This window comes from Ceratotherium simum, chromosome 9 (genome assembly GCF_057802395.1).
Source record: "Ceratotherium simum simum isolate JZ-2026a chromosome 9, ASM5780239v1, whole genome shotgun sequence".
Classification (NCBI taxonomy): domain Eukaryota; kingdom Metazoa; phylum Chordata; class Mammalia; order Perissodactyla; family Rhinocerotidae; genus Ceratotherium; species Ceratotherium simum.
In genome coordinates, this window is record NC_141908.1 from 60,243,313 (window position 1) to 60,315,401 (window position 72,089).

Consider the following 72,089-nt stretch of genomic DNA (forward strand, 5'->3'; position numbering starts at 1 on the left):
TCAGGAGGAGGTTTCTGGAAGAGAGATGCTCAAGTACGAGAAAAGGGGGCATTCCTGATGGAGAGAACAACAGAGATGAAGCAGGGGAAAGCATGTTTACTGAAGAGAAAGAAGGTAGATCTGAATGAAGAGGAGTCTTTGTGTCAGTGGGATATAAACTTGAATTGGTAAAATGGGGTTACACTGAAGACGCACTTTGAAGGCAATGGAGGACACTCAATTTAAAGTATACATAAGGGGAATACGGTACTACCGTTCGTATTCAACTAAAGGAATGCTTTAGTGCTAGCAGGCTGGCAGCGTGTTCTGAATATTTAAGGGACTTTTCTTTTACTGTCTTAAATTACTGGTGGTGGAAAAAATTTAGGTGGTACTTCAAAAGATGCTAGATGGTTTGCATAGATTTAGAATAACATACGCAATAGTAGACACATGAACACTGCATACTGCTCTTACAATCGTGTTGGCAAAAAAAAAACTTAGGAAGAATACACCAATGACCTAATCCATCTCTTTCAGGCCAGATTTATATAATACATATAATTTTTATCATACCTTTTAAAGAAGAATTTGGAAAATACATTAAGAAATTTTGCTTAATGGTAAGCTCTATTAGTTTGAGAACTATTTGAAATAAACTAGTGTCTCTTAGGGTAGTTTAGAAATATTATTTGGATACATTAGAAAAATAATGGATATTACTAGATAATTAAAATTGAGGAAAGAACTGTCCTTAGGTAGATTTGAATTAAATGACCCTGGAGAAGTGTTCTTTTCCATTTATAGCTCTTATTTCCGTTTCTTCACTATGCAAGACATGGAGACAAAATTTAACCTAGTATAAACGAATAAGTAGTACAAAGAAGGAATCACTGGGCTAGAAATATCCTTCTAAGGTCAATTCAATGAATGGTCCTTAGAAATAGTTTATTGTATGATTATTAATTTTTAGAGGAACCAGACAAAATATTTTTTAAGGTAACACATCCTGCTATACGGGTTAATATAGATCTCAAATAAAAATTATCCTACAAAAAGATTTAACTTCTAAATATATTTCATCTATCTCCAATGTCTTCAGACCACCCCATTGAAATGTTAAATGTTTCCTCTTCTCTTCTCTTTTTTTCCCCCAAGTTCATTGGGGAGGTCTGTGGGTATGCATGCATGGATATGCCACGGTTCTCCTTTCTAAAATCTGATACAGAGAAAACTATTTTTCTAAGGAGAAAAATTTTTCCTTCTTGGGAGTTACCTGGTTTTGCTGGATTAAATACTATGATATGTTTGTTGAGGGGTGTGCATGGGAAGTCTGTCAAGAGGTATGTTTGAGTGAGAATAGCGGTAACTGGACAGTATTCTAAAACAAATAGCTTCTATAACTGCACTGTTTTTGTTTTTCTTAGAATACAAGCTTAGAAAGAGAGCTGAGTTGCATTTAAATAAAATTGTGTTAGGGGAGAAGAGTGATGAGACGGCTGGTTTCAGATCAGAGCATAATTTTGAAGAGTCCTGACCTGCCCTACAACGGTGTTGATTACAAACTTCTTAGTAGCCCCCTGAAATTTCCCAGTCCTGGAAGTCCTTAGGAAAATTGAGTTCACCTGCTCTGGTATTGTGTAGCTGGATCTGCCTTGAGGATGGGCATGGGGGAAAGAGCAGAGGCTTCTTGATCTAAAAAACTCGGGATCACTCACAAGCATAAGTTTACTCACACACTCACAGACATGTGCACACACACTCATAGAACTGTACACATGCACACAGATGTATATCACCTTGTAAAAAGGTTCCTACCTGTCAGCTTAAGCTGTTTCCTGATTGACCAGAGGAGGTCAGTTCATGTAAAACATTCTGTTCTTGAATTACTGTGGTTATACTCAAGGTAGAAAAAAGAACTATAAAAGTATTCACAAACTGATTTGGCCCTCTGATATGCCTTTGGAAAGGGGTGAAAAATGCCAACTTTTAGTGCTTTCAGGGCCACAAAGCCTGTGAATGTAATCATTTAGAAATTTTCCAGCATTTATCTTGTTTTCTTTTGCCTGAGGTTACTTCGTACTTTTGGGATATTAAGAATCAAAACTATATGTTTATATAGATAAAGGACTTCATTCTAATTTGTATTCATAACTCAAGAAACACCATGCCCAAGTTGTTTAATTACTGCTTTTCATGGTGGCAGTATTATGAATTTAACTCTGTTAACTCCTAAAACAAGTGACTACTGTCAAAAGAAGCCCTTTATGACAATTAATTTTAACACTGGATAATCTCTGTTGTATGGCCTTATTGTTAAGTGCTTTACCAAGTAGGAAAATATCTGCCCATCTTTATATCATGTCTTCGTTTGTCCTATAGTAACTAATACTTTCTGAATTAGAATAGATCTTAGAGATCATCCAATCCAGCTAAACTGTGCAGAAGAAGACACTACATCTTATGTGTTCCACAAAAAATAATTTTTATGGAGTACTATACAAAGACGTAAAACTATGAACTCTGAAAACAGATGTATTTCATACTGACGAACTTTCACAAATGCTAATTAGAACTTGTAAGTTAATATTTACGGATGAACAATATGTGTTACTGACTTGCTCAATGAGAAGGCTGATAAAACTGCATTAGTTAGGATGCTTTTGGCCGTACGTAGCAGAAAATGCAACAAGAACTGGTTTAACAGCAAGGAAGATTTACCTAATATTAAAACATTTTGAGTTAAGGTGGTCCTAGAGTTGGCTAATTCAGCAGCTCAATTACTTCATCAATGACCTAGGATCTATCCAACTTTCCATTTTGTCATCCTGAGTATCTAGGGTTGTCAGATTAAACACAGGACATCCAGTTCAATTTGAATTTTAGTTAAACAATGTATGTCCCATGAAATATATTTGTTATCTGAAATTTCAAATTTAACTGGGTCCCTGCATTACTATTTCCTAAAACTGGGAAACTTATCAGCATCTGGTTTTTCTTCTTCGTAGGCTAGCTCTACTCGTGGTCACAAGATGGCTGCCATATCTCTTAGTGTTATGTGTAGATGACAATATCCATAGGCATAAAAAGGATTCTGTTGATAAGGAAGAAGGTGGAGGAGTGGTGGTTTGGTAGGTAACCAACAATATAGGTCACCAAGGCAAATCAGAATTTTTGTTTACTAAAACATAATTTCCTCTACTAATAAGTAGTTAGTTCTATAATAGTATGTAATTTAGTCTGCCTTCTGATTCAGGGATAGAATTTTTGTTTCTGTAAAAATTTATTTTTTGTTTTTGAAGCTCTTAGAATTGGGAAAGCTCATATCACTGCATCTGAAATAATTTTTATTGAGGATTCTGAAGGAAGGGAAGAACATGGCTCATTTGTACATTTCTCCTTTTCCATGTTATTCCTAGGGCACATATTAGAGCTTCTCCATGATCATGGTTGCTGGTTCTTTCCTCCTCCTTTCTGTTAGTTGCTCTCATTACCCAGGGCCAAATCACACCTCAATTTCCTGTATTCCCTTCCTCTTTCCGCTCTCCCAGCTTTTAAAACTTATCCATGTCCTTAGGGCCCTATTTGTACTTAAGTGATAATGGTTTAAACTGGGCTAGATAAACTAATCTGTGTTAATATTCACTTTGCTAGAGTGTTGGACCTCTGAGGTCCAACTCTGGAGGTAACTACTCTGAGGTAATTCAAAGCTTTAATCATTTAACAGTTCAACCCCTTTAAAAGCTCTTCAGGAATGCTGCCAGGTTAGGTATCTTAGTGGCATGGCACTTTTGGCTTACCTAACACACTCACAGAGGCAGGTGGCTACAAGAAAGGTTGGCCTATATGACTCCACTGCCTGGAGTGTGTTCATTATGTCAGCCTGGTGTCTCAACTTATGCCATCTTACATTCCCTCATCAAGCTCACATTGCAATCCACTGGTTTCTGTAGCCATTTTCTCCACCCCATTTCCTGTCTCCTCTTGAGTGATTCATACGTGACTTCAATATTTATAGAGATGCTCCACCCAACACCCTAGACTCATAATTTCTTGACCTTTCTGCACAGGCCTTTGCCTCCTTTGGACCTCTGTGATCTACCAGCGCCACACCCCAGTGTTACCTAGTCATCCCCAGCAACTCCTCACTTCTCTTAACTACACTTCACAATCAGCCTGTCATAATCTGAGACAGGGACACCTAAACTCAGTTCCTGGCTCCTCCACTTACTAGCGGGGTGCCATTAGGAAAATAGCATGACCACTTTATGCCCCATTTTCTTTACGACAAAATTAATTTCTTTAATCCTGCTGTTTTCAACTATCCCTTTTCCTTACTTCTATCAAACCAATTCTCTGACTTCATAAGGAATCTAAAACCTTAGGAAAATAGCAAAGATTCAAGTCTGAGCCCCTCTATACGCCTGCTTCCTTCCCTCCTGCCCTACCTCTTCCAGATAGCCTGTATTCTATGCATTTATTTCATCAACTAATCCCTCAATTTCCATCACGTTCAATCTCTGAACTCCTATCCTGGATGAATCTACAATTTTGTCTTTTGAAATTCAACACCTATGTACCTAAGCCTGCTAAGTAAAGTCATATCGTTGCCATCAGCATTGTAAGGCGGTTAAGAGCACGGACTCTGGAGCCAGAACACCTAGGCTCAGTTCCTGGCTCCTCCACTTACTAGCGGGGTGCCATTAGGAAAATAGCATGACCACTTTATGCCCCATTTTCTTTATCTGCAAAAAGAGGATAATAATCAAGCATATCTCATAGGTGTATTATGATGAATAAATGAGCTAATATTTATAAGGTGCTTAGAGGGGTACATAACTGTTAAACAAGTATTTCACTTTTCCCTTGTAGTTTTGTTTCCATTTTTAGTAACAGCTATTCTAAACTTTCACTCTCTTTAATTGTCCAAACAATTCAGGCTCCATCACTTTAGCAGATGATCTGGCCTAATTCTGAGAGTACATCTGTGACATTAGGTGTGAACTCCTTTAAATTATCTCCCACTGAGACTTTAACTACATTGGTGCATTTGTATCTCCTTCCTACGAAAGAGAAAGAAATGACATTCTAAAGTTAATTTTCTTGCTCTTATCAAGATCTTATCCCTTCAAATACCTAATCTTTCTTGTGTATATTTAACCTTTCTCTGTCTATTTGTTCCTGTCTTTAACCAATAAACATGTTTTATTTCCATACATTCCCCCCCTACAAAATAACCAAAAATCCTTCTTCAACCCTACATTTCCTTTTAGCTATTTTCCTATCTTCACCCTTCCCTTCATCAGATGTCTACATTTACTGTTTCTACCTTTACTTCTCTTACGCATTATTGAGAAATGATAGCAATTGTATGAAGGTCTGATATTAAAATTAATTGGGAATAAACTCAGAAGGGTCAAAACTTTAGAATTTGGCTTTTTCCCAGCCTTGGCCAGGCATAGACATACACGATTTTGAATGGTCATATATTTATATAATGGCTTTCCTGCTCTTTTGTTCTATCTTAACCGATTAATTATTTTAGTCTGAATACCCCTACTCTTTCCTGTTTCCCTCTTCTAAAAGGAATCAGCCCCACAGATTCCCACTCCAGTCAGGCTTCACTCTTCACTATTCCACCACAATTATTGCCAAGGTCAGCAATAACATCTACATTGCCAAATCCAGAGGTCAATTCTCAGTCTTCATCTTAATCAACTTCTCAGGAAGTTGGTAGAGTTAACCACTTCCTCCTCTTTAAAACCTTTTTTCAGTGGCCTTCTGGACACCACTTTCTCTTAGTTCTCATCCACTCTTGCTGGTTGATCTTTCTCAGCCTCCTTTGCTGGATACTTCTCATTTATCTGCCTCTAAAACGTGGAGTACCGCAAGATACTGTCCTTGGATATCTCTTCTTTTCATTCTTCACCAACTCCCCTCTCGTGGCCCCACCTAGTATTTTAGCTTTAGATACCATTTATTTGCTGATGACTCCTAAATTTATATTACAGTCCAGATTTTTCCCTTGAACTCTATACTCATATATCCAAATGCCTACTCAACATATCCATTTGGATGTCTAACAGGCTTTTCAAACTTAATGCATTCAACAAACTTTTTTTAAAAACTTTTTTTTTTTTTTTTTTTTTTAAAGATTTTATTTATTTTATTTTTTCCCCCCAAAGCCCCAGTAGATAGTTGTATGTCATAGCTGCACATCCTTCTAGTTGCTGTATGTGGGACTCGGCCTCAGAATGGAGGGAGAAGTGGTGCCTCGATGCGCACCCGGGATCCGAACCCAGGCCACCAGCATTGCAGCGCGCGCACTTAACCACCAAGCCACAGGGCCAGCCCCTAAAAACTTTTTTAATTTTAATTTTTTAAAATTATTTTATTGAGGTCATATTGGTTTATAACATTGTGTAATTTCAGGTGTACCTTATTATATATCATTTTCTGTATAGACTGCATCATGCTCACCACCAGTAGTTTAGTTTTTATCCATCACCAAACATATCAACGAACTTTTGTTTCTCTCAAATCTCCTCCACCTGAAGCCTTCTCCATCTCAGTCAGGGAGAGTGTATGAACTTAAGAGAGGAGAACTCTCAGGAACATGACAATAAGGCTGGTAAAAGAATGAAAGCCAGTGAAGGAGACTGAAAAGTAGGAGAATCAGAAAACGTAAGATCAAGAAAGAAATGAGAGGAACAGTCAATCCTGACAAAAGCTATAAGGATACCTATAAAATGAGGGCTGAAAAGGATCCACTGGATTTGGCATTTTGGGAGTCATTGATGACTACTGCCTCAGTAGGTTTGGAATAGCTTACTTGGGAAATAGGAAGAGGGCTGACCAGGATCATATAGGTAGACGCTGTCTGGTATTAATGACTCCAAACACTCCCACACACATACACACACACCCTTACAATATTTAAGGCAAACTTTTCTCTAGAGTTCCAGCTCTGTACTGTATTTCTGAATGCTTGGGGCTTCATTTCCATCAGTATATCTTATAAGCACCTCATATCCAATATATCCAATAATTAACTCTTTTCCTTCCTTTCTTCTTGTTCTCCTTACTCCCAAACAAATTAATGTCACATAAACAAGCCTCCTAAATTCTCTACCATATTAAATGACACCAATACCTATCCATCATCTACAGTAGAAAACAAACCTTGGGGATCATTCTGTTTCTTCCTCCCTACCCATTTCTAATCTGTCAAATCTGATTGCAGCCCTTATCTCCACTGCTCTAACTTTAGTCTTTATCCATCTCTCCCCTCCCACTAATAAGTTTCCTAACTGGTTCCCTTGCCTGAGGACTTCCTACGCCCTACTGTATAGTTACTAGTTATCTTTCAGTAAAGCACTTTAGTTAAAAACTGAAAGCTGCTTCCAACTTCCCACTGGCAATAATATAGATCCCTTAGAATAGTATTCCAAGGCCTTTGAAATTTTGCTGTCACCTACCATTCCAACCTCAGTTTATGAGGTTCCCCTCTTGCCTTAACATAATCAAAATGAAGTACATGGCATGGGGTCATGCGTGTACTTCCGACACTTCTTCTGCCTCCGGGATAAATAACTAGAGTTTTCAAAGTTCAAATAACTTTTTCTTCCTAAATTGCAAATACAATTTCAAACGTTTGGAAAATCAATGAAAAATTTTAGCCATAATATTGCCATTTTAACAGAGCATCTTTATTTCCCTCCTAATATTCTTCTATGTATATACATATTTGTATAGTAAACACATAATTTTGCATAATATTCTCACATATTTTATTTAGCTATGCCTTGTCATGTTGCAGAAAAGGAATATCAAAAATTAAAAAATATTATTTCAAGAAAAGAAAAAATGGAAGAAGAAAGTAAAAGAAAATAAGGGTGGGGACAAAATAGAGCTATGAATAAGGTTTAAGATGCATACCATGATGCCCTACTCATCCACCATGAGTGAGCCACACACTTGGCTCTCGATTTTCTAGTAACCAATGTAAAAACAGAAACTTTGTCAGTTGTCCAAGTCCCAGTGCCCAGGAGATTAAAAAAAAAAATGTCCCGGTAATTTCAACTCTTCTTGGAACAAATATTGTAAAAAGATATTTCTCCTGAGGTCCTCCTAAAGAGAATACAGGGTAATATACTTAACTTCTGGGAAGATTCCCTATTAGACAGTCACAGTAGTGGCTGCATTTTTATCCTTTAGAAAAACTTTCTGAATATTATTTCTCTTCAAGATAGAGTTTTAAATAGTTCTTAGGTGAAATCTCAAAACTTCAGGTCCTATACTGGGCAGCTAAGGCTTGCTTGGAAGACCAGATTTTAGGTTGAGAAGCAAAAATTTTCACTTTTTGATCATGTATATGATACCTCTTGGGAAAGTCCTTTGAGTACAAGGATGTGGCTGGGCCAGGGATGTTACACTCTTGGGCTTTTGTATGTAATAGAAAATAGAATGTTATTCTAGGACTCAAACATAAGTTGAATAACATATGCAAGTTTACAGAGATTCTCACTGTCCCCAACCTTGAGTCATTCCCAGAAATATGAGTAGGTGGAGTTACAGATTTGGGCCAGAAGTATCAACTTTACTGATCAATTATAATATTCAGGCTGGTAAGAAGCCTGGATACTAAAATCTTTGTTTTTACATTCTCTGAGTTTTTCAGAAGATTTGATGAGACAAAAGCAGTTTTTCTACCTTTGCCTTTATCGATGTTTGTAGGGCTGTTGAGACATGTATTCTTGTCCCTGAATATTTCTGTCACTAACTAGATGGCTGACCTTAGGCAGACTACTTAAAGTTTCTGAGCTCAGTTTTCCTCCCTTGTAAAATGAGAGAGTTGTAGTAGATTATCGCCTCCTAGGATCCTTCCCCTCGTGAGTCACACTGACCCTCTGCCCATCAGCTGTAAGTAAAGAATCCCCTCTCTGATAAGAGTAAGTGATTGCTAATGTTTCTCTAACAGTGGACCTGGAGTACTATGAAACAGCCACATATCTTAGGTAAGAGCACCGGCTTTGCGGGGCGGGGGGAGTCATGGTTCCACTCTGCACTTACTAAAACATGGCGTGAGGCAAGTATTCACCTCTCTGAAGCTCAGTTTCTCTTATCTATAAAATGGAATACCAGCCCTTATAGAGTTGTTGTATTAAATGAGATGCCATAAATCCAGCCCTAAATACAATGTCTGGCACAAGCAGTGCTCAATCAAAAGTATCCATTTTAACATTGTTATTTCCTTGGGTCCACTGAAATAATTGCTTTTCTAATAGCATTTCTCCAAATTGAATATCAGCATGATTGCAATTACAGTATTTAACGGTTTTAAGGTGCCAACTGGGGCTGACTTGTTTGAAGAAAATTGGAAAGACATAAGCTCAGGGGATTTTTAAAAAATTAAGCAAAACAACCTGTGTGCTGACCTTTACCCTAGAGTTCTTTTATTTAATAACATTCTACTAATAAACACAGCTTTAAGCTGTTTGATTAGTACTAATGTAATCCAGGCCAAATATGCAACCTAAGAGCGGTAATAAACTTTCTTGCCCCAAAGAAAATTTAGTGGAGGTTTGCTTCACTTTTCTGTTTGTCTTCAAACAAGATTGCCGAGAAGTTCTTAGTTTTGGGTTCCCATCAATAGATATTTGGTCCCATTAACTTTTGATTGTATGTAGATTATATTTAAACACATCTAAATGAGATAAAATCATTCCTAGATGGGCAAGATAAGCTTTGAAGGCTGTATAAGTACTTACTTTATAATTTACAAACAATTGCTTAACCATAAAAGAGAAGGAAAAAAATTCTCCCAAATGTGGGAAACCAGAGTTCTTTGCTATGTTCTTAACTACAGCAGGAAATATGTGTTTGTTTATTATGACCCTGGTGCTTCCACAGCCAGATTAACTTGCAAACAAAGAGTTTTCATTCCGTTTAACCAACAATTGTCACCCTGCCTTGTGGAAACTGATAATTCACCAAGAGTGCAAGGAGAATACTTGCATAATTACATCTAGTAGATGTCCCCTCAGTTTGAGGATAGACCCTTTGTGAAAAGGCAACACTTCTAACTGTAGGGTCCTCTACAGGGTGTGTTAATCAGTGTACAGTAATGGGCTGGGTCAACCTGTGTTAAAGGCAACTTTTAAGGACTATCAAATTTTATAGCAAAAGAGTTCTGAGTTACCATGATATGTTTAAGAATGTGTCCTTGTTGATTCTAGTTTTCTCCTCGTTCACGAGATGTGAGCCTCAACTGATCTGTAGCATGTTGTGGAAAAGTAATCACTTGTATTTCTGCTAGAAAGTTCTCTGCAGGATAAAGGGTGAGTAATATGTTCTATAAATAGATAATTTTATGCTAATTCATAAATCTTGAATACTTGCATGTTAAATATCCAAGATTTATCAAGCCATTGTATAGACTTTTATTATATTAATTCAATTTTAAAAGTTTCTTAGGAACGAGCTTATTTTTGTCTCTATAGCTCTATTTCCTTTAGCATTTTGTTTGATCAACTCTCATGGAACTTCACTTATTTTAAAAGCAATTTCAAAGAATTGCATGCTGAATTTACATACGACTTTCTAAAAATTGCCTATAATTATTATTAATCTGTCAAAATGATTTAATCAGAAGAAAGGGATAATTAAGTATATACAGCTTATAGCTTCTGAATTAAAGAATGACCTAAAGGGGGACTTAAAACTGTCCCTAAGCTATAAAAGATCTACTGGCTCTGCTCACCATCACAATGCTGGTTGAAATGGAGGGTCCTTGTTTCAATGTTCTACCTGCTCACTCGTACTTTTTGGTTAGTGATGGTAAGGGAAATTGAATGTAAAGACTAGCCAAACATGGTTTAGCAGAATCCTGTCTGAGTCTGGCAGAAACCCTGCTCTCTCCCCATTTTGTCCACCCTCAAACTTGCCAAGCCTTGTTCACTTTGGCTTTATTTGAAAAATGCATTTCTGGTGAGTGAGGAAAGGTTTTGTACTGTGTTTTCAATGACTCACCCAAAATAACTCCATTCAACTTGTAAATGGTCCTGTTCTGAATGCAGATTGCGTTTGTTCTGTGATGGGGATGAAGGAGCTGCAGAAGGGAGATTAGAGAAGGGAAATGTGGTGGGAGAGGCCAGTGCAGCAGTTTATATTTATTCAGCTTCAGGCACACATCAGAATTATTTTTTAAAAAAGACATTGTGTGTGTGTGTTTGTGTGTGTGTGTGTTTTAAAAAAACCGTTTATGAGGTCTGTACCATTTAAAGCTTTAAAGATACATCAGTATTTAGATAGATACATGGTTCATCTAGTCACCAACTTCTTTTTTCTGATCCTCATAAAATGTGAAAGGAGAGATTTACATGTAAATATATAATTCCAAATATATGCATAGTGAGATATATTTTTTTGAAGTTCTAAATGGCTTCAAACAGGAAGAAATCATATATGTAACATAAGAGCTAGAAATTAATCTTAAATTAGGAAGAAAATGTGTATCAATAGATTGATCACATAATAGGACAGTATTAAAACTGGGAAATACAATAATGACATCCTCCTGTTTTGTCATGTATACTGCAGAAAAATGTTTAATATCAAGTGGCGTAGACTGAGTATTTGAGATCAACAGATATACCTCATTAAAAGCTTTTATGATTCAAAATGTCAGAGATCTTTAAAAGCAATATTTTAGGGCAGGACTGAAAGGAAAAAGAAAAAAGGACTAATCTAAACTTGAGCATTAAGGCTTCACAGGTGAATTTAAAAATTTTTGGCTTTTCCATATGTAATTATGTCCAGTTATGAGGATTTCAAAACCTCCTTTGAGTTGTTTCAAGAATTCATAAAACAGACCAAATAAAGCTTATTCTGTTATATAATCTGGCTTCACTTACTGTTGATGAAGAATAGATGAGCAATTCTCACCTATTGCTCAGAAACACCAGAGAACTGAGCCACTGAAAAGAAAACAAGCTGTCTACAAGATTTTACCACGGAGAGGGTAAATTTAGCATTATATGGCAAACTGAGGAAATTGTGATCTGGGCACGATGAAATGGGTGATAAAATGACAAATCTTCAATACGCACAAAATCGGGAAGTATATAAATTTACCCAGATTATGTAAATAAGTTGCGAGGTAAAGTCCCATAGTATTTACATCTGCTTCACCTTCTGGTGTGTACTTGGGAAAATAAGGGAAATCAATATAGCAGATGGTTCTATTAATGTTTACTTATGAGGACAATGAACTAATACAATAATCCTCGAATTCTTGCTAATGTGGACAAACCCTAAGAATAAGTAATAGGTTTAAATTACAGACATTAAATATGCAATTTTATCACTTTAAAATATACAGGATGAGCAGAAATACTTTAATGATTAAAATAACTTAAAGGAATATATCAAAAAGCCAATCTAAGTCAGAATAACCACATTTCTCATAGTTCAATTACATGCTTTGTAAATAATCTTTGAGAGTTTTTGAATAATTCGCTACTTGGGCAATATTTTCCTTTCATTCTCTTTTATCCTATTGCAAATTATTCCACTGGTATCCCTGGAAATGTTAATAGGTATATTGAGGGGGCCCAAAAGATTTCATGTTGAAATATTGAATTTGTTTAACTGGGTTAAACAAAGATAAGGAGTTTTTCTTGTTGTTGTTGTTTTTAAAATAAATCTTGAAGACTTCTCAAGTCTTTAACACTCATTGTGACTGGGTTGGGATGTGGGGAAGTGAGGATATGATATGTAGTATTTTCCAAAATAATTTCATATACAATTATTTTCTCCAGGCAATTCTATTAAAACATAAGATGCTTTCTCTGTTTATTTAATCTGCAATTCTACTTACTTTATACCTCCTAGCTCCCTTTTGTCTTAATAAGGGGTAGAAATTTGGTAAACTGTAACACTACGACTTTGTGATCAGATTCTGAATTATTAAGATTTCAATGCACAAAATAAAATTTATTGATTCCATAAATATTTTTGAAGAAACAATACCATAACCTTAGCCAAAATATCAAATGCTTTACCTAAGCTAGTACCAAAATGCCTTAGCTTACTCAGCAAATCTTGTTTTCTAATTTTGAGGCATGGGTTAAGGACTGGAAAAGCAAAAAATAACTAAAGCAATTAACCCGAACATAATGTTTCACTTTTGATATAAGCTTTTCCATTTAAAACTGCCTAATTTAACTAGAGTATGTTTTCTGTCCTAAAAGTCCTGAATTTTTAAATGTCCTGAATTTATGCCATTTAAAAAATTCAGCTGCATAAGCATGTAGGTGCCATTTCCTAGCATAAGAATAATCCCCCGTATGAAATTAATTGATTTTTGCCTTCTGCAATATAATAATTCCAATAGCTACACTGAGCACCTACTTTATTCCATGTGATGCTCACATCACCTTGAGAAGGTAATTATCATGATCGCTGTTTCACAGATGAGGAATGTGATGACCAGATGTCCTAGCTGTCTTGCCCTAGGCCATACATCTAGAAAGAGACAGAAACAGATTTCAAACTTCAGTCTGACACCCAAGACTGTACTGTTTTCACTACATCATGCTGGATGCAACTATCCACATCTAATATATATTTGTTGCCTCCTCTACCTCATAAGCATCAGTGACTCAGACATTATTCTTTACGTAGCGCTTCTGCAGTGTGGAACAGTACTTGTTTGGAAAAAAAATCCTTGCAGAAACAAAGGGCAAACACTCCTCATGTGTGGTACAGCATTCATTACTGAACAAATGAAGCACCTTGGTCATTTTTTAAAATCTCAAAATTGCGAGTACAAAACCCCTTACTTTTCAAAATAGTTTGCTGTTTCAAGGATTTCCTTCTCTATTATTTCTGTACCCTCAACATTTTGCATGAAAAATTATCATGTCGAAGAAAACATACAATTGTGCTATTAGAGATTCAACAATTGCTCTACTTTATTCTAATGTTACCTGCTGGTATTTTCTTTTTTTTTCCTTTCTTTCTTATTTGACTCTGGTGGTTTGGTTTTTAAATATAAAATATGGTTCATTATCGCTTTTCTCAAGAATTCTTTGTTGTTGTCTAAAAGTGTATTTAAATAACAACAAAACCAAAAGACAATGTGCCTTAGAGAAACAACATGAAGCAAATATTCTTTCCATTGGACTGTCGATTCTGAATAACATAAAGAATAGAAATTTACTTCAAGAGAATTCATTGTTCCTTGTGGGACCAGCACTGTACTAAAAGTGTAAGGGGTGCAAGAACATTGAGAAATGTTCCTTACTCTCTCACAGTTTACAGTCTGGCTGGGAATTCAAACATATCCTCAGAGGCCATTTGATTTACTGCACAAATCAGTCCCCAAATAAATGATGTAGACATTCAGTTGTTTATCAGGGAATTGTGAGAGAGATGTGCCTGGGGGTGGTGGAAAGATGTAGTTGAGGAAAAGTTCTGGCTTAGCTGGATCTTGAAGATCATGAGGTATTGGACAGAAAGAACTGGAATGAATTGAGAGGTGAGGACGTAGAATCAGCAACAGCATGTGGAGATGTTAGAACTGAAGCTGGGAGCAGCAGATGGGTGGGGTCCATCAGGGCCCTGAATGGTGCTATGAAGGCGGCATAGTTTGTTCTCTGTGGCTTTCCACCAGCCGTTTCAGTGCCTCCTCTCTAGGTACCTCCTCCACTCTCTCTTGCTTTGCTTTCCTACAGGCAGCTACACTCTGTCCTATTCTGGAGGGCCATTAAACTGTTAGCTGCGTTTTTCTATAGGACTCTTGAAGGCTGAAAAGTCTTTAAGATGCAAAGAAACAGTGAAATTTCAAGCCAATGAGATACTTGTATCACTGTTCTAGCTCCCCTTCCATTTCACAGCATACATAAGGCCCAGAATGATATTTTGATGGTTCTGCAAAGTTAGTTTGGATTTTGGATACGATCTTGCGGATACTGGTAAACCATTAGACGTTTATGTCTGGTTCTGAATAGGATTTGATAGTCTTTCTAATGAGATTTAAAAATTAACAAAAGAGAATGCTCATACTCATTTTTAAAATATTTCTGAACCTTGACATTTGTTTCTTGTAGCATCTTGTAGCACCAATATCCAAGCAAATATATCTACATTTTCCTGGCCATTTTGTGCTCTATTTTCCTTCACCTCTTTATGTCCAACTTAAATATGGAATTTCCAGATTAAATAGGCTTTCTCAATTCATTTTGATACATAACACAACCACGATAAAGCACTTTCTTAGGCACGAAAGTAGCAGTCTACAAAGCTTGGTCTTTTCCAGTTTGGACACTGACAAGAAATACCAAAAACGCGCCTCTCTCTTTCATGATTATCCACAATTCCTGGGACTCCTCGCAGAGTAAGTTTCAGCGAGCCCAACTACACACTAGTTTGGAGACGGTGAAGACGGGCGTTTAGCGAGACTTGGCCTTCCCACATTTTTTCTGTTTTAGACACAGAGAGGAGAAGTCGAGAAGAAGAAAGATTACTAACAAACAAACAAGCACACAAATCTCGCCCCCTTGGCGCTTCTCGGCGGCGGGCGGGTCACTCCCCTCGGCACCCGCCGCGCCCCGCCCCGCCCCGCGCGCCCCGGGCCGGAAGGGGGCGTGGACGCCGCCGAGGGAGGGGCGCGCAGACGCGCGGCGGAGGCGGGAGGTGGGGGCCGGCTGGCGCTCGGCTCCCAGCCGCGCTCGCTCGGGCCACTGGCGCTCCCGCGCCGCGCCAGGCCGGCTTCATGTGAAGCGCTGGCCCTCCGCCTCCTCCCTCCCCTTCCTTCCCTCCCTCCCTCCCTCCCGTCCCCTCCTCCTCCTCCTCCTCCTCTCTTCTCCTCCTCCTCCCGCGTCCGCGCCGGCTCCCAGGGGCCCCCAGCCCGGCAGGGCGCTGACAGCAGGGCGGGGGTCCCCGCCGCCGCCTTGTCTCGCGCAGGCTCCGGCTGGGGCCGCGGAGCCCCCGGTGTGGCCATGGACCGGCCCCTGGTGGCGTCGGCGGAGGCGGAGGAGGAACTGGAGTGGCAAGTGGCGAGTCGCAGGAGGAAGGCCTGGGCCAAGTGCCGCAGCTCCTGGCAGGCGTCGGAGACGGAGGACCTGTCCACAGAAGCGACGACGCAGGACGAGGACGAGGACGACGAGGAGGACCTCCCGGGCGCGAAGCTGCCGGCGGCCGCGGGGAGAGGTCGGTGCGCCGGGCCGGACAGCGGCGGGGACGCGGGGAAGTTCGGGCTGGCGGGCCGGGAAAGTCTCGTGCGCCCTGGGCGACTGCTGGGAGTTCTGGAAGGTCCGGCCGGGCTTGAGGGGCCGAGGGCAGAGGGGACGCTTCCGACCTTTAAGCGCGCGCGCTTGGCAAGGCGACTCCAGCGTCAACATAGACACCCCGGTGCCATCTCGGTTCCCTTCAGATGGACGCTGAGACGTGTTGCTTAGGCTGCATTTGCCCTCAGTCGATTTTCCTACATGGGAGTGTCCAGGTTGACCCCACCATCAGAGTCCCCCTCGGGTCTGTAACGAGCTGTCCCCTCGCTCTGCCCCGCAGGAAACGTGCCCAACGAGAAGATTGCTATATGGCTCAAGGACTGCCGGTGAGTCCTCGCTTGCGCCGCTCGTGTCCCGGAGGGAGATCCGCGCAGATGGGACGCCCGAGCAGAGTGACTCGTGCCCCGCTCCTTGTGGGTCCCATGGCCGTTGTAAGCTAAAAACCGGAAAGTGAGCCGGCGGACAGCTTCCTCGTTTAAGTGATTAGACATGGAAGTATGACCGCTGATTATTTGGTGACCCTGTTGACAGTTGTTAGGACTTCAGATCTGCTGCATGATGTTAGCATCAGAGATCAGAAGCCTACGACAGATAATCATGCCGTGTTACTATGTTTGACTTGTTTTTATTCGAAAGGATTTTCACATTTCACGCAATATTTTATTTTGCTTTTGTTTTGACATCCGTACATCTGGCATCAAATCATTTCCCGTTCATATGTGTTTTAGATTAGTTTAATTTACTTAACTACGCTAACCGGGCTTTAATTTTATTTCTGTGCCTTCATTCTGTTTGGAGAGCTATTAAAACTAGCTAACTTTGTTCTTGTAGTTTACTTCTTGAACATGCATTTGTCAGATGGCACTGGAATTCACAGAAGGGAAATAGAGCTTTGAAGGCATTCAGACTGTGTAAATCTGTTTAATTACATGCTTTGGGAGCTGGTACAAAAATGTTTGATAAAGTACAGAGGAGATGAATGATATTGCAAGTAAATCTTACTACAGTAAAATGTGCTTGTTTTATATTTTAATTATTTTTTTCCAACTTGTTTGCTACTTGTAAACTCTCTTGTGAAGAATGTTGCTTTTTAACTTTTGTTAGGCTGTTTGTTTCTGCACATATTTCTGCCATCTCAAGGGGCTTTTCTTAATCTTTTGTTTAAGTACCAGAGTTTGGGAAGTCTTTTTTTGGGAAGGGAGAAGTGATTCTCGTATATGCCACAATATGAACGCTTTTCATTACAGAACTCCTTAACCTTTATTGGGGGTGTCACAGACACTTCTGAGAGATGATGAAGTATATGAACCTTCTCTCCAAAGATGCACACACATAAAAGTTAAAGAGCAAGAGAAGAATCACATTATGTTTATTTTATGATGTATAGGAATTAAGATTGTATAAGAGATCATATCAAGTAGACAGTAAATAAGTACATCTTTTAAGATAAATGCAATAGGCGAATGTCAGCATTCACCAGGACACATCATCTCTGAAAATTCCAGAAGTTTTTTGCTAATCTTGACTTATATGTAGGCAGATTCTGTAGTCTGCTGCTCCTTCCCTCGTGGGTTTCCTTCATAGGTTTTCTTCTTATTCCCTACACTTATACCTATTCTGTACAAAAGGGACATTCATTTGTACCCGGGAAAGCTGGAACAAATAGTCTTTTAATGTGGACTTTATTATCACAGATTTGACTGCTAGAATATATGCAACTGTATTTTTTTTTCCTATAACAATTTAGGATCCCTCCCAGAGTTGGGCATCTGTCTGCTTTATACATTATGTACAAATGATCTGAAGACAGCATTTTTTCCTCTGATAAGTTCTCAAATATTCTTTGTTTTCTTTTTGCTGTCCATATCCTGAATAAACATACCATGTTGTCTTTCCTTAAAGGGAGTCTTTATTTTGATACCCATTTTTTTTTGGCTAAGTGGAAACAAGTGAAGGGATAGTTTTTGATAGAATTTGGAAGAGTATATATAGAATTTGGAGAGCACTTATAAGAGTGAGGGACTTGTTTTTGAAGGAGAATGCCAGTTATATTCTGCCTATTTACCATTTTCTTTTAGTGTATAGACCCGTAGAAACATCTGCAGAAGGAGTAATACAGGGTTTTGTCCCAACTAAGAAAGTAGCCATCAGGGAAGAAGAATGACCTTTTTGAAGGCATAAATTAAGAGTTTTATTAAAATATATATAAAAACTTAGCTCAAAGCTTTTATTAATATCTTTATGGTAATTGCTTGTGATTCTTTTACATTTCAAAAGCACTAATTTTCAAAGAACAGCCATTGCTTGTATATTTGTTTGCAGAAAGTTTTAACATTTAATTGGCATTTAAATAATATTTCTTTGAAACTGGTATTTTTATGATTGATCCCATGTCTGATGTGAATTTGTGACACGTATAAATTGTTACTGAAAAAAGGTTTGTATCACAAAATAAGCAATCTGTTTCTTACTTGAACTTAGTTTGGAGAAGGAAATGAAAAACATTTAAAAAAAGATTTCTGAGTTATCTGTGTTTGGACTACAAGAATGTGAAAGAACTTTAGTAATGGCTAGTTCTTAACGTTGATTCTCAAGCCGACTTGTTAGTAATTTTCTTTGCAGAGTTAAATGAAGAATATATGTATTTTTTAGTTTAAAAGCAAAAAATAAATTTCAGGCTTCTCCATTTATATCAAAAAACATAGTCGTTGGGGTAAGGGAGGCCCTGAGTGGTGCTCTGAAATGCTAATGATAGATTTAACAGATGAGGTTTAAGAAAACTGTTGAGCCTTATTTTTAACTGGACTTTTTAATTTTATTGAGGTAAAGATTTGTTTTCTTTTAATTCTGTTTCCTGTTTTTAGGGAAGGGATTGAAGGGAGCAGACATTTCTTAATGCCTGTTGTCATTCTTTTTCTTTTTCTGTTTTTGTAAAGAAAATACCAGTTCATATCATTTGTAATTGCCATTCTTGCTCTCAATTGCTGGCAGATCAGACATGTGATTAAATCATTCCTGGGGAACTGACTTGACGATGGGTATTTGCTTAGTTAGTAGGATATTACTTATGTAATCTACTTGCATTCCTTGTGTGTTTAGAGGAGAGTTAAACTGTGATTAGAAGCTTGCTTCGCTAGAACCCTGTAGGTGTAAGGTTGTGCAGTGACAGCTTTCCAAGACTAAGGTTTCTATGTTTTTGTGGTTTCAGTACCCCTTTGGGAGCCTCACTGGATGAGCAAAGCAGTAGTACACTCAAGGGTAAGAGAAAGTTGCCTTTCTAAATCTGTTCTTTATGAGGGTCCTACTTCATTTGTCCTTTGAGTGAAAGTCTATGTATGCATTTAAGACTGATGTTTATGTTTATAAAATATGCTGTTCTGAGATAGAAGCCAAAAGGGAGAAACCTTGTCATAAATCATAAAACAGTGTTGAGTTTAAGCAAATTACCAAACCTTCCCACAATGTGAAACTCATATTTTTATTGTCTAAAGATATTATAAAGGCTAAATTTAGAAATATGATACATGAACATAAGGAAAATATGTATTGAGTGAACCAGGTCAGCTTTCGTGCAGCATTTCCTTGCTTACATTAACTGACATTGCCACACCTGAAATTTTACCACCTGTGCAAGACAGCATTCTAAAGTTCAAAGTACAACAAGAATATGCAGGTAGTGGCAAGGCATTTAAAAAACGTTCACAGTATCAGGAAAATCGAGCTTGAGTTGCTGACTTAATGTAAGGAGGGCAAAAGGAAAGATTGCTCCAGGATCTGGTTTTCCATGAAGCTCTTCAGTAAGAAATGTTATTTAATTGAGCATCTTCAAAGGCTGAATAAGTATAAAATAGCCTGTAGATTGACTTCTAACAACTTACCTCGCTGCAGATCATGGTTTCTTTACGATAAAGTAAAAGCTTATACTTGCTTCTTGAAGTTATATAATCAGAATAATGTCTGAGTACATTCGGGTCTGAAACACTTTAATGTATCTTACATTTTGCTTGGTCAATTTGTTTTAACTGAAACAGTGGTTTTTATGTGGGAGTCGGGAAGAGCAGAACACCAGGATGAATCTTCTAATGTTTCTTTCAGGTGTGCTCGTGAGAAATGGAGGAAGTTTTGAAGATGATTTGTCATTGGGAGCTGAAGGTAAATTTGTTTGGAAGAACTGTATTTTCATATAGTTTTAAAATTTTAAAAAAAGAGAAAGTCGAGTGCTTTCAGGTTTATGATCTTCAGAGCCAAATTTAAAGGTCTTGAAAATGGCTCAGACATATTTTACAGAAGCTTTTATGTGTTAATAATCTAGTAAGAGCCTGTATGATATATGTAGGAATGGCTCTGAAAAACCATTATGAAATGTCTGTATGTCTTGCTTGGACTTAAATTCTTAAAGGAACTGTTTGGGGGCAAACAATGGTGATAAAACTGAGGGAAGGATTGTCCCGAAGAAGGAAGGAAGCTTAAATATTTATCCATGAGAAAACTAAATTGAAGCTTATTTTTAGTGTGAGGTAGCCTTATGTGAGACTTACAGCTGCAGCCTGTCTTTCTCTTTGCATTCAAGTGTCTCCTGTCTTTTCTCCCTTCCGCTTTTTCCAGATTTTTAGAAAATTAAAAGTTAAAGACAAAATAGAGTTATTAGAATTTCATTAGAAATAATTATGCTGATGATTGCATTAGCATTTTAAAAGTGTATTGTGCTGTGTTTAAATTTTCACAGATTATGTAATCTTTTCCTGTGGATTCATAATAAAGCTTTCCACAATGTAAAATTATGATTTTTTAAATTATTTGATTATTTTACTGATATTTTTAGATTATTGGTAGCTGTATAGCTGGGTTATTAATGTGTGCTTTTATAAAGAAAAAATTAAGGATTTTATTTAATCTTTCAAAGTTATAAGTTGATGAATAGTGAATTTATCCACTGAATTTAATATCCTTGATCTTTTGCTCTTTTAAATCAATCTGTACGATAGATTACTTATTTGGAAACTTCTAACATTGAAAACCCTAGAATATGTGAATATATTAGTTTTCATTATTGCTGTTAATAGGGTTTTAAGGAATAAACTCTGTAAAGAACTTAAACTTAACTTCTTCCCAATCAGTACAGTTGAACATGTCAACCCCTTATTAAAATACATTTCAGTATTACTGTAAATAGCACTTTTGATATCTGCCTTAGTAGTTTCACAATATGGAAATCGTTTTTAAGACTATTTTTTTAGAGCAGTTTTAGGTTCACAGAAAAATTGAGGAGAAGGTACAGAGATTTCTCATATATTCCCTGCCCCCATATATGCATAGCCTCCATCATTATCAATATCCCCCACCAGAGTAGTACATTTGTTACAACTGGCGAACCTGTAATGAGGTATCATATTTACCCAAAGTCTGTAGTTTACATTAGAGTTCATTCTTGGTCTTGTACATACATTCAATGGGTTTGGACAAATGTATAATGATATGTATCATCATTATGATATCATGCAGCATATTTTAACTGCCCTAAAACTGCTCTGTGCTCTGCCTGTTCATCCATATTGAATGATTTTATTGGAAACCAGACCCTAAAAAGGAGTCCCAGAGAAGAGTGGACCTACTGTGTTGTTTTACTGAAAATCATTTCAAGATTATTTTCATTCATTCAGTAAATATTGAGTGTTATGTGTGAGGCACTTCTCTGGTTGATGTACAAAGAAACATAAGAAATTGCCACGACTTTGCAGATCAGAAATGAAAAAAAATTCTGGTGTGTTGAAATAGATATGTTTTTGATTAATTTCATTCTTTATATTTGTCTATAAAAGTTAAATAGAGTAAATTTAAAACATTCTAAACTTAACATTAGCAACGTTTATCTATTTAGAACTTGTAAGTCTAGATACACTTGAAAGATAATTTTTAAAAGAAAACTTATGTTGAAATGAGTAGAAATTTTCAAAGTACGTACATGGAAAATTGGTTGTAACTGGAGTGAATTTTGAGCCTTAAAAAAAGCACATTGGAAGTTGATGTATACTCTTGTCACACTTAAGGCTAAATCATGTTTTTGCTCTTAACGTATTCTTGATTAACAGCTTTTAAACATAATAATTAGAACCACATATACCACATATGCTGTGTATCTTTTTCTTACTACTTATTTCTAAACTGTTAAACAAAGAAGTTTAATTGGTTATCTATATATCTTTTTATTGTAAACATTCAGTGGAAGTAGTTAGTTTTATACTACTAACAAACAAAAACAAAAACACCCTCCAAAAGCTACTGGTACTGTTCTTATTGATCTGCAAATTTAATGAGCCAAGACAAGAGTTTGGCGTATTAGGCGTTTAGCTATAATATTGTGGCTAATTTGCTTTCTTGATGATTGTATCATAATAGTTACTGTCCTACTAAAATTTTGCTCTGCATTTATTCTTTTTACCTATAGCCAACCACCTCCATGAAACTGATGCTCAGATTGAAAACTGGTATGTAACTGTGTGTGTTTTCTTCCTTTTTAAAATTGAAGAACATTTATGAAAATAAAGTTTTATATAATCTACTTTTCTTTGTAGCAGTAACATCTTGGCCAAAGAGAGAAGACTACAGTTTCATCAGAAAGGGAGAAGTATGAATTCGACTGGATCTGGGAAAAGTAGTGGGACAGTCTCCAGGTAACTTATTCTGAAATTATGCTGCAATGCCATTGTGTTCTAGATGACCTACTCTTTTCACTCTTTCAGTCTTGCATTCAGCTTGGTAGTATGAAATCAAAAGGAATCCAAAGTGTTTCATGGATCAGCATAACTGACAGGAGCTTCTTTTTTTTTTGTTTTTTCAAAATTAAGATTAAATAAAAAGCAACAAATATGTTTATAGTGCTGCTGGAATCCATTAATGAGTGTTTTGAGCCCTATCAACAACTTGGAAGAGAAACTCCATGGTGGAGTGACTTCTGTTCCAAAATCCTCCATTCTGACATAAAAATTGGAATAAACCTCTTTGATTTAAAGCTTGATATTTTTTTTTTTTTTTTTTTTTTTTAAAGATTTTATTTATTTTATTTTTCCCCCCAAAGCCCCAGTGGATAGTTGTGTGTCGTAGCTGCACATCCTTCTAGTTGCTGTATGTGGGACTCGGCCTCAGGATGAACGGAGAAGTGGTGCCTCGATGCGCACCCGGGATCCGAACCCGGGCCACCAGCATCGCAGCGCGCGCACTTAACCACCAAGCCACAGGGCCGGCCCTAAAGCTTGATATTTAAGCGTACATTTTTCTTCATATTAAACCAAAGATCTTTAAAATATATTAATATAAGCAAAACATGTGCCTGTGGAACCAGTTTAAACTGTTATCCAAATTATTGTGTTGGAATCTGAAACAAATTGACATTTTCTTCTCTTCAAGTTCTCTCCCTAACATTCTTGTTCTCCTCAGTGAGGCTCAGCCTGGGTCATCACTGGTGTGAGAGAGAAGGGATAATGAATGTTTAATTCCCAGTGAAATTAGAGCAGGAAGTTACCTTGGTGTATGTAACCCGTGCTCCTTGCCTTACTCCTCCTCCTTCCTAAGTGGAAGTGCTTAGAGAAAAGTTGAAAGTAAGCTCCTCCCTCACCTTCTGAGATCAGGCTGCTACCTGTATTGCCTCTTTTTGGATGGCCCAAGGTAGCAGAAAAGCTTGGGTTCAACAGAATGCTTCTTGGTAGCAATGTTCTACCAGCTTCCTAGTGTATTTTCCCTCTCGTTTCTTCTTTAATCTGTTTTTTCCTTATTCTCCCTCAGCTGTCCTCTAATTGTTTTAGCTCCTTTACTGGGAATCTCTTAAAATGACAAAAAAAATAAGGTGAGGAATCTTTTAGTCTCTTACTGTGTTCTTAGGGGTTAGCTCTTTTCCCCAATACTAACAGCTAAAGAGAATGGACCCTTTTTAAGGGCTATTTATCACGTTTAGTACACAATGTATAAAGATGCTGAAATAATGGTTTAAAGAGCAGAAGCTGTAGAAAAAGATTTTATCACAGGAATGCAGGAATATGAATTCATTTATAATGTGATGTGGACTATAAACTTATTTTATATCTTGATGTTTCTCTTTTCTTTTTTTGTAGTGTTTCAGAATTGTTGGAACTTTATGAGGAAGATCCTGAAGAAGTTCTTTATAATCTCGGATTTGGACGAGATGAACCAGATATTGCTTCTAAAATTCCTTCCAGATTTTTTAATTCATCATCGTTTGCTAGAGGGATAGATATTAAAGTATTTTTGAGTGCTCAAATGCAACGAATGGAAGTAGAAAACCCAAATTATGCTTTAACAAGTAAGGTTTTTCAATGTTAGCGTATTATTTTTAAAATTATAGCATCCACAGCAAGATGGTCTTATTTTAAAGCCTTACTAATTTCTACGAATAGCAGTGGAAATTTAATTACTGAGGTTAACACAATACCTGTTTTATTTATTCTGAATTATTATTCTATTTATAGAATTTAACTTGCCTATTCTTCCCCTACTTCCCAATCTTGACTTATTTAAGTGTTATCTTGTAGAGGAACACTTATCACGTTGCGGAGTGTAACTTGTAGAAACTTATACTTATCTCCAGATTGCTTTTGTTCAAGAAGGAATGTAGAGGAGGGGCCTTGTTACTATTAAATGAAGTTAGTCAATTTTAGGTGCTTTTCATAAAGCTAAAATAGCATAGGTAATTTGATAATTTTTAGTCATGTAGTGTCTTTGCTTATTTTCCCCTGGTGACCAGAGGTTCCAAAACTGAGATCCCTAGGTGGTTCTTGGATTAGCTTTAAGAGATCTATAAATACACCCCCCCATTAGGTCTGAAATGTATACTTCTGTATACTTTTATTAGGAAGACATTTGGAAGTCTTAATGGAGTCCAAACCCTAAAAACAGAATCACAGCTGTAGATCATTAGCTAGTTTTACTCACTGTTGTCATCATGCTTTGTGCTTTTTTCCAATGTAAATTCTAGTGCTTAGAGTGAAAAATCTTCCTCCCTCTCAACAGTAAATATAGAGAAGTTTTAAGTATTAGATAAGGAAAAAAATCTGGTTTCATAATCTTTGTGGTTTAAGTTCAGTTATTAGAATTCTGAACAATAGTAACAAATTAATGGATGTATATATATAAACATAAATATGTATATAATTAATGCGTTTTTCTTCCTGTAGGCCGTTTTCGTCAAATTGAAGTGCTTACTACTGTGGCCAATGCGTTTTCTTCTTTATATTCCCAAGTCTCTGGGACTCCTTTACAGAGAATTGGAAGTATGTCCTCAGTGACCTCTAACAAGGAGACAGACTCGCCTCCACCTTTAACCCGAAGTAACACTGCAAATCGCTTGATGAAAACACTATCAAAACTAAATTTATGTGTTGATAAAACAGAGAAAGGAGAAGGTAGTACTCCTTTCTCAGCAATTGAAAAAGGAAAGATTCTGAATGTGTCAGTGATGGAAGAAAGTGGCAGTAAACATGATCAGAAGTCTCAAAAAATTGTAAAGAAGAAAGACTCTTCTTCTATGTTAGCTACAGTTAAAGAAGAAGTATCAGGTAGTTCAGCAACTCTTATGGAGATTGCTGACGTGGATACACTTTCTGATGAAGCAATCGGTAATTTGAACCAAGAAACTGAAAGTGAACAAAGTAAAGAAACTCAAAGTCATGAGAATAAACTGGGTGAGGAGTCTGGTATTACGGAATCTGATTTAGGTGACGATTTCAACATGTCCAGCCACAGTGAGCTGAAAAATGCCAGTGTGTCCACACCTGAGAAAGAGCTGTGTGCACCGCTGACGATCCCATCCATAAGAAATATAATGGCACAGCAGAAGGACTCCTTTGAAATGGAAGAGGTAGGTAAAAAATAACTGAGTCTTGTTTCAAATAGTGAGTTAGGAAAAAAGTGCCAAAAAATGTTTTTAAAATAGATTTATACTAGAAAAATCATCCTAATTTTGACTTTTCAGGTATTCTGTGTTTCACAAACCAAGGAGTGGTCATAGAACTATGTGACGTGAGGGTCATGGGACAGTTCATGGGCTCCTCTAGATCCTGTCATCCCCTGCTGATACTTGACCTTTAACCCCTTTCTCTCTCAGTTTAAGATTTTGATGCCCTGAGAAAGCCCTGAGAGAGGATATTCAAATTCAAATCAATATTGCATGATGTTAAAAACACAAACTCTGAAATCAAACAGGTTTGAGTTCTGTCAGCCACTGAATTGCCCTGTGCCGTTGGTGAGCTTTTCTTAATGTATCTCAGTAGAAAGGGTAAGTGTGAAGAAAGCTTGGAGAATAGGTTGGGTGTGAGACTGGAAGGCATGTGAAGATATATACCTGAAGGGGAGGATAGGGAGCCTTGAGGAAGGAGGTTTGAAAGGCCACTGAATAGGATTTCTGTAAGCCCAGAAGACCAATGTTTGGTTACTTTTTTTCTTTAACCTGCTGATATTCCTGCTAGTTTACATAAATTTCAAATTGGACAAGATAAAAATATTCATTTTGATGAAGTTCAGCTAAAACTGCTTTTGAATAACGGGAGCTGATACTTACGAGTAGGAGCTGTATAGCTTGGGGTGGACACCGAACCTTGTGGCAGGCACTGTACTAGGCCGTTGAAGTCGTTTTCTCTCTCAGTCTGTGAGGCGGGCAGTGGTGGTCTCATTTTACACATGAGGAACTTGAGGCATATATGTACTGCTGGAGAGTTGTGGCTATAAATTATATAATATGCAATTTTTCTTTTTAAAATTTATTACACAATAGTTTTAGTAATAGCTCACAGTTTTAGAATCACATGGCATTATTTTAGGGGATTGGAAAATGGGATCATTGATTCTGCCCATAAGTGTCTTCTTAGGTGAGTGTGTCTCACATTAGTGAAGATTTCTCATTTATTGCAAAATTTCGATTGCTCATATAGCTATTTACCTTTTTTGTGGTCTTTGGATGTATCTTTTAACACTTAAAGTTCAACTAAAAAGTGAAATAAAAAGGGAGCAGGAGCAGCACTTTGAAATATTTTACAGTTTTTGTAAGCTTTTTTTTTATTTATATATTTTTATATTTCTATTTAATCCATAATATTTATTTCTCATTATAATGAATTAGGAAAATGACTACTTTAATTAAAACCTTTTTGTTCCGTTTCACTGTTAAATTCGTTTTTTGACTTTGTTTTGGTCTAAACTTGTCCTAGTGCTTGTGATTAAAGTGTAACTTCTTGCCTTCCATTAGGGCCACTCTTCTATGACAGTCAGATATGATAATGAGTTTCCTTGTTTTAATACAATAGCAGAGTATAAAAATGTGAATGGGGGTGGCCTGGTAGCATAGTGGTTAAGTTTGCACACTCTGCAATGGCGGCCCCGGGGTTGGTGGGTTTGGATCCCAGACGCAGACCTACACGTGGCTCAGCAAGCCATGCTGTGGGGGCATCCCATATACAAAAAAAATAGAGGAAGCTTGGCACAAATGTTAGCTCAGCAACAATCTTCCTCAAGCAAAAAGAGGAGGATTGGCAACAGATAGCTCAGGGCCAATCTTCTTCACCAAAAAAAATAATAATAAAATAAAAATAAAAATGTAAACAAACTATGTTAGATACCTGGAAATCTGATATCGGTGACTCAGATAAGGAGATACTCTTATATGTTGCTTTTTAACTTCTCGAATTCCTGAATTCTAAGCTATAGTTTTTTTTTTTTTAATTAATTGATGCTATACACAAAAGATCTTTAAAACCTTTATAAAGTGCTGATGCACTTTGGTGGCAAGTTAACATTTAATGATAGACTGGGGTTCTTTTGCTCCCTCTGCTGGCAAAAGCAGTTAATGGAGAAAGTAATGTGACATTGAAGTGAACATTTTTTTTTCTGAAGTACAAGATTACAGCCATTGGTGGTTGAACAATAATGGTAGATTTTTGTTTTCAAAAAATATATGATCAACCATAGCTATGTTGTGAATATGAGGAATTTTAAGGATAATGAATCCTTGTTCTTCAGATATATTTTAGATATGGAGAAAAAGCTCTTAGAATTGTTTTTTTTTCCCCTTTGGGAACTTTAAAGAGAGCATGTAGAACAATGGATAAAGAAGGGAAATAATGTGTTGCTTTAATTTCCTCTTCTCCCAAGCATGATTTGAATCGTACTGACAAATGAAGAAACAATCTTATTGAGGCAAACTTTTAGATCCCATTCAAAGTAGGTTGTTACTATTTTTCTTTTGGACTCCTTTCCCTTGAGGTTTGATTCCTACTGGGAACTTTCTTCCTGTAAAAAGAGTGAATAAATATAAGTTAGAGTACATGCTCTCTCTCTCAGTAAGCCAGTTTTCAGATTAGCTACTGCCAGCTGCTTTGGGTAACTAGATAGGAGAAATGTTGCAGACATGGCTTTGTTCATGAAGCTGCCTGATCCCTCTGAGGCAAAAGGTAAGATCTGGCAGTCACCAGGAGCAATGAGAGGAAATTAAGTTTAAATGTAAAGAGAGTTAAATAGATGGCAAGACTGACCCAGGCCTTGGAGAATGAAAGTGACTATTTCTTATGTTAAGAAAAAAAAAAGGACCAGAAACTATTTTTAATTAAAAATCAGTTTGCCTTATTAAAAAAAAAATGTCTTGTAGACTATTTAAAATGTTTCAGTGTATCTAAAAGTTGTAACACCCTACTCTTGAGTTTTATAATTCTAAATGACTTGGCTGGATAATTCTTGTGTTCTTCTTAAAATGGTTTTATTTTGAATAAATACGTCATGTTCACCCCCTAGAGCCATAGATGAATAGTGTGGATGACTCACAGTTAAACTGGAGTGATCCTACTCAGTAAGCAGTTGTTCATCTTTCAGGTGTGAGGAAAAATTTCTTATACTTAAATGTTGGAGGAAGGAAGTTTTATCTGTGTAGGTTATAAATAGGTTGTTCTGTGTCTCTTCACTCTGTAAATGAATTTATATTCAAATATAGATATTATTGGAAGTATACATAATTTTATAAGCTCTGAAGTTTTAGTATTTCTAATCCTGTCTTCACACTGATTGTTGATTTAACTAATGTACCTTATTACTTATTTGTAGCCATTAAGTTTCAGGATTCTTTTTATTATGTTAGGCTGAGTTAAAATAATCCCAAATCAGTCAGATAATTAATGGATAGTTAAATTGTTCCTTTGGCCTTTCAAATTTAACTGTATATGTTTTGCAGGCAAGTATTGTGTCCATAGTAGAAGTTGAACACTAACACATATGCACTGATGTTTGTTACTTCAAAGCCCAGTTAACCACTAAGTTTTATTTGATATTTATCTAAAAGACTAAGTTAACTTTTTAAAAAGTATTTACCTGACAATAAGAGTAAACCATATACATGTATGTGTGTGAGTACAACTTGGAAGGGGTTTTTTGGTTTGTTTTTTGTTTTTGGTGAGGAAGATTGGCCCTGAGCTAACATCTGTTGCCAGTCTTCCTCTTTTTGCTTAAGGAAGATGGTCCCTGAGCTAACACCTGTGCCAGTCTTCCTCTACTTTGTATGTGGGATGCCGCCACAGCATGGCTTGATGAGCGGGGTGTAGGTCTGTGCCCAGGATCCGAACCCGGGAACCCCAGCCGCCAGAGCAGAGCACACGAACTGAAGCACTACGCCACTGGGCTGGCCTCAGGTGTTTTGTTTTTTTTTTTTCTTAAGGTAAAAATTTGCAACTAATTATAGAATCATAACCTAGTGAGGAAAGAGATCTTGGAATTCGTTTCCAGTTTTCTCCCTTTACAGATGAGGAGGCGTTTTTCCCCTCTAACATTTGATGTTACTTGACAACGGTGGTTGTCCATCCTCTTTCTGAGGGATATAATGTTCACTTTGATGTCAGTGCCTTACTCGGGGGAGGGACAAGGGGGTATCAGTGTAGGGAGTTCCTGGAGGATGGCAGAGAGAGATCTGTTGTACATCTTTACTGCTTTACTGTTTCAAAATACTTATTTGCAATCACATTTGATCATCCTAAGGACCTGTGAAGTAGGAGTTTCAATCTTTATTTTGCAGTTAAGAAAACTGAGATAATTATCACAGATAATTCAGATAATTATCTGAAGCCGTTTAGCCAGTGAGTGGCATTAATAAGACTTGAATTCAGGTCTTTGCACAAACCTGCTACTCTTGACTGTACCGTACAGCTTGGTAAAGGTCAGACTGGTTGGTAGGGTAAGACATTGGACAAGAGCTCAAGTCATCTGATTCACAGCCCCATACTACTTCTTTAGAAAAATAATTCTTTCCTTTGAATTTTTTTGAGATGTCATTAAAAATTAGAATTATAGTTTCTAAACCTCTAGTTTTGACTTTCTTGTTTTTTTAAACTGCTATACAGTTCTCTTTAAACCTTAGAGGAAGGGTTGAGTTAGGATATTCCACATATTGCTACTCTGTAGAACACGATACAATAGTATGGTGCCTAGAAGATGTATCTTAGTCAAGATAAATATGACAGATGTTAAAAAATCAAAGTAGATGGGGGCAGCCCAGTGACATAGTGGTTAAGTTTGGCACACTCTGCTTCTGTGGGCCGGGTTCACGGGTTTGGATCCCGGGCCCAGACCTGCACCACTCATCAAGCCGTGCTGTGGCAGTGTCCCACATACAAAATAGAGGAAAGACTGGCACAGATGTTGGCTCAGGGACAATCTCCCTCACCAAAAAAAAAACCAAAAAAACAAAGTAGGTGCCTGCCATGGTAGCAGGACATTGATTCAAAAAGGTATAGTCTTTGTTTTATTAAAACATTTTTAAAATGAAGTAACTCAAATGTATGGGTTACTCTGAAGCTGTTTTCATACAGCTTTAAATCCCAAAACACTGAGACCAAGCAATTTATCCTTTTGGTTTAGTAGTTTGTAGTTTTTTTTGTAATTTTGATTACAGAAAGTCTCAAGCTTACCCGAAGATGAGAAAATGGTATAATGAATACTCATTATCCATCACTCAATTCAGTTGTCAGTATTTAGCGATAGTTAATTTAATGAAAGGCAACCTGTAGCAAATGACCAGAATTCTACTGAAGATTTGAAACTATCGAATAGGGAAAATCCTGCCACATAAATCTAAGTTCTGTGTTTGTGTCATAATTTTCTGTGGTGCCCTCCATGTTGAATCTGACTGCTTTCCTTTGCACAACTGTGACCAATAGTAAAACATAATAAGCTGTGAAATTTCAACCATTATCAACAGCAAGTCTGTTTCTGTCTTCAACAAATGATTGATGATTTTGCTGAGAAGGTGGGAAGAAGGATCTTGACTTTAGTAGTTTTATTAGTAAAATATGACCCTCTCAGCTTATATTTTTACGGACCCTTTTCTTTCAATTAATTCTGGAATTTGTAGTGAAAGGCGAGAGGGAGTAGATTTTTTTTTTGCCTAGAGTAGCATCTTGAAGGATAGTATACTGAGGATACATATTCACTAAAGTGATGTTATTTTGTCACTAATTTTATAAATCTAAGGAATATAATATATGATAATTTTACCTTTAAAAATGAGAGACGATAATTTGGTGTATCATAATGCTGTGCCTAGGCTTCTATATCCTAGAATATAATTAAAGAGACATTTGGATTTCAGTTATAATTTTTTGGTCTGTGTGATATTTACTTTACAGAAAACTCTTTGAAGTAGGGTAGGCCTGAATAGAGACTATTAATAGACCTTTTGTTGAATATAAAAAGAAAATGCATTTTGTTTCTTTGCACACAAAACAATGGTTTTCCTGTTGAACTTATGTCTGCTGCTTTGAAGAATACTATTATAATTTTTCAATAATAACAATACTAGAAACTGTTTTATATGTGATTTATAGGTGATAGTTTTAAATAACCAGTGTGCTTCCAGTTTTCAAAAGATGTGTAATCTTGGATTCATGGAACTATGTAGGATGAAATTATCACAAATCAGAGCAAGTTTTAAATTGGGTAATAATATCATTAACCTTTGAGCTTTTTTTTTGTGTTGGTCACTCCACTCATTCCTGTGGAATATTTCTAATTCTTAAATGAATTCATTCAAAACTACCAGGGTTCTACCTAAAACCTGTTTGCTATTTGCTCTCTGATTTGTTCAAGGTTGAAAACCCGTAGGTTTGACTAGTTTGCCCACTTTACTAGGATGTTATTTATTATTTTAAGTACTAATCATTACAGGGTAAAGTGTTGGGAATTAGTATTACCCAATGTTTAATCTTAGTATAGACTTAGTTATGTTAGAATAGATAGAGTATTTGGGGGGAGGTGTGTGTGGTAAATAAGGAAACTGAAAATTCCTAAATTATATAGGTGTGCATGTAGGGAAAAAAAAGACAGCATAAAAAGATAACTTTTGTGGGTTTGATACCTTCTTTGAACATAGTTTTCAGGGAGGATTTATGTTTTAAGATTTTCAACATTTTAGTTCTGTAATGAAACCTGCTTTTTCACTTACAACTCCCAAGTTATATCTTAAAAGAACGTTTATGTCAGGACAAAGCAGTCTCACATGAGTGGCTTTTGATACCTGAAAATTTGTGGGATTTTATAAAATTTTGCATTGGGAGCACGATGTACCATTTTTCAGAGATGCAGGACTTGTAATTGTCTCAACTGTGCGTCACCCTGCTGCGATGCATAGTATACCAGCGTTTCTCCTGGGGTTGACCTCACACATGGAAGTTCAACAGTTCGAGAACTTTTTCTTATGGATCTATTTTTCATTTGATGGCGACTTTTTTTAATGAAGTAGTTTATACAAGTAATCATTTTTCTTTGCTAGCTACAAACTTGCAGTCCTTTTGTTAACTGGAAAATAGATCATAAGATTAAGATGTGGGACATTCTTAACAATTTTGAGATAAGATGTCTTGCATTTTTTAAATATATAAAGCTTTGGTACCTTTTTTGTTAGGTTGATTTGTTTCATAAATGATTGTCAAGAGCTATTCTTCTTTGCCATAGATTCTTTAAGTTTTAACTACTTAAAACTATTCTTTAGGTTCAAAGTACGGAGGGAGAAGCTCCTCATGTTCCAGCCACTTACCAGCTAGGTCTCACCAAGTCAAAGAGAGGTAAGTAGACCCATATCCACTAGTTCCGGAGCACATTACCAAAATGTCGTCAGTTGATTTGGAAAAGGGGTTTTAATCTGCCAGTGTTTGTAGTACCTATAAGTGTAAAAAGAAGACTAAGTTAAACACTGGTATGCATGCTTCATTATGGTTTGTTATAGAATTTTTTTGTATCTTCTTGAAGACTTGTGCTCATAAAATCGTTGTAGTTTTTGCTTATCCTGTTATGACCTCCTTACACAATTCCATGTACTTTAAATATTTTTAAGTTTTGCATAAGGGCTATATTGGAAGTGATAGAAAGTGCAACAGATCAGGGCTACTTTTTACGTGGTTATGATTGAAATATACACTTGTATTACCCACCTCTGGGTTTTCATTATTTAAATGTGGCGCCTAGGTATAATACGTGAATATGCCTCTGACAAAAAATGCCAATCTCTCAGCAATAGTTAAAGCTAGTTAAGTTAAATTCAAAATGTGGATCAAAGGTGAGTGACTGTGGATATCGTTCTCCTCTTGAATTATTAATTATTGACCAAAGAACCTTGGAATCCATTCCTTTCACTTTTAACTTGCAACAAGAAAAACATGTCTGATGTTTCAAGTCACAAAGCTTTTGAGATTTAGAGAAGAGGAGAGAGGAAGTAAAGAAGTTAAAATGACCACTGAAGGTAGGACTGTTTTAAAAAAGTTTTATTTTTAAAACTTTACACGTGAAAGTAGGACTGTTTTAAAAAAGTTTTATTTTTAAAAGTTTACCCATGCTGAACCACCCTGGTTTTTTTTTAAGCAAAGATTCATATGTATGTTCCTAGAATAGCAGATTACATGTGTGTTCTCTTCTGATCTCTGAAATGACTTCATAAGAGACAGTTTGCATATAGTTTTTCTTTTATTGCAATATGGTACTAAGAAACAAGAGTTTCACTCTCACTAGGTCACTACAGTTCTGATAAGACACAAAAAGAACTTTACTACTTAATTTTCTTTCCCTTGTAAGTTCGTAAATATATGTGTATGTTTCTGAGCTGTAAGGCAGTGTTCACAGCCATCAAGGAATCTTTGCTTTAGATAGGTAGACAAGGGATATATTGGAAAAGCAGCTTGCCCTGTGTCAAAAGCATATAAAAACAGTATAATTACTTGAAGATCTTTCAAGAGTAAGGTTCCTGTGGTGGGAAAGATGGAATGTGGTTTATATTCACTTCTGAGTTTCTTCCTCTTATTGATATAGGATGTCTTATTTTTGGTGGCGTAAGTAAAAATCTTAATATTTTTATGAATCGTATTTTTATAAATTAACAGTAAAATGGTTTTGTGTGTGCAGGAGAGGGAGAGAGAACAATATAGTGTTTTAGTCATTTTTGAAGGTAGCCTATCAAATTTTGGTAATGTGATATGCAAGTATCTTAGATTAATCATAATTGCAGAATTAGAATCACTGGTAATATATTTACTTCACAAGTTTAGTAAAAATGCATATGATGCATGTATAAAAATATTTTACACTTTAGTAATAGGACTTTTGAAGTTGCAGTGATCTTAATCTCAAATCCAGTCCTGAGATTTAAAACCTGAAGCCCAGAGAGGTTTAGTGACTCCACTCCTGTCACAAGCTAACATTCAGTAGATAATGTTGAGTGCAGCCCAGCATTTTCCTTATTACAGAAGGCATACAATATTTCCTTTAGTCTAGCAGAGGATACCGGTGTCTTGTTTTGTTTCTTTATGATACTGGATAAATAAAATTTCCAGATTTTGTTTTGTCCTCACTTCAACGTTTGCTCTAACTTTCTAGTTTTTCATCAGAAATAATGTCTTATCTCTTCAGTTAGGACAGAGGTCTGTTTCTTTTTAGTTCCACCTTTTTCTTTGGCAAACTGTGTTTTTTGTGAAATTGAAATGTCTGACTAAAGAACCTGGATTGTGATTTATAGTTTACAGGATAGTTTCACCTATATTCTACTTAGCTCCTGAAGTAGCCCTGTGAGATAGATAGGAGACTTATAATCCTGATTTGCTGAGGAGAGAAATTACTCCTTACAGCAATAAAGCAGGAACTTGCATCCAGGCCTCCTTGCTCTTTCCACTGCCTGACACCTGTTCTGAAGCCTGTCTACACTCTGACCTAACCTGCATGAACTCAGGACTGACCACGGAGAGGTGAACTTGCACAAACTGCTCTGCTGCAGATAGAACAGATCTTAGCAGAGAGAACCTGAACAGAGCTAGTCAGGGCTTCCCTGGCTCTCTGGCCACTGCCCTTTGCCTGACCAGATAGGCAGTTTCACTTCCAAATCCTTTAAGTGACTGCTTAATTCTTTTGTTGCTTTAAGGAGAAAATCACCATCATTGACTCATTCAGCAAACATTTTTTATTGTTAGCTTGCTCTAGGTACTTGGGATACAAAGAATAAATAAGGTTTCTGCCTTCAGAATGCTCACAGTCTAGTGTTTTTAAAAAAAAGACATGCAAACATAATTACGGTGGTAGCTACTATGACATAGAATGCTAATCATTTTCTCAGTCAGTGTAATACATAATTAGTACATATGGTAACAGCTTATTCCAATTCAGTTTCACAGTTATTCTAATTTACCTAGACTTTTCAAGGATATGGATTCAATTCCTTACTTTTCGTTATGGAGTTTTGTTAATTTTAAAACCATATTACCGAAATATTCTAAATTTTCAGTGGGGAAAAAGTTATTCCATTCCATGTTGCTGGTTGAACCTGAGGCTATGATGTAATAGTTTTCAAAGTCAGACAGACTTTAATTGATTTTGGATTTTATTCAAACATATTATTAAGTTATTTCTTTCTGTCATTCAAATCTTAAATGAATGTGGGTTTGGTAAACACTTTATTTAGCCTGTTGCTTTTGAAGTTCTGCAGAACTTGACTGTCTTATGAAGCATCTCCCTTAGTAACTGTAATGGTTGCACAGTCTCTCCCCCTGTGGTACTTGTGGTGTGGAAGGGCATGTGATCTTACTTGCTGTGCTTACTTGGCCATTTCAGTTACTTAAAAAAATTTTTTTTAGGTTATACTAACCAGGAATTAGAATTTTGAAGTGAAAAATGAACAAGATTGTTAAAAGATTAGCAATATTATGTACTGGTTGACTGAGTTTCATGCAACTGTTATGAAATAATTGTTTCATACCTTACAAATATTTGCATCATTTGAAACATCAGAGGCATTTAAGTATACCCTTGCATACAAATTATTTAATTTATTGGCCTTAATTGTATTCTTATTTTCTTATTAGGAAGATAATAGAAGTTTTTACACACTACATTTAAACTTCTAATTTCACCTTCTAAATATCTTGATATATTTACATAATGGAAATGGTTTGCTTTGGGACTCTTATTTTTATTAGAGGCGTTGTTTTTTTCAACCAGTTGTCCTCCAAGAATAGAACATTAATTGGATTTACCAAAATACATTATAATTAGAGCTTAATTAGCAACTGAACACTGAGAATTTGTGATAGATCTGATTCAGTTTTTGTTTGAATTCAAGTTACCTCCTGTGCTTTGAAGCCACAGTTTTGTGTAAGTGATGCATACTTTTCTAAGAAACAATGAATGTGTGTATCATATATTTGTTGGGAATCATATATCTGTAATAATATTGTTCTCATTGACGTCATGTTTAGCAGTTTTGTTTAATGACATTTCTTTTGGTAGATCATCTGTTACGTACCGCAAGTCAGCATTCTGATAGCAGTGGTTTTGCTGAAGATTCGACAGAGCCCCTCTCCGTTAATCATCTTCAGGTAAAATTTTCTACTGTAGTAGGCACTATGATTAACTTCTTCAGTTTAGGTGATTTTTTAGTAGCTGTACATTTCAAGACTGAATCTGTATAATCTTTATTTTTCAAATGACTGTAAGAATAAAACTTTCCTGGGATGCGGATGTTATCTAAGAATTTGACTATGAATTTTAGGTTTTTCTCATTCTTCATCTCTCTTGGACTGAATATTTAAAAACAACAAAAAAAAGCTTCTCCCTTATTTTTGGACTACCAGTATAAGAGAGGTCATTTTAATTGTTAATCTATTCTGTCTGTTATTTTCCTTACTTTTTATCATTGTGTTTCAGTATTTTACAATAATTGTTTATTTAATAACTGACATTAAGTATGGATCCATAGCTTGCTGAGTATTGTATTACTTTTGAGCTAGTGTATACTAGATAACCCAGAAGATAGGCACGTCTTTATCCTCAAGGAGCTTATAGTCTACATGTGCAGTACACAGAATGTACATGAAAAGTGTTTAAAACTCTATAAGCAAGTTTTAGAGAAAATTGGAATAAGAGAAAGTGAGAATCCGAAAAAGAGCCTTTAGAAACATAGCATTTAAGGGATAGACAGACAAGAGAAATGTCTAAGGAGACTCAGAAAGAATAACCCAGTGGGCAGAAAAATTGGGAGATGGACGAGAAACTTTTAAAAGGAAAACTATGGCCATCAGAGTGAAAGATCAGGATTTGGTTATTTGGAAATTGAATAGTTGAATAAATAGTTCTGATGGAGTAAATGAGACAAAAGCGTGATTGGAGAGTAAATCGACAATAAGGAAGAGAAGATATGAATGTTGACTTTTTAAATAAGGATGATAGCTGAAGGGGGTGATAGGTCTTTTTGTCTTTTTCATGCGGTAATGACTTAGGGAAGTTTTTTGGCTGGGGGGACACTGTAAGAGAAGGAGAATTTGATGCAGAAAAATCTGGGATGAAACTGGAGAAATACCCAAGTCCTGGAGAGGGTGTGATCAGAGCTACAGGTTGGAAGGATTAGCTTTGAAACAAGAGACACAGTTTCCTTTCAGAATGCAGAGGAGGGAATGATGGCGGAGAGGTATGGGGAAGTTTGTATGTGTTGGGGAAGAAAGTTAAGCGATTTTTGTCCATTTTCTCTGAGTCAGTGTCATGTATTGGAAGAAAAGGAGATGAATGTTGAAAAGGACAATAAGTAAAATAATAAAGGTCTAGAATAATCTTTGTGAGAAAGTGGAAGGGTTGCTGATCAGGAGCAGTAAAAGCAGTTTTGAACAGCACCGGGGCCACATCTGAGGTGGGAGTCCCTAAAAGTATGGAAGCATCACATCAGTTTGGTATTTCGTTAGTGATCCTTCTTATTTGAATTCTGCATCCTTCCTCCTGTTTTCCTTTCACAGGTTCAGGAGTCCTTGCAAGCCATGGGGAGTAGTGCTGATAGTTGTGACAGTGAGACAACAGTCACGTCATTTGGTGAAGAGCTTGTCACACCGGCAGCACAAGACCAGCCTTATTTTAATGAATCAGAGGAGGAGTCTCTGATCCCTTTTCAGAAGGGAAGCAAGAAGGCAACAACAGTTGCTGACAAAAGAAGGTCAGATAGCCAGGATTTCCCCCAGTGTGAGACTGTTGAAAATACAGGAAATAAACAGTCCACGTGTAGTGCAGGGGATCCCGTTACTGAAATTACCGAAATGAAAGAGGATTTGTCTCCAGCACAGCCATTGGAACTGCTGAGGGAAGCAAGTGCTGAAAGTGATGTGGATAACAGCAGTGACTGTGAATTTCCCCAGTATACCACGCACCATATTCTCAAATCATCGGCTTCTGTTGAAGCTAAGTGCAGTGAGAAGGGCTCTGAAAATACAACTGAGCCTCCCTCTTCTGTGGACAGAGTTACTACAGCTTTGCAAAGAGCTCAAATGAAGGTTTGCAGTTTGTCTAATCAAAGAGCAGGGCGTAGCTTGATAAAATCAAAAGATCTGTTAAAACAGAGGTACTTATTTGCCAAAGCCGGCTATCCTCTAAGAAGGTCTCAGTCTTTACCAACAACCTTATTGAGCCCAGTAAAGGTTGTGTCCTCTGTCAATGTTCGCTTGTCCCCAGGAAAGGAGACCAGATGCAGTCCACCTTCCTTCACCTATAAGTACACACCTGAAGAGCAACAGAAGTTAGAAGAAGAGGTGATTGAGCATGATGGCCAGTCTTTAGTTAAATCCACTATTTTCATCTCTCCGTCATCTGTGAAGAAAGAAGCCTTTCAGAGCGAGGCGAACCGGTTGGAGGAGTGCCATCATCGAAGGACTCCCACCTGCTCTCTGTATGCTCCAGCACCTATATCCCAGTCCACCTGCTCCCTCCACACTGTCCACTCTGAGTGGCAGGAGAAGCCCCTGTGTGAGCACATGAGAACTCTGAGCACCCACAGTGTTCCCAACATCTCGGGCACCACCTGTAGTGCCTTCACTTCCCCTTTCTGGTATCCCTACTCACATAGACATGCTACCTACCCTTACCGAGCCTGCTCTGTGAACCCTCCTTCCGCCATCGAAATGCAGTTGCGAAGAGTGTTGCATGATATTAGAAGCTCACTGCAGAATCTTTCACAGGTATGAGAAAAAGTAGATCTTTCTTAACTTTTTTTCTCTTACTGATCTGCACGCCTTTTCATTCACTGAGAAACTGAGACCCATCAGGCGTGAGGCACCTCTGCTTCATTTCTTACATGCCTAAACTTATCTATACCTGCCCTCCTCCTGTACTCGTCCCTCTGTCTCAAGGGAAGAGCTGTAACTAATCCTGAACAAGGTTCATTTCTCTGCTCGTCATCTCCCTTCCTTCTAGAGAAGAGATTTTACTCATGAGGTATCCTCCCTTCTTTAGCCTCTCCTTCATCATCTTTGTCTTAGTCAAGTTGTCCCTGTTATTAAAAAATCTTCAGTCTCAAGTTTTCTCTCCCTCTCTCTGCCACATGACAGTGTTCACCACCTCTTCCTTTCTAAGTTTTCCTCCCTTGGCTCTGTGTCGCCGTATGTTTCCTGGTTCCGCTCGTAGCTCTCTGACTAAGCTTTCCCCTTCATCTACTGACTCCTGATGCTGGTCTCCTGGCCCAGAATTAGTCTGCCTCCACTGTGGGTTCAAGGACTGGAACTACTCCAGAGGAAAACATCAGGTACAGTGTGAATTTGCATAAAAATGGTCTGTGTGTCTTGTCACTTTTCAAGTCATTGCTCTTAGATTTGTTAGTGGGCTGGAAATAATGTCCAAAAAAAGCTTTGAAAATAAGTAAATTGTCTTTAGGTTTGCCTTTGACATTTTACATTTCCTTTCTAAATCTTTCTCTGAACTACTTATATTTAGACAATTGAGGAAATGAAGAAAATGACAGTGTAATGTAATGATCAGTGTTCAGCTGGGAGTCAGGAGGCCTGGAATGTGTACACTGGATCTCTTATGATGATCACATAGTAGACAGCAAGCCACTTGGAAAGTAAAAATGAAAGTTGTAACTTTTCAAGTTATGTAGTAAAATATACCTTCTTTATATATAGATTTTATCCTCATGACAATTGTCTCCTAATGATTGTCAGTCTAACCAGAATATGGGTGTTTCTTCTTTCCCCTTACAAAATGGAGTTCTCCCCATGAGTGAGATATTTACCCTTTCAGCTGTAATTATGTAAAGCTGGGGCCCTGTCCACTGCACCCTCATGGTGCACCTCTCTCTCTAGACCAGCTTGTTCTTCTGCTCTAGATGTGGTCTTCTCCTCTTGGATGTCCCATCAGTAACTCAACTACTTAATTTTCCCACCCTCACCCCACCCCACTCAATAGACAGATGCTCTTCATGACCTGGCCTCTGCCTGTCTCTCCTGTCTCATTCCTTGTGTGTGCTCCAGCCGTGTTGAACTGCATGCTGGCCTCTAAATCCTTGTGTGTTCCTAGGTATCTGTTTTTACACATGCCGCTTTTTCTTACCTGGAATGCCTCACTTTTGCCTTTTTTTGCCTGACTGAGCCCTATTTACTGTTAAGGCTCAGCTCAGGTGTCACCACTGTTGGGAAGGCTCACTCATCTAATCTGGATTTTTGTTTGTTTCCATCATAGCACTCCCCACCCACCCCAATATTAAAATAATTCGGTTTTTTTGTGAGGAAGATTAGCCCTGAGTTAATATCTGTTGCCAGTCCTCTTCTTTTTGCTGAGGAAGATTGGCCCTGGGCTAACATCCGTGCCCATCTTCCTTTACTTTATATATGGGACACCGTCTCAGCATGGCTTGATACGCGGTGTGTAGGTCGGTACCCAGGATCCGAACCTGCAAACCTCAGGCCACTGAAGCAGAGGGCGTGAACTTAACCACTATGCCACTGGGCCAGCCCCTAAAATAGTTTTTTTTTTAACTTCTCTTTTCTCTTCTTTCTTACATTGTGAGAACACTTGAAGGATGGGAACGCCTTTTATCTTTTTTAATTCACTGCCTAAAGTAGTGACATGTAGTAGATGCTCAGATGTCTATGGATGAGTGTGATGGTTGCTTGCTACTCTTTCCAGCCGAGTCAATGGTGTCTGTAATCTCAGAATGACATCTGCTATTGCTTCTACGTTTTTCAGTTTTATTTTTGTTTTTCTACTTCCTCAAGGCAAGAGGGAAGTCCCGTAAAACATAAATTTGAACTATACCTGTTCTTTTGCCTCTTCCTCATTCCTATACCTGAAACAGACAGGAGTAATAGATAGCATTGGGGACTGATTTATTTGGTTCCTGATTACAATATAAAGTGTTTTTGTTTGTTTGTTTATGTGTATCTCAAAGAGAAAAATACCTAGGCTCCAGATTCCACCTTTTTAGCACCTTAGATAATTTAGAAGTAGCCACTTGAGCATTGGTTTGTGACTGTACTCTCCCTTCTTTGAAGTGCCCTGTGACGCGAGGACCTGATCTTGCTGCTGCTCCGTGTAGCACTCAGAAGTCACCTGTTCTACCTCTTTATGAAGTAAGTTCCTTCTCACATCTCTGTGTTGCAAGATAGTTTGTATGATTTAGAAGTTTAATTTTGTTATATTGTATCTTAGAATACTTTTCAGGAGCTCCAGGTAATGAGGCGGAGCCTGAATTTGTTCAGAACACAAATGATGGATTTAGAATTGGCAATGCTGCGTCAGCAAACCATGTTTTATCATCACATGACTGAGGAGGAAAGGTAAAAGTTGATTTTGTCTTAGTGTAACTCAAATATTTTTCCTTCTAGAAAGCATTGTCGACCTTTTTTTGTGGTCTGTTTTTTAGTGTTTGGGGTATTTGTGAGAGAGGGTAGAGGAAGAAAGACCAACTGTCGTAGTGATTACACCTATTGCAGTTGTGTGCTAATTTATAGAACTTGGAATTTCAGTACCTTCTGATCGCTGGTGAGAGAGCTGTTAATATGAATCTCCAAACTGCTTCTTTCAAACTTTGTGCCTGTCACCATGCTGATAGGTATGAAGTTGATCAGCTCCAGAGTTTGAGAAATTCGGTCCGAATGGAACTTCAGGAGCTGGAGCTGCAGCTGGAGGAGCGCCTGCTGGGCCTGGAGGATCAGCTTCGCGCGCAGCACGTGCCTTCTCCCTTCCGTTCCTCAGCACTTGTGGTATGGCGGCTTGGGGCTTGGCGTACTTTTCGCTAAGGATTTATTTCTAGTGTTCCACATCGTTTAGGACAAATTCCTTAATTTAAAAACACTTAATTTTAATAGCATTAGAGGCATGCAAAATGTTTAAGGAGCCTTTCCTACAAATCAGTTGAATGTGCAAGTTGTGATTATTTTCTTAAATATTTAGTATATTTAGAAATACATTGAAAAATTTTAATCATAATTTTTCATAGTAGAAAGGAAGGAGCAATACAAAAGTTTGGGGGTTTTAAAGGAAAAATGACAGTGGGTTAACATATGACTAATTTAGATTTTAATCACTGCATGTAACTGCAAAGAACACAGATATATATTTCACCCAGTCTTTTTTTTCCCTTTCTTGCCTTTGAATAAAGCACTATTTCTTTTAAACTTTTTCTTTATTTTGAATTCTTTTCCCTTTATGTTTTTCAGGGAATCACATGAGATCTTTGTAAGGGGAGAAAACATGTTTACAACTAAGAGAATATAAGGAGACACTATTTATCTTTATTTTGTACCAGTTTTCATACTTCTGATATTCCCTTCCATGAAATTTGAGCTTCAGCAGTTGTATTATTTTTGCCAATATCTTTGCAGTTTTATATACTGCTTTGAAATGTTGACATCGTGAACTTTTCTCTGTCACTTGAACAATATATTTGATTTTGTTAAAAATAAATAGAAGAACACACACACGTGAACATATGCACACACATGGAGTAGAATCAGTAGAATAAGAATGTGTATGTGTAGATACACATATGTATATAGCGTAGAATGAGAATGTCCTATATCACTGATGAATATTTTTCCATAAAAGTTTTTGATCCGTTATTCTGAGAGATGTGTGTTGGTGACAGCAGAGAATCAGAACATCTTCTATGCACCTTCAGTCACAATAACATATTTTATAGGATCCCACGACAGTGGAGGGTGACCTTTATGACATAAAGGAATGTTTCAGGGCAATAATTAGCCACTTCATTTTATTATAAAACTCTTGCAATTTGAAAAAATACACATACACACACACACACACACACATCTTTTGTTCTTACTTTTTCAGGGAATGTGTGGCAGTAGAAGTGCTGATAACTTGTCATGCCCTTCTCCATTGAATGTACTGGAACCAGTAAGCCTCTCTCCTTTTGTATCCTTGGGGAAGGGAATGACAGAACATTTCATAAATACACAGCTTTCCTAGTGTACATGAAATGCGTTTTTTAGGCCACTAGAAAACCAGTTAATTGCAATAGTGGTTTATCTTTGTGGCCTAAAGGAGATAATACATCATAAAGAGTATTTAGTTTATACTCCAGGGGAAATCCAGGTCCTTTAAGTAGTTGGATCTGTAAGATGACTACTTTTTGAACAAAAGTCTGATTTTTTTTTTTTTTTTTTTTTTTTTTTGTGAGAAAGATCAGCCCTGAGCTAACATCCATGCTAATCCTCCTCTTTTTGCTGAGGAAGACTGGCTCTGAGCTAATATCTATTGCCAATCCTCCTCCTTTTTTTTTTTTCCCCCAAAGCACCAGTAGATAGTTGTATGTCATAGCTGCACATCCTTCTAGTTGCTGTATGTGGGACGCAGCCTCAGCATGGCCGGAGAAGCGGCGCATCGGTGCACGCCTGGGATCCGAACCCCGGGCCGCCAGCAGCGGAGCGCGTGCACCTAACCGATAAGCCACGGGGCCGGCCCAGAAAATTCTGATTTTTTAAATATTGTAAACAAATTTGGTTCATTTGGTGGCAAAAGCATTATGAGTAGTTATTTTGATTTTCTTTTTTTTTTTTTTTTAAGATTTTATTTATTTATTTTTTTCCCCCCAAAGCCCCAGTAGATTGTTGTACGTCATAGTTGCATATCCTTCTAGTTGCTGTATGTGGGACGCGGCCTCAGCGTGGCAGGAGAAGCGGTGCGTCGGTGCTCGCCCGGGATCCAAACCCAGGCCGCCAGCAGCGGAGCGCGCGCACTTAACCGCTAAGCCACGGGGCCGGCCCAGTTATTTTGATTTTCAATAGTTATTCTTCCTTACAAGTAATTTAGATACCCATGTGGTAACAAGTAAAATTTCATCTAACTGTGTATTCTGGTTACACATTTCATGGCTTGATCTCACTATGAATTTAAATTTTTCATGCTGTTTTTGCAAATGAAATTGAGTAGTTACTAAATGAATTAATTGGAATCATGTCTTTACAAGTTAAGTGATTTTTGGCAGGAATCACAGCTAGGATTTTAATCTTCTTTTAACTACCAATCTTAATTTCAAGAGAGAAGAATTACAATTTTTCTGATCTCCAGGTCACTGAACTGATGCGAGAACAGTCATATCTGAAGTCTGAATTGGGCCTGGGACTTGGAGAAATGGGATTTGAAATCCCTCCTGGAGAAAGCTCGGAGTCTGTTTTCTCCCAAGCAACATCAGAGTCATCTTCTGTATGTTCTGGTCCCTCTCATGCTAATAGAAGAACTGGAGTACCTTCTAGTGACTCAGTGGGCAAACCCAAGACCCATCCGGTACCAAGAAAGAAAGTATTCCGAGCGTCGGTGGCCCTAACACCAACTGCTCCTTCTAGAAAAGGCTCTGTGCAGATGCCTCCAGATGTGGAAAGTTCTGAGGAAGTTAGAGCAGCTGAAGAAGCCTCAGAGGCTATAGGGTTTAAATCTGAAGTGGAAGAAGGGCATGGAAAAATCCCATTAATGCCAGCTGCTGAGGAAACACGTAAAAATGTGGAGGAAGATGAGTTGCAGCAAGTTATACGGGAGGTGAGTAAAATCTATGCTTAATTAATTTATTTAGCAATATGTATTGGAGGAGGTTTTATTTGAACATTAATTATTTATAAGATATTCCTTTCATTCACTGTATTCAGTAATTTTCAGAGTGTGTTTAAATTAACTTTCCCATTGATCCAGCTCATGTCTATTAAGATATGTTTGTAATGGCATTTCAAATTTCATACTCCAGTGCAAAATGATTTCAATTCTATGTATTTACTCTGGTGAAGAAGGTGTTTGTAGGGTTTGAAATAGATAAACATGTGACAGACTCTTTAGACTTATGTTTCTGCATTTGTAAGATGAGGGATTACAGTTTAGATGTCTTCCAGGATTAAAAGCTGTCTTTTTATAATGTCAAATGATGTGAGAAAATGGTGGTGTGATTTCAATAAGTATAAAGAATTTGATCTGTTTGGCTTAGTGGGTAAAGAAGTGTGGAAATTATGTGAGTTGTTCAAATATAGAAATATAGAATGTAAAGAAGGTTTACCCAGAATGATAGCAGTGTGCAAACCTGAAGCATTTAACCATAGTTCTCGGTTACCAAAAGGACCGCAAAAAATTAAGATTAGTAGTCAAAAGTCCAAAGTTAATTGAGAAAATTAGTAAAATAGCTGTTTTTGGCGCTAGGATCAGGTAATAAGAAGGAATAGCATATATATCATTTAAAAAGGGAAACCTCTAGGGCCAGCGCCGCCGGCCCAGTGGTTAAGTTCGGCACAATCTGCTGTGGTGGCCCAGGTTCCGTTCCCAGGCTCAGACCTGTACCACTCATCAGTGGCCATGCTGTGGCTGTGGCTCACATACAAAACAGAGGAGCATAGGCAACAGATGTTAGCTCAGGGTGAATCTTCCTCAGCAAAAAATAAATAAATAAAGCAGACCTCTAGATACATTTTTATGATGGCCTTTTAATTTTTTTCCTTCTCAAATCAACTGTCTTTGGGTGCAAAAAAAGTAGAGTGTATGGGATAAAAATTACACATGATAAACAGTATGTTTTTTTCCATTCTGTTCCCTCGTCTTAAGAGTAAGTCTAAGGAAGAACCATAATTATCCATAGTTCTTTCCAACTGAGATACTAAAACCCATGATGGGAAAGGATCTTTTATTCTTTCCATTAGTTAAAAAGAGGAATATACACATTAAAAAAAAAAGTCACTTTATAAGCATCTTAATGAGTATCTGCTCTGTAAAGGATAAAAGAAAAATACGTATAAGACATGAAATCCTTAAGCTTAGAGGCTAATAGGAAGGTAAACAGGATAACTCAGGAGACAATTGGACAATTACACAGAAAAGCATTTAGTATTATATATTCAAGAACTGAGAATTTAGAAACAGAAAAGGTCAAAATGAGCCAGAGAAATTAGGGTCAGTGGCTCCCTATTTTTAATCTGTGTATTTCCAATAAATTCAGCAATGTGAACCTAATGTATTTTTAGAATTAATTTGCGAGTAACGTAAAATATATTTCTAGTGGTTATAGGTCAAGAATGGTGGCAGCAGACAGGAATATTCCCTCAAATGGGCCATTGATCCTCTGAGTCCAGAGATTAGTTCTTGTGTATTTGGTGCCATCATTTATAGCCACATGACAGTAGCTTGAGAAGTACATTAAAAATAAATACAGTCAGTTTTGCTGTAGTGTGATATATGCATTCCTAAAAATTGTTGTACTATGCAAATTCGTGCAATAAAAACCACAGAACTTATGGGGAGAATAGGATTAGAAGCATAACACTCAAAACTTTGTCAGTGAGGTGTTAAAAAAAAAAAGATAGCAACGTAATAAAAACAGTAGTAGTTTTATGCATGTTAAATGGTTAAGAAATACATAAATACTGCAATAAATATGATACTTTACCTTGAAAAGTCCTGAAATTTGCTTGTGGATTTGGGCTTTGGAAGGGTTGCAGCTTGTGAGTTACTGTGAAGTGGTGGAGGAGGGTGATGTGAAATCCAACAGAAGGTTTAGTACTAGCTGTGGATAGGTGTGGCTCCTAACACACGGTGTACTGAGATAGCTGGTAGATGTTTAATGTGTGTGCATTTTGTGTGCTGTGTTCCTGGGTTCAGGTGAATGCAGTGATCTGCCTTCACCTAGTGTTACTTGTGTATGAAATTGCACAAAGCAAATGTGAAATTTACATTGTATTCAAATTGTTTCCTAATATTTGTCATGTTGATACAAATTCACGTTTTCAAAACAAGCATTATAGCAGAAGAGACTGCATGTATGTAATTTCTTTTCATGATGTAAATTACCAACTTAAAGTTTAGATCTTAATTCTATAAATTCATTTGTTCCACTGATGTAATTATTTTTATTGAGTTGGTTATGGCTGGCTAATGTTTAGTAAGCTCTGTGTATCCACCTTGCTCAGTTAGGTGTAACTGATTATAATCCATTCTTATTTATATGTTTCATACCAAAGATCAATTTTTGAGTAAAATTAAGTAATTGTTTTTCTCCATGCTATATTTGTTAACTGAGGAAGTAAGTTTTAAGGTACATTTTCCCCCCTACCATTGTGGTATTTTTGTTCCTTTTAGTTTGCTTTGATTTAAAAGTTTTCCTTGAAAACTCAACTTTATGATGCTTATTTGGCACAAATACTCCCTTTTTGATGCAATTGTAAATGGTATTATCTTTTTGAGCTCTCTTGCTGTTAGTTCGTTATTAGCATACAGAAATGCAACTGATTTTCAAATACTCCCTTAATGCACAGTTGAGTGCTCATTTTTGAAGTTGTTAGTGGACGGCCTGATATGTGCTGTGAGTCATTTCCTAGGGGGATAGCATTCCTAGACCAGAGCCTTGATTCTTTGGCTGATAGAACATAGCATATAGAGAAGTCGGTTGTCCTGTTACACTGCCCTGGTCCTAGAGAATTACTTAATCATTTATAAGAACCTCTCGTTAAATAGAAAAGATTTCATGATTTGAAGACATTTAAACTGAAATGCAGGTCAAATGTTTGAAGAATTTTTCAGAATTTGTTACTAAACCTATTAATTAGAAACTCCCTAATTCAGAATTTGGCATAGTTTGGAGGAAGTTAGGCTTAAGATTTATCCTTTTACTCTCTACAAAGGAGGACTTAACAAGCAAAATATACAGATCAAACAAGGCGTAAGAGAAATATTGATGTGCTTAAGAAAATAAAGTGTTTTGAAGCACTTTTCAAGCATGTATTGGTAGATAAATTAGTCCAATGCCATTTATAATTTAAAAAAACAATTTGTGCTAATATCAATCTTATTTCAGTTACAACGGTGTACTGTTAAACTTTGTTTACAAAATATTTAAAGTTCAGATTAGTCTTGATTCCATTCATTTCAAATCTGTAATCATTTTACCTAAATACAAATGGTACTGAACTCCATCTTTTAAGCTTATTGTTATCAGCTACCAAGAAAATTAAATTAGAGTCTGTCTTCCTAGTAAATTCTGGGCCCCTGACCCTGTTAACAAAGCCACGATTCAGGAAGGCAAGGTGTAAGCTTGGGTTGAGCAGTTCTGCAGGTGAGGATTCAGCACGTGTCTGGCAGACACTTGCAGGGAAGTATTCTTATTGCATTCATGGGTGCATGAGAACAATGATGTCTGTCAGGCCTTTGTTTTCATCCTTTCACCATATGTGGTTTTTAAAAAGAATGCTTTTATTATTTATAATATGTCAATACAGTAGAATTCTGCTTTAAAGTAGGACACTGAAAGGAAGTCCTTTCAGACAAATATTTAATACACTCATTCAGTAACTAAGCTTTTGTCAGATTGAACATACTCCTTTTCTGCACAGATTATATAAGTTGTAGGGAGGGAAAAAGTGCGCACTTGTGGAATTTGCCAAGTGGTCTGTGATGTATGTAATCAGTGATCTGAAACTGTTTATAGTTACTTAAAAAAACAAAAAAAGTAAAAAGATTGCTTAATAGAATGAGCATTTGCCCACAAAGCAAATTCAACAGAATTAAACATCAAAAAGTAAATATGGGGGCCAGCCTGGTGGCGCAAGCGGTTGAGTGCGCGCTCTCAGCTGCGGCCCGGGGTTCGCCGGTTCGGATCCTGGGCGCACACCAATGCACTGCTTGGTAAGCCATGCTGTGGTGGGATCCCATGTAAAGTGGAGGAAGATGGGCACGGATGTTAGCCCAGGGCCAGTCTTCCTCAGCAAAAAAAGAGGAGGATTGGCAGATGTTAGCACAGGGCTGATCTTCCTTACACAGAAAAAAAAAAAAGTAAACATACATTGTTTTGTGTTTATAGAATTCTTTGTTTATTGAAGTTCCTAAGGTTGGTTCATGCCTGGTAGTATCTTTCTTACAGTTCGTCTGATATGCTTTAAACGTAACGTGTATTTTGGTAAATACACAGCTTCCCTGTGTTCTTATTATAACTTCTTTTAGTGATCACTTGGTATAATGGCTGCCAGGAAGTAGGCATTCAGTAGATGCATATTAACTGGCTGCGTTGCCCCACACTGCAGACTCTAGTCAGTTTATATTGTCAGTGAGCATTCCTTTCTTGCTCTTGTAGTCTGTCTTCAGCTCGTACCACTTTTTGGGAATTGTGCCCATAAGGGCAACTTGACCATCATCCCAGTAGAGTTTTCTCAATCCTAATCCTTTGAACCTCTCTGCGGCATGGGAGACTTTAGAACTAATTTATTTGTCCATACATTTTGTTTCTTCAATAAATTATTAAAGGCATCTTGTTGTTTTCAGTGCTGTCTCTAGTCCTTTATTTTTCTACTTTCTCTTCCTTTTTGTGTCTGAGGCTGTCTCTCACTCTCGTGCTCTCTCGCTCTCTCTGGCTCTCTCATTGATGCATTCAGTCAGACATGTATTGAGCACTTACTTTATGCCAGGATACATTGACAGAGGAGACCTAGCGCACAGCACACCACTTTCCATTTGACCTCACCCTTCCTATTCTATTCCCTTCTGCTCCCTGGTAGGGACTCTTTTGTCAGCGAGGCTCCTTTTTGCTGCCCTCTCATCCAGGGTCCTACTGCTGCAGTTTTCCTTCCTCACAATCATCTGAAATTGTCCTTCCTTTTCCATGACCTACTATTTTAAAGTCTGCCATTCTCTGAGAATTTTTTATTTTTATTCTTCTAGCTCATACTGGTCTCTCATTTTTCAAAATTTATTCTGTTCTTATGTCATTAATGAATTAAAAAATTATTTTTTCTTTTTGATAGTTTATAAAACAATATTCATTTTCTGCCCATCTAGATTATAACATTCTTGATGGTAGAGACTCTTCTGTTTTAATCCAGTAATGTCTATACCTCCCAGAGATGTTGGCACACATTTTTTGGTTTGTAAAGAATACTTTTGGCTAGTTTGTTTTTTGAATGATGAATGATGATGAAATTTAATAAAATTGCCATATTGCATTGGACAGCAGAACTGGAAGGACCACGTCATGGTCTTTTGTAAATACAGATTTTTCAGAGGTTCTGATTCAACACACTGTCCTTGCACTTGTATACTGTGGCTAAGAGATTCTGGTTTTCATAATATTTGTATCCAACACATATTCCTTTAAAAAGTGAATCTGGGGCCAGCCCCAGTGACCTAGTGATTAAGTTTGGCACCCTCCACTTCAGGGGCCCAGGTTTGGTTCCTGGGCGCGGACCTACACCACTCATCCATCAGTGGCCATGCCGTGGCTGCAGATCACGTAAAAAGGAAAAAAGGAGGAAGATTGGCAACAGATGTTAGCTCAGGGTGACTCTTCCTCAGCAGGAAAAAAAAAAAAAAAAGAATCTGAAGTACTGTGGACTTGAGACACTTAATGATGTTTAAAGTGTAGAAATATTGGTAGGAAGTAAAATGAGAAGCTTATATTTATTTAAATATATTCCAATACAGACGCTTGGTAGCTAAGGAGAGTTTGTTTCTATGAATACTTACATATAAATCTGTGTATTTTGTACCATTTTTGCATGACAGATTAATACAGAGCCATTTTTGGAAAGACTTCAGTTGAGATGTGTTCAGGATGTACTTAAGAACATTTTAGGAAATAGATTAGGCTGACAGGAAACTGTGGAAATGTAGAATTTTTAAAAGCTGGTTGAGAGTGTCTTGAGTGCTAATTTGGGAAGGTGTTATCAGTTTATTTCAGGAAATACACATTTAAAGCCTTCACAAACGGCTCTTTGGAGGTGATGCTATATCATTAGAGAGAAAAGGGTGTGTATGGGCATGTGTGGTGTTTGGGCATCTGGAGAAGAAGATCTTGATGGAATTGTCACTGCCCCTAGGTCTGTTTGCCTTTTCCAATAATAAAATGAGATTTATATCCTTATCTGAAGCAAAATTTTGAGACAGGTGACAAACATACCATACAACTAAAGAAAAATTTATTTCTTTGGAGTTTATGGTTGTTTAGAGGATGTTTTTCATGTCTTGAAATAAATTATACTAAATGATCTTTCCATGTAAAACCTGCATATTAGATTAGAACAATATATAACCTCTTTAGATACTTTGCTTTCAGTTGGTATAAACAGGCAGTATACTTGTATATTATTTTGCGACGAACTGGTTTTCTTAACAATGAGAACACTTGAGTATCCTGATTATCATACAAAGATAGACGTTAATAAAAAACATAATAAAAGTGAACCTAACATTTAATCAGTTCTTCCAGGTTATTTTGTATCATGAAGGAAATTACTTAATAGAAGTTTTTTAATCTATAAAATAACATTTTCTAATGTTCTAAATTTAAGAATTGTGATATTTTGCAATTAAGTTATCTGAGTTAACGCTAGACCAGACTTCTGAGTCTGATCTGGGTGTGAGAATAGAGGGACACCATTTCCCACTGCCTCTCCATATTTCGTGAAGGTTGTAGTTTTCTCTATAGTTTAGCTGATGCAAGAATTAAATACTATTCTAAAATTAAATACTATTCTGTTTTTCTGAAAACAGAAAAAATGGATTGCAATCATATTGTTAAATTCTTATTTTTCTCTTTTTTCATTCTAGATTAAAGAGTCTATTGTTGGGGAAATCAGACGGGAAATTGTAAGTGGACTTTTGGCAGCAGTATCTTCAAGTAAAGCATCTAATTCTAAGCAAGATAATCATTAAATGGAATTTATAGGTAAATTTTTCTGAATTTCTTTCTTTAGCTAAATGTAAATTAGTACTTAATTTTTAATGCTTTGTTTTCTTAGTACACAGGTTGGTTTCTGTAGCTAAATTTTGATTTTTATCAATGTAATATGTTATCCTACAGTGTGAAAACCTCATTTAACCCCATTTGAAGTGTAAGCAAGTCAGATCTTGTAATGCTGACCTCTAGGGGATTATCGATATTGGGTCATTTTACTGAAATTTCATTATAGTAAAAAAATGCTGGAATTGGGGAAATCAGGACCTTCAAACCAGAGTCTTATTTTGATAGCATTGGTTGTAGTGATATTTCAGATGTACGTTTTTAGACCAAGATTTTGAGAATTAATCACAAATTCTTAGTATCTTTCTTAATTTTTTGTCTTTTAAACAAACATATTCCATAGGTCCATGTCTAATCATGTCATAATTTATAAAGGAGGATCTTTTATTTAGAGAATATTTAGAGAATATTCTATATTTAGAGAATATTCTCATCCTTTTAAGGAAGGTTTTAATAATTATATTTGAAAGATGATTAATGTTCACTTCTCTTTCTTTTTTAAGGTTGACACGGATCCTATTAGCTATGTGATATTGGAGTTATCAATGATATACACTGGTGGAGGTGTTATTTGTGCTTCAGAAGATACTTGCTGCTGATCTGGGCTACTGTATACAGTGTACAATGTTTATTTCTTCTATGTGTATCTAAAAAGCATACATAAAAACTTAGGCACTTTGCTGACTTTATTTCTTTTCTAAACTATCAAAACTGTAGCCATTTGAAAAGCCTAATATTTATTTGTATGTCAATATTTTCCAATTGATTCCCTATGTAGAATTAATTTTAAAACTTGAAAACTTCCAGACTTAACCAACTTATAAATAACCTATTTCTTCGGACTAGCTTCTTAAAACACTGACCTCTATGAGGTATTTACTGTGCAATAACTGATTCGTTTTTTGAGAGCTTGAAGCAACCAATGATTTTCCCTCCACTGCTGTTAATTAGTGTCACTTCCGAGAAGAAAAATTGTTCTGTTGTAAAAATTGCTCTTAATTTTTGAGGAGGTTACTAATAGCAGTAGGATAGAATTATATGAGGTTACCTACAACTACTTAATGTTCTTACACTGTAAGCCTTGTTACTTTATCCAAGACAGATGTAATTTTATTATAGCTTATGTAGTATTTTTCTTTTGGAAACATGCCTTATGTTAAACACTATGTACTTGTTGCATTGTCCGGACTTCCTTGTTATAAGGAGATATTTCTTCTTCTTTTAGACTAAATAGTAGACTATTGCCAAAATAATGGGGCCTGTGACTTGAATGGATAGAAGTGAATAAGCTGGTGTTGTTTTTTCAAAATGGAAGTAATTTAGATTTGTTCTCCTCATGATAGATGGTTTTAATTCAGTTTTAACCAGTGAGAACTGTTTTTATGAAAAAAAAAAAAAAAAAACAAGGGAGGTGGTTTCCTATTTGGTTTTATATGTGTTAAATAAATGTGTAAAGTAACAGCCAAATGTTATTGGAATTACTCTTTTAGCATTCATAATTTTCAACTCCTGTTTTCTTCGTGTGAAATTTTAATCAAAACCTGTTAAGATGTTAACAGTATTCTTTGAAAGAATATCTAAAAGGTTTATAAGTGTTTGAATTATCACACAAAGGCTGATTTCTAAAAAAAAAAAATTAAAACAATAAAGTATTTATTTTGCCTAACATGTTTTTAGCAGTTTCTTTTCTTGAGCTACAACATGAAGAATTTTGATGAGTAACAAATAAGGTCCAAAGGAATTGGAGCATATAACCTAATGGGTTGATATTCTCTGTTCCTGAAGAGGCTTTTATGATGCTTTCAAAAATAGAGTTAAGACTAGACCACCCTGGAGAAAGAACTCATACTGATACCTCTTGGTCTCATCTAGTTCTGTGGTCCTAATGATTACCATCTGAGACCAAATAAAAATTTTCTGTACAATGTACTGTTGGACTACAAAGAACAGACAGTAAAGTATTATTCTTTGCTCAAATTGTTCAGCAATTTAACTAGTTGATTCTAATAATAGTAATGATACGTATAAACCAAACACCCCATGTTAATGGTAATACAGGCCTCAGTAATTTTAACTCTTCAGGTTTGTAGTGACTTATAGTTCATTTCTGACAGTACAAGATACCCAGAATTTGATCATCAAAATTAGAAATATAGAAACTGTAATAATAGGCCAAGCCAGTGGGCAAATCACTTACATAGTATATAAATGAAATTAAGTGAACTTCATCATCTTTCCTCTCCCTATTTTAAACCTTTGTGTACTTGAAGATTTGAAAGGTACTCTATTCAAGCCACCATGCTAGCTGCTCTGTAGAAATGAGTGAGAGAGGGTCTACAAACTAGATGGAAGAACAAGGCATCTTTGTCTTTATGGGTCACTTTAGAAGTACCAAATGAAAAATATGAAGAAGAATAAAATGAATTTGAGTGTAGCCTGGGGTGGTCAGAGTAGTCTTTACCAAGGAGATGTGGTTTGAGTAAAGTCTTGAAGAACAGGAAGTGGAAAGGATGGAGTTCGGGTAAGAATGTTAGCAAAGTTTATCCAGAATGCGTAAATTGAGTTTGAATTTCTATGTGCATATAATGAAGGAATATTTTTAAGAACCCAAGTTGTCTATAGCTTGTGCGTAGTGTGCTAAGAGCCTGAATGAAGAAGGCATAGAAGAAAAAGTATCTTGAACTGGTGATTTGGAAGTTGGGAGTTGCTGGGAATGATATACCGTTGACAGCTTCTCAGACGTGAAGTACATATTGTTCCTCTTAGAATATTGAGTTGAATTTCAGTAACATTTAAAATATGCATTACGTCAGTTGAGACTATTTGCTCAGCTGGCCATCTTCAACTATTTTTTTTTAAGACTATATTTTTAGAGCAGTTTTAGGTTTATAACCTATTTCAACTTTTTTAGAGGAAAATAAGAATGCAGTAATGTGCTTGTAAAATAATGTAATGAAAAAGTAGGGGGACAGGATTCCTGTAGAGATGGTGCGCTGCCTGCTCCGCACCCGTCCACATGGGAGTGTGGTGCGAGGGGAGGAATAAAGCAGAGCTGAAGCAGCGCAAGGTCTTCTTTTCTTTTTCCTCTCCTGGAAAGGAAGAATTGATAGCAGTTCTAGGAAGTGGGGAGAGAAAACATTCTATCTTATAATTAAAGCTGAGGATCTAAGTTTTCTGTAGTAAGTTATGTATGACTGATTAGACTCATTTTTGAATATTGAAAGCATTCAATTAGCACTTATTCTAGCTGCATTCTCAGTGTGTAAAGATATTATCTAATTAATAGCTCCTCTCATATGGTTTTTCATTTCTATTAATATTAATTCAGGCCCTTTACCTTTTTTTCTTCTCATTTTCACAACTGATGCACTGTTTCTCATTGAATGAGTAATAGCTTACATACAGAATGTCAGTGTGCTCAGCAATAAATTAGAAATGTACTTTAAGATAAATGTTCATATCAAATATCAGGGTTCATTTCCTCATGAGGGTCTTTTTGGATACCCCAAAGGAGACTAAATCTTTTGTGAACAATGATTAACTACTTTAGTTGCTCACTCTGTTAATCACTTGACACAAGTTTGCTGGATACTCAGCCTTTATAAGGCTCTGAGCTTGGGAAAGTGGATACATAAAAAATGGATAAGAGCATGTTCTAAGGAAACGTAATAAACTACATTGTTTAGACCTTTGAAAGAAGCAATACATTTAGGAATTAGATTGTCCTTTTTTGCCCATTTTTTAAAAATCCAAAGAGTTCTTTAAATGAATAGAAAAGCATATTAAATTATTGTAGGTTATGTGAGTTGGAATGAACACGGGAGGTAGTACATTTTGAAAAGCAGACTTCAGAATGACTTAGAAGTGGGACTGAGAAAAGAATGTTGCTTTATTTTAGAAATAAAAATACTTGAAGTGACAAAATGTTTTAAATAAAATAACTGATTTATCTGTAGGCTGAGAAAAAAATTGAAGAAACCTTGAGAAGTTACTTCAAATATACTACTTGAGTGAGGACCACACAACTACCAAGAAAGCATGCATTTGTAAATATTTGTATGTTCTTGTGGTTTTAGAAAACCTACATTCTTGTTTTGATGCCCCTGTTGATTTTGATTTACAAAAATGTCCCTTGATTCAACTTTGGTGTCATCAAGACACTTCTATGGAATCAATAAATATAGTTCTGAATGACAAGTGTACTCAATTTTGACATTCAAATGATATGTAGCATCAACCACAAAAAGAATATTTTAAAGCAGTTAGAGTTAATGTTTTATACTAAATTATTTTCTGTTCTTAATTCTAATGTGCATAAATCTTAATTTTCCTAAGAGAGCAACTTGCCAGTGTAACATACTTTACAAAGTAGACTTTATAAGTGTATGCCTTTAAAAATAGTTTTAAATGTCATATATTTGGCTTCATGAAATGAAGTGTAAATGCTACTTTTTGTTCACGAATGCACATTTTAATAGAATACCTATTTTTTCCAGTGTAATTAAGCTTATCACTAGTTAGAAGGAGTGTTTTTGGTAAATAAAAGTGGTTAAACATCACTCTGTATTTTTACAGGCGCTTTCTCAGAAAACAAGGTACTAGATCATTAGAAAGAGTAACAAAATGTTTTAAATAAGAGGGTTAGTTTAGATGAGATTCAAGCAATCCCTGACTTGACCAGGATGTACATATGTCTAGTGGTTAAGGCTCAAGCTGGGTTCAAATCTCTGCTACATAGAACTGGGACGGTGAAAAGAGTGCCTCTTTCATAGAGTTGTCAGTATGAATGTAAATGCACTTAGTACAGTGCTTGGCACAGCTCGATAAGGTTTGTGGTAATGGTGGTGGTGGTGTGGGTAGAAATAGGGTAACAGGTAGATGAGGTTTGGCAAATTCAGCATTATATGGAAGAGAAAACATGAATTTATAGATTTATGCCTGAATTTTTCGTCTTCATTGTGTTCTTTCAAGCAATAGGACCAGAGACTGGCAAAGGACCCCCGACTCTCCTATTATGTGAAGGATGAACATTATTGCTTTTCAGTTTTCAACAAACGAGTTTTGTTCTTTGGAACAAAATTTTTGCTCATGGAATACCACTTAGAGCAATGCTTCTCAAACTTTAATATGCATAGAAATCAAATCACCTGAGATTTTATAGAAATGAAGATTCTGATTGACTGGGTCTGGGTCCTACTTTCTGGAGTCCAAATTTCTGCATTTCTAGAACTCTGGTGAGGTTGATGCTGCCAGTCTATGAACTGGAGTACTTTTAGTAGCAAGAGTTTAGATTAGTATGTCTTACTATTTGTCTGCCAGATGCTTCGAAGGGAGAAATTTAAGCAGGAAAAGGACTTTTTATCTCCATGGAGATGTCATCTTAGAGGCCCCCTTCAGGAAACTTTTCATTATGGCCCAAAGTTCAAAATTGAGAACAAATGTAAGCACAGCACATAGGAAGAAAACCACAAGGGGAACCACCTAAGACCCCATGGAAATGTGCAACGGTCAAGAGAGGCCTTGAGTGGCAACAATAACAGCAAGAGCAAAGAGCTGTTTTGCTGTTAATGATAGCAGGTGATAAGTCTATATACTGTGTTGACTGGACAGTGAGAAAATGCAAACATAAGCTCTAAAGTCAACCAGTCAAGAACTAGAATGAGACCCAAAAAGGAAAGAACTAGCTGTGCAGATGCTGCCGAGAGAGGAGATCAGCTCCAGGATGTGGAATTTGTTCCAGTCATTGATGTCTGGAGGAGTTTACCATTCCTTTTGGGAAGAGATTAGTGATTAAAAACAATTACACCTGTGTCAAACACATTGTAATATGTTATTTGTGTTCTTGAGTCAATTGTTTAGTAAATCCATCCACAGATGATTCATGGTTTTGTTTCGGTACATCTCAAATAATTCCTTTTATTATTTCTCCAGTCCCAAGGTAAAAAACCCCTTCAGGTATTACAAAGCAGTTATTATCTGATGAGTTGATTCAGACTCTATCACTATCCTGTGCCTGGGCAGAGATTGCTCTTGATTGAATCACAGGGGTCATCAGATAAATCTCAGTTGTGAATGTTCTGATTTGTGGTTGGTTAGAAAGTACTTATACCATTATTAACCTATTGAGATATGTAAAATGAGCTCATTCATTTAATCATTTGGATAAAAATGTAATGTATTCACCCAGCCCTCATCAACCCTTGAGGACAAATGGGATTGCAGTAATGAGGATCGACATTATCTTTAATCTTTTTCCATCACCTGCTGAGGCATATCCTCTCCCAAATCTCATTCATTTGTATTGGGGAGTCCACAAGAGTTATTTACATGTCTTCGCAATAGTCCTTATCTATCAATTCCTGATGATCTCCTCTCCTCTTGCTCTCTCTATTGGGCGCTGCAGTGCTCCCCTGCTCTTCCACTGGGATCCTCAACTGGCCAAGGTTGTGATGACATCATGCTGGCTGGAAGTGGAGAGAGAGCTTATCTTGCTGTATCACCACTTACTGCATTGGCAGCAAAGCAGCACTGCTTATAACCCAGCCTTCTCACGAGAATCCCTTGTGAATGCATCTTTGGTCGTTTACACTTTCACTATCCTCTCCATGGGTCTTGGCCATGGGTGAAAAGCACTTGAGACAGACACTTTGCTGCCCTTCCCATCCCCCGTTCTCCTCCAGTGCTGGCAAGCTCTCTTGCTCTCTAACAAAACACCCTCCTGCAAATCAACTAATTCAAATCCACCGTGGCTGAATCTTCAGCGTTAACACAGTGTTGGCACAAACTGGTTTCCTCCTGCTCTTAGGAACAGACAAGTATTTTAATGACTAATGTTGAGCCTTCACATTTTTATTATTTTTTAATTCTGAAATCTCATCACAGATTCATTTAACACACATCTAATGAACAACTGTTGAGTACAAGGCACTAATGATGAAGTTAATTTTTTTATGGCCTTATTTTACTACTTGCTAATTTGTGACTTTTACTAGTATTTGAGTCAAGTTTCTCAAGATTCACAAAAGGGATATTGTAATTTTGGTACAATTTATTGTTGTTGTTGTTATCTCTCAATTGCTGTAAAAGGCAAAAGCAGAACACTAATAACATCACAATTCTATCGGGTGCAATCCTAAACCATTTTTTAGAGTAGATATTAATTTCCTAGAAGAGTCTTTGCTTGGTCCATTCTGTCTGTAATGCCCATAATGGGAAAGGGAAATGAATATACAGCCCATCTCTTATGAGATGTTTTACTTCTTTAGACTCTAGGTACACATTGACAGAAATTATTTGTAGAAAGGCACAAAAGCAGTGAAGGAAACTTCATCCATTATCAGAAATTATGTGAGTTATAGAAAAAAGTTGTAATTATCACTCATGATTTTGAGGACAGTTTTCCAAAACAGGCTTAACCTCCCAAAGATTTTGGATTTATGTCTACCCCTAGATAAATTATCTTTTGTTAGAAATCGAAGTGATTGCATACTTAGCTTTGTGAAAAAACCAACCTGGAACTCAATATGGAGCATCAGTAAGACTAACAGTCCAATTACACTATGTCTTGTAATGTCTTATGGATTAGCTGAATTATAGCAAAGTAGGCAGCAAAGCAAGTTTCTTTAAAGTACTTTACACTTTCTAATTAATAACAAAAATAAAAAGAACAGAGGAGGAGGCAGTTGGGGGAGTTAGTAAAAGCCTGAATTTGAATTGTTTGGTGAGGAAACACTTCTATGATGGAAAAATCCTAACCACAGGTACTTATAGAGCGATATGTATTTCTTTTATGGTGTGTTCTCAATTTCAGCATTTCCTTTCTGCTCTTCTTTTCTTACCTCTTTCCCTTCAAGACCTGGAAATTATTTCCTTACTGAGGGGTTTCTTGAACCACATTTTTCTGCTCTGAGAACATTGTTTTCTTCCTCACTTCTTTGCATTCTAGTATCTGATAGAACTGGATTAAAATATCACATTTTGCCAACAAATGTCCCTTTCAATGTCATTCTTGTCTGAACACTGTTTGAGTTTGAGACTTCAGAGTATGTAAAACAGGTTAGTTCTTCATATGATCTGGCCTACATGTTTGAGTCTGTACTGAGTTTCCTAAAAACCAAAGACATCTATGTTCACTTCTTTTTACAAGAATATATTGCTAAAAATATACATAATGAAGGGAGTAGAAGAAGGTAAGCATTAAGAGGTCCAATTGAGAGGCAGATAGACCTCAGTTCCAGGCTTAGCTCTGCTAGACCTCAGTTCCAGGCTTAGCTCTGCTACTTTCTTGCTTGTTTTAGCCTCGCTCCCCTGAAAATAATAATAGCACCTACCTCTTTGTCTTATTGGGGGATATTGATAAGGTGTAATAACATGAGACTATTTAGCATACTGCCTAGCATATGGTAAGAGCTCAATAAATATTAGATACTAGCAAGAGGTAGTAATAATAATAATAGAAGAAGAGAAAGCAAAAGTATATAGCAGTGTATTAAAAAATGAAGATGATATACTGTATTGATTATCTGAATCAAATATGAGTGAAAATACAGTTGACATTATTCCACCTTTATGTTAAATAAACCACTATTAAAATTATATGATTTGTCCTGCCTAAGCTTTATTTTTTATTTTTTTAAAACTCTATTTTTTTGGTTTTTTACTTATTTATTTATTTGTGAGGAAGATCAGCCCTGAGCTAACATCCATGCCAATCCTCCTCTTTTTGCTGAGGAAGACCGGCTCTGAGCTAACATCTATTACAAATCCTCCTCCTTTTTTTCCCCCAAAGCCCCAGTAGATAGTTGTATGTCATAGTTGCACATCCTTCTAGTTGCTGTATGTGGGATGTGACCTCAGCATGGCCGGAGAAGTGGTGCGTTGGTGCGCACCCGGGATCCGAACCCAGGCCGCCAGTAGCGGAGCACATGCACTTAACTGCTAAGCCACAGGGCCGGCCCTTGCCTAAGCTTTATTTAATTCAGGAAAAGCTCAACATTAGATACGTTTATCGGAAGTTTATCTTTTCTATTATTTTTAATATACTTAATTGGCACCACAATAAATGATTAATTAGGATAATTGCCAATGATGAGATGCATTACTCTGTATCATTTATTTAAACGATTTGGGGCTTCAGAAAACTGGAATCCTTGGTTTTGACTATTTATAGCCCTTTATTATTTTTCATAAGAATACCCTTGAAAATAACATTCTCCTAGCATTATCTTCCTATTTGTTTTCTCTCTTTTTTTTTTTTTTGCTGGGAAAGATTCATACTGAGCTAACATATGTTGCCAATCTTCCTCTCTTTTCTTTTTCTCCCCAAAGCCCCAGCACATAGTTGTATATTCTACTTGTCAGTCCTTCTAGTTCTTTTATGTGAGCCGCTGCCACAGCATGGCTACTGACAGGCATGTGGTGTGGTTGCATGCCCAGGAACCGAACCTGTGCTGCTGAAGCGGAGCACGCAGAACTTTAACCAGTAGGCCATCAGGGCTGGCTCTCTGTTTCTTATTTTTAAAAATGAACCAATGAATAAATGAGTTGAGTTTTAAAAACCCTGTAAGCATAGCAATTCTCAGCTGGGCAAGAGCAACTATCAGAATATGTGTTCTCTGCATGCCTGTGTGTGTGTGTGTGTGTGTGTGTGTGTGTATTTATGTACACATGCACGGGTATGTTGTTTTTATTCATTTTTATAATTTTGTGTTTGGAAACATATTCTTTTGAAATACAAACTACAGAAAACATAGACTTTTAAAATTTTCTGAACTGGTGGGGTATGGGTTAAAAAAGGTTGAGAAAAACTAACAAATTAAGCCAATTTATTATCAATATAGAAGTATTACAAATAAAATGTAGTATATCCAGAATGCATTATAACCATTTACTTTTGAGTGGTTCTACTATTCAGAATATTAGCATGCTAAATGTTATGTAACAGCCACGTGATTCTCAGGTTAATATAATTCTGAAAGACATACAATCTAAAGTTGAATAAATACTCAACTGGTAGACATTGCAAATAATTTTGACAATAATTTTTAAAGACACTACAATGGAACAGTTGGCATCTTCTCTCTCTCGAGAAGAATTTACAGCTCTAGGTCACGAGGATTGATAAGGGAGTAACACTTACTTAACCATGACTTGTGCATCTTAGGCAATGAAAATCAGGAAATGTGGACATAAGTATTTCACGACCTTGACATCTCATTACAGACAAGAAAAAGAAGAGGCACTTTTGAGAAGGGAAGGCCACGGCCAGCTTCCTAGTTTCTTCTTCAAACAAAGAACATTTAGACATCTCCAGAATATTCAGGTCCAGTGCTAGAAAAACATCCCATATGCAACATGTGCTTCTTTCCATCTCATCTGTTTTTGCGATCACAGGTACGAAACTTCATAGTTGTTTCTTTAAAAATTAAGGGACTTCTAATTAATGATGATGCTGATCTACAAAAATAACCATAAAAAGAACTTCATCATATCCAAAGTAAGCCCCTGGTTTGGTGGTTATGTAGTTATTAAAATATATATTTGGGGGCCAGCCCAGTGGCGCAAGCGGTTGGGTGCCTGCACTCCTCTGCGGCGGCCCGGGGTTCGCCGGTTGGGATCCGGGGCGCGCACCAAGGCACCACTTGGCAAGCCATGCTGTGGCGGTGTCCCATGTAGGGTGGGGGAAGATGGGCACGGATGTTGGCCCAGGGCCAGTCTTCTTCAGCAAAAAAGGAGGAGGATTGGCAGATGTTAGTGCAGGGCTGATCTTTCTCTCACACACACACACACACACACTATATATATATGTATATTATATATTTGGCTTCTCCTCAAGAAGGAATGTGTGAACGGTTTTGTATACTTGAGCCCACCTTTACAGACTCAAAGCACATAAAAATACATCTATAGATTTTGCCATATGTCCCTTTTTTCCCTTCAAGGGAATATTATAAGCAAAGATTATGTCATTTGAAGCATTAGCATTTTCAGGTTACTTTTTGCATTTTTCCCTTGTTGAAATAGCTAAGTAAAAGCTCCACCAAGTTCCAGTTCCACTTAGCAAATATTGGTTGTCTTTTTTATGCCAGCTACCTTGCTTTTTTTACACCAAGTCCCGATAGTCTAACTCCTTCATATCCAGTCATCTCCACTGCTGATGTCTCAGTTCTGGCCCTCTTACTTGCTGCCTGAGTTATGGCACTTTTTCCCACGTAGGGATCTCTGCCTACAGGAGTTCATCAGCAGTCCTTAGTCCTCCATATCGTTAGAGTGATTGTCCTGTGTGCAAATGATTCTGTCACCCCATTGCCCCTTTTTCTCAAAGCCTTCACCAACGCCTCATTATTTTTGGTAGAGTCCAAATGCATCCCTTTTTGCATCTCCCAGCCTCATTTCTTGAAAGCCCTCAATATGCAGCTGTGCTTCAGCCATATTCAACCACACTGCTTCATCCTTCCCTGTATTGGCACGTTCTCTCTGCTTGGAAGTCGTTTCCCTTTCCTCCAGTGCCACCCACTTGAAGCATCTCTTCCTTTAAGAAGCCCTCTATGATCTACAAAGCAGAGATCACTACTTTGTCAATGCCTCCACTTTACCTAGTACATACCTTTATATGTGTGTGTGTATTAGAGTTATTGAAATAATTCACATATCATATAATTCACCCATTTAATATGTACAATTCCATGGTTTTTAGTATACACACAGAGTTGACCAATCATCATCATAATTAATTTTAGAACATTTTTATTACCCCCAAAACACCAGCACCCCTTAGCAATCACTCTCCATTTCTCCCTACCCCACCCCCATTATTAATCTACTATTAATATACTCTCTGTCTCTACAGATTTGCCTATTCTGGACATTTCAAATAAATGGAATAAAACAACATGTAAGCTTGTGTAACTGGCTTCTTTCACTTAATGTAATGTTTCCAAAGTTCATTCATGTTGTTGCATGTATTAGTACTTCATTCCTTTTTATTGTTGAATAATATTCCATTATATGGATATACCACATTTTGTTTATCCACTCATCATCTGATGGCTATTTCAGTTTTTTTCACTTTTGTCTATTATGAACAATGCCTCTAAGAGTTATCATGTGCAAGTTTTTGTATGGACATGTATTTTTATTTCTCTTGGGTAGATATCTAGAAGTGGATTTTCTAGGGCAGATGGAAACTCTATGTTCAACCTTTTGAGGAACTGCCAGACTGTTCTCAAAAGTGACTGGTTAAACATAGAGTTACCAAAGGTTAAATAGAGTTACGACATGGACCATTTTGCATGCCTACTAGCAGTGTTTGAGGGTTTCAATTTCTCTACATCCTTGACAAACTTGTCATTGTCTATCTTTTTTTTTTTTTCTAGCCATCCTAATGGGTGGGTAGTGGTATCTCATTGTGGTTTTGATGGGCATTTCTCTGAATGATATTGAGCATCTTTTCATATGCTTATTGACCATTCGTATATCTCCTTGGGAGAAATGTCTATTCAGATCCTTTGACCATTTAAAAAGTTTCTCTTTCTGTCATTGAGTTGTAAGAATTCTTTATATATTTTAGATATGAGTCCCTTATCATAAGTATGATTTGCAAAATTTTCCTTCTATTTTGGGTGCTGTCTTTTCACTTCCTTGATGGTGTCCTTGACACACAAAGCTTTTTAATTTGAATGAAGGCCAATTGATCTATTTTTTTCTTTCATTGCTTATGCTTTTGATGTCATATCCAAGAAACCATTACCTAATTCAAGGTCATGAAGATTTACTTTTATATTATCTTCCAAGAGTTTTATAGTTTAAGCTCTTACATTCAGATCTTTATGGATTTTCAGTTTTTATTTTTATACATAATGTGAGGTAGGGGTCCAACTTTATTAATGTACATGTGGCTATAGTATATACCTTTAAATTTTTTTTCATTTATCTTACTATGGTGTAATTAATTGTTTAGTGTATGTCTTTCAAACTACACTAAAAAAGGAACATGTCTTATTTACCATAGTATACCTAGCACAGCACTTGGTATGTTGTAGACATTCAATAAATACGTGTTAAATGGAACTTAACTGGATATGGATGGAAAATATTGACCATTTTTTCTTGTTACTAAAAAACAATCAGTTATTTTGATTGAAATATGCCAAATTACTTGATTTTTAGAATAGTTATATTTTACAAGGATGTGTCCATTCGAGACGGGCATAAAAAGATTCACAAACTGGGTCAGATCTATAATTCATCTGGACATATTTTGTTTGCTTTAAGAGGAACAAGAGCCATATTATAAAGTGTTAATACTTCTCCACAGTTTTGGCATCAGTGATAAGGAATATACCCCACACCCCAATATTAATTTCCTTATGCAATCTTTTTTTACTTAGTGTAGCAGATTATATTTTCCGAAGATGAGTCCAACAATATCTCCTGTCCCACATACTCTTCTAAAACCTTGCCACTTCCTTATCAAGAGCTGGAGTCTAAATCCCTTCTCCTTAAAACTGGTTGAATCTTTCTGGCTGCTTTGAACAACAGAATGAAGTAGAAGTGATGACCTGTGCCTTTCAAGGTTAGGACACAAAAAATGCCATGAACTGCTGTCTGTTTCTCTCAAGTTGCTCAATCTTGGAACCCAGCCACCATGCTGTCAGGAAGGCCAAAAACTCTAGGAAGAAGAGTCCTATGTAGAGAAGAGCAGAAGCTTCTGGCCTTTGGCCCTGGCTGAACTCACAGCACCAAATTGCCAAATATGTGAGTGACTTATCTTGAATGTGGATTCTCTTCTTACCAGTCAAGCCATCCCAGATGATACCATGTAGAGTTGAGACAAGTTGTCCTTGCTAAGCCCTGCTCAAATTGCAGATTCATGAACAAAATAAACAATTGTTGTTGTTTTAAGCCACTAAGTTTTGGGGATAGTGTGTGTATCAATAGGTAACTACTACTAATTTTGGTACCTAGAAATGGGATGCTGCAATAACAAAAACCTACAACATGTGGCATTGGCTTTGGAACTGGACTGTGGGAAGAAGTTGGAATGGTGTTGAGGAGACAGTGAAAACCAAAGGGTCCTGAGTAGAGTGTTAGTGGAAGCCTAAAAGGCCTTGAGGAGGCTGTTAGCAAGGCCTTAAAGGAAAGAGAGGAAAATATTATTGGAAGCTGAAGGAAAGGGAACTCTTGTTAGGTGATGGCGGGGTTTGCCAACATAGTCATCTGTGATAATGTGGCAAAGAAGAAATGTACCTGATAAACTCATTGATCTAGCTCAGGAGATTTCCAGGCAGAATATTCAAAATGCCAACTAATTGTTTTTTTCTCATTGCCTATGATAAAATGTGAGGAAAGAGAGATGAGCTAAAGAGTAAACTATTAAATAGAAAAGAGCCAGAACTTGCTGGGTTTGAAATAAAATTATTTCTCACACCCAGATTCTATAAAAACAATTACTAAACTAAAAAATGTCTTCTGGAAAAGATCAAATCCAGGATGAGTCTGTAAGATCTTTGTTAATACCTCAGAAATATTTAAGACAGTTGCTCATAGAACATTTCAAACAGAGGAAAGGTCCTTTAAGGATCTTAATGCCTGCCTGGCTACATCATTTCAGTTAAAAAATAAGGCTTCTAAGATTCTTAACGGTGTTATCCCACAGCAGTTTCAAAAGAAGCCTAACTATATAGGGTTTATCTGAAGAGCTTTGTGGATTTGGCTTTTGTCTAATTGAGTTGGTTATAAATTGATACAGAAGAAACCCACAAGGATTTTTAGGGAATCATATCAGCTTAGACTTTTGAAAGCAAGAAACAGAATACAAAATGAAGAGGGCTTTGGATCCCCAAACTTTTAGAGGCAAGAGGCAGGCCTTTTTAATTTACACTACCCTTGGGCTGGCATTAGATTATTTATTGCCCTGTTTGGGTGATGTATTTTCCTTTATGTGTTTTACATTTTTGATATTTCTGTTTCAAAGGGCATTTTCTTATCTCTAATACTACTGGAATTTGAAGAACAAGATGTTGTCCTCAATTCATTAATTTAGTAAGTTTTAGAGACTTCAAATAAACTGTCACACTGACTTTCAGACTGAGAAACTCTAGAGTTTATTTTTTCTCTCATAATGTAGTTTCCTCCCACCCACTACCTACTGTCTACATTCCTTCAATAGTTCATGCTTCCCTTTGATCTATTTTCTGGCTTCACTCTCTCTTTCGTTTTTTGTTGTTGTTGTTGTTGAGGAAGATTTGCCCTGAGCTAACATCTGTTGCCAATCTTTCTCTTTCTTTTTTTTTTTTGTTTGAGGAAGATTAGCCCTAAGCTAACACCCATGCCAATCTTCCTCTATTTTGTACGTGGGTCACCACCACAGCATGGCTGACGAGTGGTGTAGGTCTGCACCTGGGATCCAAACCCGCAAACCCAGGCTGCTGGAGCAGAGCGTGCCAAACTTAACCGCTTCGGCACAGGGCTGGCCCCAACTCTGTCTTTCTTAAAGTGCATGGGCCGAACGACACATAACGTTTCAGAGCAGATGTATGCTGCTTTTGTCAAAGATCAATACAATGTTGTATCTTTGGTTTACCATAATACTCCTCTTGATGATGATGGAGATATTTGTCTTACTAAATTTGGTGTGATTGAAAAATTACTTAAATATCTTTAGCCATAAATCCCAGAACAAGGAGATTACATTGTTAACTGCCTCTATTAGTCCAGAGGTTATGGGAAATAAACTAGGAAACAAATATCATATCAAATGTGGTCAGTAGAAACAATAAATATTGGCAGACTCCTGTTTGAATAGTGAGGATTATTCCATGTGTTTCCTTTTTTTCACTTCAATTATGTTAGTTTAGGGAGTGGATTGGAGTTTACATATATGAAATACTTCCCCTTGCATTTGGCATTTGGGGACTGGAAGTTGGCGTTGCAGCAGGTACATATTTGCGAGCGTCTCAGACCCTGCGTGAAGTATGTCTTTCCCTGCACAGCATGCATTTGCAGTGTCAACGGTAACTAAGTATGTACCAGTTGAGCTGCATTCCTTGTAAAACAATCTAACTTTGATGAGCCTAAACACCTTAGCCCTGGTGATAATTTCTAGAATGAAAGGTTCACAGGATGAAATGGAAAAACATCAGCAGCTCATCCTTTTCTCTGTAATCCTTGCTTATGGGAACCTAAAAGTGTGAATGAGCTTTCCTTGTTTGTGCTTCCCAAGCTTCATAGAGTCATATATGGAATTTGGCCTGGTGAGTTAGCATCTCTATGCAAGTTCTATACAAATGGCTTTCTACCATTTGAACAACTAGTCACTGTTTCTGGATTCAAAGTCATTTACTTACAAAGAAACAAACCCAATTGGATCAAATTATTAATTCAAGACCTAATGTTGAGTGATGATGGAATCTCATTTTTCAGTTGTTTGTCATTTGATTGGTCCAGTTTTGTGCAATTTAACAGAGTCAATGTCTGTCAGATCTCTGTTCCTGATGCACTCTGGCAGGATAATCTTTTCATATTGATTTATGCTTATTTCCTTAGTATTTTTCTCACTTAAATAGGAAGACACTAGCTAAGCCATGATCCCTTGCATCAAGCCTGTGATGTAGGGCTGGTTCTCCAACAGTAACGAAGGAGAGGCTGCTGTCCCGGGTGCTGCACTCGAGAGGGCTCCACTTCGGCACTCATCTTTTGACTGTTTCATGAGAAAACCCACCACTGCCACATGAGAGCAACTACAACTTTTCCATGGCAAGGTGCCTGGAGAAGCATATATGGAGCAGGCTGAGTATTCTCAGACTAGACCCCCACTGTTCAACTTTGATGACTTATATAGAACATGGGCTAAGAAGAAGAACTTCCTGTAGAAAGAAGACAACCTACACTTTGTTTAGGATTATTTTCAGGGAGATGGAGGGACAATCTTTGTGAACTTCAAAGTTCATATAAAAGTAAACAATCTAATAGAACTTCCTATCACTAGGTCAGAAGAAGTTAGGGACTTTAGACAAAGGATGATGGCTGAAAGAACTTAGGGGTCTTAAATTTGTAGTTTTCCTATGTTTTTTTTGTATTTCGTGTCCATCTGTTTTCCTAAAATGAACATCAGTGACACACAGAAATTGAAAACTATCTATGTATTTGTCTTGGGAGTCAGCTAGTGAGATTGTGCCCAGTGTTTAGACATTCTTGGGAGATAAGCCTAAGGGATAGTGGGGAAAAAGATTCTGATCTCCTAAAAATAGAAATTCCTGTGCAGGCTGACTAATCCTACGACACAAATGTGGTGAGTTTTTAATTCATTCGTTGTGAAGTGAACGTACAGAAATGCAAATTTTTACTTCTCTAAGACTGAGCTTACTCACCATCTGCATTTGCATTTGATGCTCATCAAAATATAATTTTCAGAAAAATTAAAAACATGACTCTTCTACAAATATAAAATTAGCAAGTGTCAAAGACTGATTTAGTCAGTTACTGAGGTAACCAGGGGGATAATAAAGCTAATTGAAAAATTTCCTAGATAGGCAGAAACATTATAATAAAAAAAACGCATATCAGAATAAGATTGTTAAATCGAATTTTAAAACCTGTGTTTTAATCTTTTCTACCATACAGAAATGATTTACATCTCTATAGGACAAAATTCATTTGCAATGCTATTGAACAGAAATAATTTGAATTGCTATCAGTTTTCTGTAAGTTAACATTCACATTTTACAGTTGTAAGATACCCTAATTGATGGAAATAGTCAAAACAAAACTTTATACCCTTAAAGAATCAATGTTTTGCCTATTCCCACTTTGGGGTTTTTCTTTTTACTGTGCTGATAGAATTAATTACAGTTTCTCTCAAAATGAGAAGTGCAGAGTGATTGCTCCTGAGTTGTGATTCCAATTAGGCAGTGAAATTATGACACAAATATTTTGGTATTTACTTTATGTAAAACTAAAAACGAGTATTGATTTTTTTTTAATTTTAAAAGTGTGTTGAGAGGTCAAAATAAAATAGTGAATGAAATTAAATGCTTAATAAATTTAAGTACAAAATTTATAAGAACATTAAAAATAAATTTAAAAATAAATTTATAAAAATATAAATGTCAAATGTTTTGTCACTTTGCCATAAATTAACAGATAAAAATGTAAGAAGAATGAAAATATTAAATCAAAGACTCATAAAATGCTAAAAGTTTAATTAATCATAAGAAATAATATTATTCAATTTTTAATTACATTTAAAGAAAATAAAGCCCTTGAATGCTGGTATAGTTAAGTGACAAGGCTATTTTTGTGCAAATTGTTACAGACACTGAAAACGGTTTTTTGACTTTTAATTAACCAGGGTAATGTGCAGTGTTCACTCCAAACTGAGGATTATGGTAGTATAAAAGAATGTTTTCTAAATGAGGGCACCATTGCTTATTGCAAAATTTTAAAGGTCTGTGATGACTTTCAGGGAATATCTCAAGGTATAAATGACATCAATTCCATTTCCTACCCTCAACACTGGCTGCTTTTAAGATTTTCTCTTTAATGCTGGTTTTCAGCAATTTGATTATGATTTGCCTTCATGTGGTTTGAGTTTCTTGGATGAGATTCTTGGATTTGTGGGTTTATACTTTCATCAAATTTGGAAATTTTTTAGTCATTATTTCTTCAAATGTTTTTTCTATCCTCCGACCCCTCCTTTTCTTCTGCAACTTCAACTACATATATGTTAAACTATCAATATTGTTCCTCAGGTTACTGAGGTTCTGTTCTTTTTTTCCCCCACCATGCTTCATTTTGGATATCTCTATGCCTTTAAGTTGATGGATTCTTTTCTGTAGTATCTAATCTGCAGTTAATATCATTCAATGAAATTTTCAATTCCAATATTATATTTTCATCTCTAGAAATTCCATTTGGTTCTTTTTATAGCTCCCATTTCTCTCCTCATTGTTTCTGTTTTTCTTTGAATCTTTGAACATGTTTATAATAGCTACTTTAAAGTCTTTGTCTGCTAATTCCACCATATCTGCCATTTTGGGGACTGTTTCTATTAAATGATTTATCTCTTGGTTATGGGGCTTATTTCCCTGCTTCTTCACATGACTGGTAATTTTTTTACTAGATGGTGAACATTGTGATTTTATGTCATTGAGTGCTGGATTTTGTGGTATTCCTTTAAAGAGTGTTGGCTATTGCTCTGGCAAGGTAAGCTACTTGCAGATCAGCTTGATTTTTTCAAGGCTTGCCTTTCAGTTTTTCATATAGGTCTATAGTAGCCTTCA

General features: G+C 36.8%; 1 protein-coding gene across 3 annotated transcripts; it reads left to right on the forward strand.

Moving 5' to 3' along the window:
- Nucleotides 1–15,700: 15,700 nt before the first annotated feature.
- ITPRID2 (ITPR interacting domain containing 2) lies at nt 15,701–54,475 on the forward strand. Of its 3 annotated transcripts, XM_004426698.3 has the most exons (18): nt 15,701–16,194; nt 16,552–16,597; nt 19,480–19,529; nt 20,367–20,423; nt 22,717–22,756; nt 22,844–22,942; nt 24,377–24,585; nt 25,457–26,139; nt 33,298–33,370; nt 37,071–37,159; nt 38,567–39,775; nt 42,086–42,163; nt 42,243–42,370; nt 42,646–42,796; nt 43,887–43,952; nt 45,126–45,590; nt 52,617–52,734; nt 53,313–54,475. In XM_004426698.3, the coding sequence occupies exons 1-17, from the start codon at nt 15,984–15,986 to the stop codon at nt 52,719–52,721; spliced, it is 3,759 nt and encodes a 1,252-aa protein (XP_004426755.1). In that variant the 5' UTR covers nt 15,701–15,983; the 3' UTR covers nt 52,722–52,734; nt 53,313–54,475. The 3 variants fall into 3 exon arrangements, with proteins under 3 accessions (XP_004426755.1, XP_004426756.1, XP_087291586.1); XM_004426699.3 differs by lacking the exon at nt 52,617–52,734 and having other exon boundaries at nt 15,886–16,194; XM_087435460.1 differs by lacking the exon at nt 43,887–43,952 and having other exon boundaries at nt 15,886–16,194.
- Nucleotides 54,476–72,089: the final 17,614 nt, after the last annotated feature.

Bases quoted from the DNA above. Each gene is read 5' to 3' on its own strand.
- ITPRID2 (XM_004426698.3), top strand. From the start codon at position 15,984: ATGGACCGGCCCCTGGTGGCGTCGGCGGAGGCGGAGGAGGAACTGGAG. The intron at 39,776-42,085 runs GTATGAGAAAAA...CCTTCTTTGAAG, and splicing joins CACTGCAGAATCTTTCACAG to TGCCCTGTGACGCGAGGACC. The intron at 42,164-42,242 runs GTAAGTTCCTTC...ATTGTATCTTAG, and splicing joins CTGTTCTACCTCTTTATGAA to AATACTTTTCAGGAGCTCCA.